General features: G+C 33.6%; 1 protein-coding gene and 1 pseudogene across 1 annotated transcript; both read left to right on the top strand.

Annotated features, from left to right (window-relative positions):
- Nucleotides 1-18747: 18747 nt before the first annotated feature.
- On the top strand, nucleotides 18748-51493 carry LOC135320326 (heat shock transcription factor, Y-linked-like; annotated as a pseudogene).
- A 1-nt stretch (nucleotide 51494) lies between these two features.
- On the top strand, nucleotides 51495-53203 carry LOC135320325 (heat shock transcription factor, Y-linked-like). The gene is given in 3 exon segments (XM_064483429.1): nucleotides 51495-52034; nucleotides 52479-52941; nucleotides 52944-53203. Coding segments are annotated over 3 exon segments (1263 nt in total).
- The last annotated feature ends 18886 nt before the right edge of the window (nucleotides 53204-72089 follow it).

Below are 72089 nucleotides of genomic sequence, written 5' to 3'. Positions count from 1 at the left end.
AGAAAAAGGAAGATGAAAAGGCAAAGCAGTGCGGTACAAGTCCAGTGGGGAGGGAGCGGCAAAGGAGGACTGGCGTTCGCTCGCTGAGTCTCCCCCTCTCCAACTGAGAGGCCAGCGGGACAGAGGGGGAGCCTCTGAGGCTCAGATCTGTACGGAGCAGCCCTTGACTGACAGAACTGGGTTGAATGGGCACAGAGGGTCCCTGAAACACCCAGCCCGAAACCTGAGCCAGGAGCTGGGGGCCAGAAAAGGCTGCCTGAGCCAGGCGGAGGATGGGGACGGCTGTGATGGGGCAGCCCCGGAGGACTGCAGGGGGCTACATAAAATGGATGAGTGGGTGCAAAGGGCAGAACAAACTGGGCCCTCCATGAAACAGCATGGCTGATGTGTCCTGGATAGAAGGGTGCATAACCCCATCTCTGAAAACCCAGGGAAGATTTTCAGCAAAGAGAGGCAGGGCTCAGGTGCAGCCACCATATACTATGGTGCTTGGCACCCAGGTGGGGGAGAGGGTGAATCCTGAGTCCACACCTGGGTGCTTAGCAGCCTCAGAGGCTAAACAGTGACTTGTTTGCAGCACAAATCAGATAGGATCCTTCTGCCCTGGTGCCTTGCACAGTTCATGCTGCCAGGAAAAACAAGGAGCCGAGTTTGGACACCAAGGAGGGGCAGGGCTGTTCCACAGTCTTCCTGGCACCCTCCTGCAGAGCGCCGACCTGGGGAGGAAATTGTGGGGGTTCTGAGCTGCAGAGCTACCAGCACCTGAAGAAGGCAGGTGGCCCCCCACCCCTGAGGTGGAGCAAACAGCAGAGCAGAGCAGTGGCCCCTAGCCTTTCCAGCAGGAATGCTGTGCTGGAAGGGGGCGCGATCTGCTTGCTGACAGGCACTGGGAGCAGCACAAACAAGGGTGCCAACAGAGGGCCTCAGGAAACAATAAGCTGAGCTCAGGAAACAGGATGAAAACAGAAAAACTTCTCATTAAGAGCACACAGTCTCCAGAAGAATACACCCTCCACTTTTAATTAATTTATTTTTTTATCTGTTTTTGCCTGTTGTATTTTCTGTTACCTTTTTGATTTTTGCTTATTAAACAGTTATATACCCTCCCAGTTTTGGTCCCTTTTGAATTTTTCTTTTAAAATGGTATTGATATTTTGAAAGATCCATGTTGTGTTATTCTTCTCTCTCTTGGTTTTGATCGTCTGTTCTTGATTGTACACAGGTTTCAAATGTGGTTTTTTGCCCTCTTTTGTCCTATTTTGGAGCTTTTCCTGAGACCTTTCAACCCGATTACTCTTCTGCTTCAACTTACTCTTCAGGTGTTCATTGTATGCTGTTTTCAGGCTTTTTTCCTCCTCCCCTTATTTGGAATTCTCTCTTGCTCATATCTTTATTTTTTTTTTTGTCAGTTCTATACTTTATTACCTTTTTGATTTCTAATTTATGGAAGTTTGTGAATGCTTCTAGTATTGGTTCAATTTTGAATTTTTCTTTCCAGACAATTGTGTGTGTTTTTAGTTTTGATTCCTTTTAGATTTTTCTCTTAAATTAATTATATTGTTGTTTTTTAAAGATAATCCACTTGATTAATTTTTACTTCTTTTGGGTTTAATCTCCTGTTCCTGATTGTAAACAGGTTTGAGGTGTCATTTTTTGCCCTTTTTGCTATTTATTTTTATCTTTTGAGGGTTTTCAAAAAGATCTCAAAACAAATGTTAGTCTAAATCAATTTGATCCCCTATAATTAACTGTACACTATATTCAGGCTTTTTAATTTCCTCCGCTCTCTTAAAATTACAAACAATTTTAAAATACTTTTAATTGGCTCTATTTTCTATTACCTTTTTAATTTCTACTTTCTAAACAATTGTATATGCTACTGGTTTTAAATCCTTTTAAATTTTTCTGTTAAAGTAGTTGTATTATACAATAGATAACTGATACTCTATAAACCACAGTGATGAATAGGTATGAGCAAGACAAAGAAGCAGAGAAACCTTTCCCAATTAAAAGAACAAGAGAAATCCCTGAAAGAATGATCAGTGAAATAGACATCGATAGCCTACTAGATCAAGATTTCAAAAAAGGACTGATCAAAATACTGAAGGAAATAAAAGAAATAGTGCTTAGAGATGTAAAATATGTGATAAACGAAATGGCAGCTATAAAGAAGAGCCAAGTAGAATAGGTAAACACATTAACTGTGATGAGGAATGATCTAAAGGCAGTCAAAGCTGACTAGATAATGCAGAGGAACGAATTAGTGACTTAGGAGACAGGACAATAGAAAGCACCCAATCAGAAGAGCTGCAAGATAAACAACCAGAAACAAATGAAAAAAGCATGAGGGACATATGGAATAATATAAAGCATGCCAATCTTTGCATGATAGAGGTCCCAGAAAGGGAAGGAAGAACAAAGGGGATTGCAAATGTGTTTGAAGAATTCATGACTGAGAACTTCCCAAACTTAAAGAAGGAATCAGATATCCAAGTACAGGCAGCTCAGAGGGTCCCAAATAGGAAGACCCAAATACACCCACACCAAGACATATAATTAAGATGGCCAGAGTCAAGGATAAAGAAGTGATCCTAAAGGCAGCAAGAGAAAAGCAAAGAATGAGTTACAAGGGAACCCCCATAAGGATCTCAGCTGATTTCTCTACAGAATCACTACAGGCCAGAAGAGAGTGGCAAGATATATTCAAATTCCTGAATGAAAAAAAGATATACTCAAGGATAACTTATCCAGTTAGACTATCCTTTATGATAGAAGGAGACATAAAGAATTTCACGGACAAGAAAAAGCTACAAGAGTTTAGCAACAATAAACCCATGCTTAAAGAAATATTGAAAGGTCTACACTAGAAAAGCAGCAGGATGCAACAGAAATGAGAAAGTTAAAACTGGAAAGGTTACAACTCATGAAATACAAATAAAATAAACACGAAATTATAAAACAAGACATACAAATCATTGAGAGTGGGAGAGGGAGGCAGGAAAATACAGAATTGTTTTTTTTTTTTTTTTGTCTTTCCTTTTAAAATATTTTGTTCTCGGTAGGATGGGTTTGAGATCATGTTACTGTCAGTTTAATAAAAGCAGTTATACTAATGGGCTAATAGACTTAAAAAAAAGGGTAACAACAAGACAAAGACTTATCAGGGAGTCACTAAGACTAAATAAAATTCATGATAATACAAAGGAAAATTACCAAACCATAAAAGGAAGATGAAAGGAACAAAGAGGAAAAACCAAATCAACTGCAAAGATAAGGTGAAAGTGGCAACAAACACAAACGTATCATCAAATACTGTAAATGTGAATGGACTAAGTGCTCCAGGTAAAGGACATAGAGTGGCAGGCTGGATAATAAGGCAAGAAACTTAAATATGCTGCATACAAGAGACCCACATGAGGGAGAAGGACACATATAGATTGAGAGTGAAAGAATGGAAAAGGGTACTCCATACAAATGGAAAAGCCAGAAAAGCATGTGTTGCAGTACTGATCTCAGACAAAATAGACTTTAAAACAAAGGTCATAAAGAAAGATAAAGAAGGACGTTTTATAATGATTAAAGGAATGATACAAGATGAGGATAGTACACTCGTTAATACATATGCACCAAATAAAGGAGCACCTAAGTACATAAAATAATTACTAACAGAGATAAAGGGGGATAGTGATGGGAATATAATCATAGTTGGAGATTTCAACACTGCATTAACATCACTGGACAGATCACCGAGAAAGAAAATAAATAAGGCAACAGAGAAATTAAATAAAACAATAGAAATATTAGACTTGGTGGATATTTTCAGAGCATTACACCCCCCCAAATAGAATATACATTCTTTTCAAGTGCACATGGAGCATTTTCCAGGATTGATCATGTACTTGGGCACAAAAGAAATCTCAGCAATTTTAAGAAGATAGAAATTACCTTGAGCATCTTTATTGACCACAATGGCATGAAGCTAGAACTCAAAAACAGAGAAACAAAGGACAACAAAAGGGAAACATGGAGATTAAACAATATGTTATTAAAAACCAATGGGTCAATGAAGAAATTAAAGCTGAAGTAGAAAAAATACCTTGAGATAAAAGAAAATGAAAGCAAAACCACACAAAATTTATGGGACACAGCAAAAGCAGTGCTAAGAGGGGAGTTTATAGTGATACAGGCCTTCCTCAAAAAAGAACAATCACAAATAAACAATTTAACCCACCAGCTGAATGAAATAGTAAAGGAAGAACAAAAAAGCCCAAAAGGCAACAGAAGAAAGGAAGTCATAAATATTGTGAAGGAAATAAAAAAAATAGAGGTTACAAAACCATAGGAAAAAAATCAACCAATCCAAAAGCTGGTTTTTTGAAAAAGTAAGAAAAATCTAGAAACCTCTGGCCAAACTTAAAAAGAAGAAAAGAGAGAGAGAACACGAATTACCAAAATAGGAAAGGACAATGAAGAAATTACAACAAATAAATTAGAAATACAGAATATCATGCGAGAATATTATGAAAAACTCCATGGAAACAAACTGGATAACCTAGAGAAAATGGACAAGTTTCTGGAAACATACTGTCCACCAAGACTGAATCAAGAAGAAACTGACCCCTTGAACAAACAGATCACTAGAAATGAAATTAAAATAGCAATATAAAACCTCAAATAACAGTCCAGGACCGGACGGCTTCAGTCCGGAATTCTACCAAACATACAAAGAAGAACACATAGCAGTCCTTCTCAAACGCTTGCAGAGGATTGAAAAGGAGGGAATAATCCCAAAGTCATTCTATGAAGCCACAATCACCCTGATACCACAAACAGGCAAAGACACTACCAAAAAAGAGAATTATAGGCCAATGTCACTGATGAAATTTGATGACAAAATCCTCATCATCATAGTAGCAAATAGAATCCAACAACACATATAAAAGATTATACATCATAACCAAATGGGGTTCATCCCAGTGACACAGGGGTGGTTCATCATATGCAAATCAATCAATGTAATACATCACATCAACAAGAGAAAGGGCCAAAACCACATGATCATCTCAATAGATGCAGGAAAAGCATTTGATAAAATTCAGCACCCATGTATAATAAAAACGCTCACCAAAGTGGGCATAGAGGGAACATATCTCAACATCATAAAAGGTATATATAAAAAATCTACAGCCACCATAACACTAAATGGTGAGAAAGTCAAAATATTCCAACTAAAATCTGGGACAAGACAAGGATGCACACTAACACCACTCCTACTCAACATAGAATTGGAAGTCCTAGCCACAGCAATCAAACAAGAGAGAGAAGGAAAAGGGATCCAGATTGGAAAGGAAGAGGTAAAAGTCTCACTATACACCAACGACATGCTACTATATATAGAAAACTCAACAAGATCCACACAAAAATTTCTACAGCTGATTAAAGAATTCAGCAAGGTAGCAGGTTACAAATTTCAGGTTCAAAAATCAGTGGTGTTTCTTTATACTAATGATTCAGATAATACTATAGAGCTACAGTTAATATGACAGCACTGTATTGGTACAAAAACAGACATATAGGTCAATGGAACAGAATAGAGAGCCCAGAAATGAACCCACAAACTTTTGGTCAATTAATCCTCGACAAAGTAGGCAAGAATATACAATGGAATAGAGACAGTCTCTTCAGCAAATGGTGATGTGAAAACTGGACAGCAGCATATAAATCACTGATGCTAGAACACTCCCTTTCAACATACACAAAAATAAACTCAGAATGACTCAAAGACTTAAACATAAGAGAATATAAAATAAACCACGTAGAAGAAAATATAGGCAAAATATTATCTGACATACATCTCAAAAGTTTTCTCATAGAAGAAATAAAAACAAGAAGAAACAAATGAGACCTAATGAAACTTACAAGCCTCGACACAGTAAGCAAACCATAAGTAAAACAAAAAGACAACCTATGGAATGGGAAAAAAGTTTGCAAATGAAACCGAGAAAGGCTTGATCTCCAGAATATACAAGCACTCAACCAGCAGAATAAGAAAATACAAACAACCCAATCCAAAAATTGGCAGAAGACCTAAACAAGCAATTTTCCAAGTAAGACATACAGATGATAAACAGGCACATCAAAAAAATTCAATATCACTGATTATCAGAGAAATGCAAATCAAAACTACAGTGAAGTATCACCTTACACCAGTCAGAATGGCCATCATTCAAAAATCCACAAATGACAAATATTAGAGAGGCTGTGGAGAATAGAGAACCCTCCTACACTGCTGGTAGGAATACAGTTTGGTGCAGCAAATGTGGAAAACAGGATGGAGATTCCTCAAAAGCCTAGGAATAAATTTATCATATGACCCAGGAATCCCACTCCTGGGCATAAATCCAGAAGGAATCCTACTTCAGGATGACACCTACACCCCAATGTTCATAGCCAGCACTATTTACAATAGCCAAGACATGGAAACATCCTAAATGTCCATCAACAGATGACTGAATAAAAAAGAGGCGGTATATTTATACAATGGAATACTACTCAGCCTTATAAACTGACAACATAACATCATTTTCAGTGACAAGGATGCTCCTGGAGAATGTCATTATAAATGAAGTAAGATAAAAAGAGAAAGAAAAATACCATATGAGATTGCTCATATGTGAAATCTAAAAACAAAATGAAATGAAGCAAAACAAGCATAAATACAAAACAGAAATAGACTCGCAGACATAGAATACAAAGTTTTAGTTGTCAAGGGTGCAGGGGTTGGGAAGAGATAGACTGGGATGACAAAATTGTAAAATAGATAAACAAGATTGTACTGTATAGTGCAGGGAAATATGTAAAAGCTCTTATGGCAGCTCACAGAGAAAAAAATGTGACAAGAAATAAATATATGTTCATTGTAACTGACAAATTTTGCTCTACACTGGAATTTGAGACAACTTTGTAAAATGATTGTAAATCAATAAAAAAAAGTTAAAAAAGGAAAAACATAATCTTAAATATTACAGGCATAAATATAAATTATAGAGAAAAACACTATGCAAAACAGTAGTAATACCAAAGGTTTTTGTATATTGTTTTCTTTTTAAGATAAGCATAATCAAAAAACCTCTTGCCAGGTGCATCATTAAGAAAAGGGAGATGCTCCAAAGAAATAAAATAAGAAATAAAAGAAGAGAAACAGCAATTGTTACCTCAGATATACAAAAAAGTGTTCAATTTGTCAACAGTTTCATGCCAATAAGCTGGACAACTTAGAAGAAATAGACACATGTCCAGTAAGAGACAGAGATAAGGAGAAACAATTAATTTGAACAAACTGATTAGTAGAAGAAAGATAGAATCTGCATTTAAAAAAATCGTTAAATACAAGTGCAGATTTAAACAGCTCGGGTGGAGAACTGTACAAAAATACAAAGCAGAACTTATACTCTTCAAACTGCTCAAAAATAGTGAAGATGAGGGAAACTCCCAAATTAATTCTATGAAGCTTTCATCACCCTAATAGAAAAGCAAACAAACAAAGTACGGGCAAAGAGAACTTCAAGCCAATATTTTTTATTGATATAGATGCAAAAATTCTGCAAAATATTATTAGCAAACTAAATCCAGCAATACATAAAATGAATCATACACCATGATCAAATTGGATTCATTGAAGTGTCACAAGGGAGGTTCAACATATACAAATCAATCAGTTTGATACAACAAATTAACAAAAGAAAAAGGGAAAACAATGTGGTCATCCCAATAAACACATAAAGCATTTCACAAAATTGAACATTTTTTCATTAAAACAACAACAACAACAACAAGAACAGCAACAACAATAGAAACCTCTTACCAAATTAGGATACAGGAAATATATCTCAACATAACTAAAGTCATTTATTACAGACCCACAGACAACATAATATGCAAAGGTGAAAAACTGAAAGCCAAATTAAGGAATAAGACAAGGATGCCGACTCTCACCATTTCTATTAAACACAGTATGGGAAGCCCTAGCAACAGCAATCGGACAAGAAAAAAATTTATTCAAGTTGGATTGAAAGAAGTAAAACTGTAATTATTTTAGATGACATGATAATCTATATAGAGAACCCTAAAGTTCCTCCACACATAAACAACTAAAACTAAAAAATACATTTAGCAAAGTAGCATGATTCATGATTAATATACAAAAAATGTCACATTTCTTTAAACTAACAATGAAATATTCCATAATTTAAAAAAATCCATATGAAATCACATCAAAAAATGAAAAACCTATGAATAAACCAATTTAATAAAATCTATTAGACACTGATAAAGAAATTTGAAGAAGACACAAAGAAATGGAAAGAAACCTCAAGGTCTTAGCTTAGAGGAATTAATATTGTTAGAATATACATACTACAAAAGATGTCTACAGATATAAAGTGATTCAGATCGAATTACATGATATTTTCCACAGAAATAAAAACAGTCCTAAGATTTGTGTGGAACTGCAAAAGAAACATTGAGGAAAAAGAACAAAGTTGGAGGCATAACCCTCCCAGATCTCAGACTATATTACAAAAGTACAGTAATCAAATCACCACAATACTGGAAAACAAACAAACATCTATATCACTGGAACAGAACACAGAGGTAGAAATAAAACATCACACCTATGGTCAATTAACCTATGACAAAAGAAACAATAATATACAACGCCTAAAAGACAGTCTTCAGCAAGTGATGTTGAGAAAGCTAGACAGCTACATGGAAATCAATGAAATTAGAACACTCCCTCACACTGTACAAAAATAAACTCAAAATGTTTTAAAGATCTGAATCTAATACATGACACAATAAAACTCCTAGTAGCTAACATAGGCAAAACAAACATAAATTGTAGCACAATCTTCTTATGTCACTCTCCCAAGCCAAAAACTATGAAAGCAAAATAAACAAATAGGTCTTAATCAAACTTAAAAGTGTCTACATAGCAAAATAAACAAAATGAAAAGATAAATTTCCAAATGGGAGAAAATATTTGGAAAGAATGCAGTCAACAAGAGGCTAATTTCTGAAATATGCAAATCGTACATACAACCCAATTTCAAAAATTTACAACCAACTTAGCCAGAAAATGAGCAGAAGACAATTCTCTAAAGAAGACACACAGACGACAAAGAAGAACATAAAAACATGCTCACATTACTAATCATTATACCAAGGCAAGATAAAAATAAAATAATGTTTTACCTCACACAAATGATAAGGGCTGTCTTCAAAATGTCTACAAATAATAAAGGCTGGGTAGGTAGTGGAGGAAAAGGAACTCTCCTATGCTGTTCTTGCTAATGAAAATTGGTGCAAGACTTTGGAAACAGTATGGAAGTTCCATTAAAAAATAAAAATAGACCTATCATATGACACAGCAATCCCACTCCTGGGTATATAAAACGTATAAAACCCGAAGACAAAGATTCCTAGAGTAAAACATAAGAAGTACACTCTGACATTGGACTTAATTTGATTCTACATATGTCTCATCTGACAAGGGAAGCAGAAGCAAAACTAAAGAAATATGATTGTATCACTCCAAACAGATTTATACTGCAGAAGAAATGATCAATAAAATTAAGTCAACCAACACAATGGGAGAATATATTTGCAAGTGATATTTTCCAATCAAGCGTTAATATCCAAAATATATGGCAAACTCATACCTGACAACAACAACGAAAAAGACCAAACAATCTAATTTAAAAAAAGTCCATAGGAACTGAATAGATATTTCTGACTCAATTTTCCACAGAAAAATTACAGTTGGCTATATGATGCATGAAAATATGCTCAGAGTTATAAATTATTTGGAAAGTAATAAACCAAAAATGAGACAAGACCTCACACTTGTCAGAAGGCTCTCATTAAAAAGAAAAGAAACAGATGCTGGTGGAGAAAAAGGAACACTGTTGACAGTGTTGATAGGAATGCAAACTATTGATTCCATTGTATATATACATCAAATTTTCTTTATCCACTTTTCTGTCAGGGGATGTTGGGCTTGTAGGCCCCTGTCTGAAGGCTCTAGAGATTAAGCCCATGGGCTGAACTTATAAACAAGCTGTTAGGAATGTCACATATCCAGGCTAGATAAGAAATGGCCTAATCAATGTATCCAGTATGGATGGCTGGATAGCCAATGATGGGTAAGATCCTCAGAGGAGGACAACCTAAGACAGGCACAGCTGGCTGGATAAGAGATGGCCTATTTAATGAAGTTTTGTGATGAACTTTAAAACAATCCTTGATCATTTAACATCCTGTGCTTACTGCAGGAGCATGGGGACACAAATAGTTTCAGATTATTAACATTGTTATAACTTAGATGATATGTGAGGCATTGTGCATATAGTACATAAACCCTTTCTCTAAGAATCAATAGAGAACTGCTTCGCTTCCCTCCACACAGTGTTTGTGTGTATATGATATCGTGCCAGTGACAGGGTTAATTTAATTTGTTGGGAGTATCATAAAAGGATTTTGCATTATATACAAAGATATTTCTGCACCTATTGAGATGATTATGTGATTTTTATTTCTCATTCTATTAGTGTGGCATGTCACTTTATTGATTTGAATATTTTGAAGTATCCTTAAACCCAGGGATAAATCCCTTTACTCATAGTGTATGATACATTAAATGTGTTGTTGAACTTATTTTGCTTGTGTTTTGTTCAGAATTTTGGCACATACGTTCATCATGGATATTATTCTACACTTTGCATATAATGTCCTTTCTAGCTTTGTTTTGCAAATAAAGCTGGCATCATAAAACCAGTTTGGAATCTTTCACCACTTCAAATTCTTGGAAGGTTTGGGGAAGAATTGTTAAATATTGACTTCAAATGTATGACAGAATTCACTAGTAAAGGCATCTTGTAAATAATTTCTGTTTTGGGAGTTTTGTATTACTTATTTACTCATACACACTTTTGCTCTATTTAACTTTCTAATTTATTCTTGATTCAGTATTGGGAGACACACGTTTCTGGGAATTTGTCTTTTGTTCTAGGTCATTCAAATTTTTGGCTAGTGGTAATTTCTTATGATCCTATGAATTTGTGTAACATCAGTGGTAATATCTTCTCTTTTATTTCTAATTTTATTTGAGACTTTATTTTCTTTGCCAAACTACACGTTTGTCCAATTTATGTTTAAAAGAAACAGACTTGGGCTTTTTTTTTTTATCATTTCCATTGCTTACTCTGATTCATTCAATTTTCTTCCTTATTCTTTTTCTCTTAGATTCTTGAGGTGTAAAGATACGTAGTGTGCATATTTGTATTTCTTTTATTATTAAATTTTATTATTTATTTATTTATTATTTGTTTGTTTTGCTTAATTACTTATTTATATATTTATTTATCATTGAAGTACTGCCATTTACAATTTGTCAATCTGTGGTGAATAGCACAGTGTCCCAGTTCATACATATATTTGTGTTCCTATTAAAGGTTACTTCACGATATTTAACATACAGCCCTGTGTCATACAAAAGAAATTTTGAAAATATATATTTTTATATATAGTGGATAACATTTATAAACCTACAGCTCCCAAATATATCCTCTCCCAGACCCTTTCTGCAGGAACCATAAGAATATTTAGTAGGTCTGCGAGTGTGTTTCAGTTTTGTAGATGAAATCATGGTGAACTCATCCAACATTATTTTTATGGTTCCATATATGTCACGTCATGTGTTATTTTTCTTTCTCTTTCTGGCTTACTTCAATTAGAATGACACTTTTTGGGGACACCCATTTTGCTGCAAATGTCATTCTTTTATCATTATTTATGGCAGAGTATTATTCCATTGTGTAAATATGCCACACATCCTGTAACTTGTCATCTGTTGATGGACAATTAGGTTGCTTCCATGTCGTGGGTGTTGTATATAGCACTTCTATGAACATTGGGGTGCAGGTGTCTTTTTGAATTAGGGTTCTCTTTGATATATACCCAGAAGTGGGTTTGATGGATTGTACGTTAAGTCTATTTTTAGTCTTTTGAGGAAACCCCATCCAGTTTTCCACAATTACTTCACCAAACTACATTCTTACCAACAGTTTAGGATTGTTCTCTTTCTCCAAAGCTTCCCCAGTATTTATTGTTTGTGGACTTTTGAATGATGGCCTTTCTGACTATTGTGAGGTGATACTTCATTACAGTTTTGATTTGCATTTCTCTGATAATTAATGATAGTGAGCATTTTTTTGTCATATATCTATTTGGCATTTGTATGTCTTTACTGGAGAATTGCTTGTTTAAGTTTTCTGCCCATTTTCGGATTGGTTTTCTTGTTTTTTTATTATCATTATGTTGTATGAACTCTTTATATTTTGGAAATTAAGCGTTTGTTATTTGCATCAATTCTAAATATTTTCTTTCATCCTGTAGGTTGTCATTTTGCTTTTTTTTATGGCTCACTTGGCTGTGCAAAAGCTGATAAGATTAATTAGGTCCCATTTTTAAATTTTTCTCTTATATCCATTACCTGGGTAGGCTGTTCTAGGAGATCATTGCTGAGATTTATCTCAGAGTGATTTGCTTATGATTTCTTCTAGGAGATATACTGTGTCTTGCCTTACATTAAAGTCTTTAAGCATTTTTGAGTTTATTCTTGTGTATGGAGTGAAGAAGTGTTCTAGTTACATTGCTCTGCATGCTGCTATCCAGTATTCCCAACACAAGTTGGTGAAGAGATGGTCTTTTCTGTGTCATATTCTTGGCTACTTTGTCAAAAATTATTTGAGCATAGGACTGTAGATTTATTCCTAGGATATCTATTCTGTTCCATTGGTCCATATGCCTGTTTCTGTTCCAATATCTTGTCATTCTGATTATCTTCTAGCTCTGCAATAGTGTATGGAGACCAGGCTGGTTATTCCTACAGCCTCTTTCTTTTTCTTCAATATTTCTTGGAAATTATGAATTTTTTCTTAGTCTATATAAATCCTAGGATCATTTGTTCCAGTCCTAAAAAGAAATGTTTTGCATAATTTGATAGGAACTCGCTTTAATTCTGTGGATTGCCTTGGGCATTATGGGCATTTTAACAATATTGTCTCTTCCTTTATAAGACCATTGGGTATCTTTTCAATTCTTCAGATCTTTTTTAATTTCCTCAATCAATGTTTTCTAGTTCTCCATGTATAAATCATTCACCTCCTTGGTCAGATTTATTCCTAAGCATTTTATACTTTTCGGTGCAGTTATAAAAGTGGTTGTTTCCATACTTTGTTTTCTTGTTGATTCACTGGTAGTGTAAAGAAATGCAATTGATTTTTGTACATTATTCTGGCTACCTTGCCCAGTTCCTTTATTAGCCTAAGTATTTTATTGTGAGGCTTTTACAGTTTCCTATGTATAGTGTCATGTCTGCATACCGTGACAGTTTTACCTCTTCTTTTCCAGTCTGAATCCTTTCATTTCTTTTTCTTGCCTGATCATTGTGGCTAGGACTTCCACGAGTATATTGAATAGAAATTGTGAAAATGGGCAACCTTGTCTTGTCTCAGATTTTTGTGGGAAGTGTTTCAGTTTTTCAGCACTGAGTATTTTGCTGGCTAAATGTTTGTCTTAAATAGCTTTCATTATGTTGAGATATGGACCCTCTATGCCCACTGGGATAAGAATTTTTATTGGTGTTAAATTTTATCAAATGCTTTTTCTGCATCTACTGAGATGATCATGTGGTTTTTTGTCTTCTCTTTTGTTGATATGGTGTATCACAATTGATTGATTTTCATATGTTAAACCATCCTTGTGTTCCTGGGTTGAACCTAACTTGATCATGGTGTATGATCTTTTTTTACATGCTGTTGGATTCTGTTTGTTAATAAATTCTTAAGGACTTTTACATCTATGTTTATCAATGATATTGGCCTATAATTTTCTTTTAGGGTATGGTCTTTGTCTGGTTTTGGTATCAGGTTGATGTTGGCCTTATGGTGTGAGTTTGGGTGTACTCTCTCCATATCAATCTTTTGGAAGAGTTTGAGGAGGACTGGTATGGATTTTCCTTCATATGTTTGGTCAGATTCCCCAGTGAAGCCATTTGGTTCTGAAAGTTTGTTTGCAGAGTTTTTTTTATTTTATTGATAATTCTATTCCATTTCTGGTGATCTGTCTGTTCAAATGGTCAATATCTTCTTGATGCAATATTGGTGGGCTGAATGTTTCCAGAAACTTCTCCATTTCTTCTAGGTTATCCTGTTTGTTTCCATACAGATGTTCATGGTAGTCCCTTATGATATTTTGCAAATTTTTTGTAGTCTTTGTAGTTTCTCCATTTTCATTTCATATATTTCTTGTGTTCTCTCTCTTTTCTTGTTGGTGATCCTGTCCAGAGATTTGTCAATTTTGTTTACAATTTCAAAAAAGTGTTTGATTTTTTTCTATTTTTTAAACTCTATATGAATTCTTTCATCCTTGATCATTATTATTTCCCTCTTTCTGCTGACTTTTGGTTTTGTTTGTTCTTCTTTTCATGATTATTTTTCATACAACATTAGATACTTTATTTGACATTGCTCTTCTACTTTGAGGAGGGCCTTGTCACTATGAACTTCCCTTTTAAGCCTGCTTTAACTATATTCCATAGACTCTGTGTAGTGTTATTTATCATTTTTCTCAAGATACTTTTTAATTTCTTCTTTAACTTCATCACCCCCCCTACTTCTTTTAGAATCATGTTGTTTAATCTACATGGTGTCATTTTTTCTTCCTGGATTTTCTGTGATTGGTTTCTAGTTTCATGGTATTCAGAAAAGATTCTTCAAATAATTTTTATCTTCTTAAATTTGTTGAGGGTTCTTTTGTGCTTGAGTATATAATCTTTTCTAGAAAATGTTCCATGTGCACTGGAAAAGAATGTATATTCTGTTTTGGGGAGATGTACTGTTTTGAAATTATCAACGAAGTCCTAATATTTTATTTTATCTTTTAGTGTCTTTGTTCCCTTATTAATTTTCTGTCTGAAAGACAACTCCAATGATGGTAATGGGGTGTTATAGTCTCCTACTATGATTGTGTTCCCATCAATTTCTCCCTGTTTATCTATTAGTATTTGCTTTATGTATTTAGGTGCTCCAATATTGAGTGCATATATATTAATGAGCATAATACCCTCATTTTGTATTAGTCGTTTAATCAGTATATGTTGTCCTTGTTTATCTTTCTCTATGGCCTTTTATTTAGTCTTTTTTGTGTGAAATCTGTACTGCTACTCCTGCTTTCTTATCATGTCCATTTGCATGGAATATATTTTTCTGTCCTCTGACATTCAATTGATCTGTGTTCCTCTCCCTAAACTGGGTCTCTTGTATGATTCATAATGTAGTGTCTTGTTATATTATCCCATCTGACAATATATATCTTTTGATTGAAGCACTTAGTCCATTAACATTTATGACAATTATTGATAGATGGGTGTTTATTTCCATTTTGAAGTTCATTTTCCTGTTGATTTGTTACTTCCTTTTTGTTCATTTCTTTTTCTTTTTGTGGCTTGATAATTTTCTTTTATTATATTGGTTTCTTTTTGGTTTTGTGACTTCATTGTAAGCTTTTGACTTATGGTTAACATTTTTGTATGTATATGGTCCCATTACTATATCTGTGTATTTTAACTGATAGTAATACAAACTCTAACCCATCCTACAGAGAACAGAAACAAGAAGAAAATAGTCTGTATTGTCCTGTTTCCCTCTCTGACCCTTAAAAATTTTGATGTCCTGTTTTACAATGTCATTTTTATTCTGTTGTAAGTCATTGTATCTACTGCCTTTCTAATTATGCTTTTCTCCTTTGTATAGCATCCTGCTTCTTTTGTATTTAGAGTAGATTTTTCATTATTTTCTTTCTGTTGCTAAATTCTTTTAGTGTTTGTCTGTGTGTAAGTTATTTATCTCTCTTTCTATTCTACGGGATAGCCTTGCTTGATAAAGTATCTTCAATTACAGCTTCCTTCCATTCAGGACTTTGAATATGTCTAGCCCCTGCCTTCTGCCTGCTGTATTTGTGTAGGAAACGTGTGTACAAATATTATGTATATAATTATATATATATATGTAAAGAATACCTAGAAATGATGTTAACAAATAAGTGAAAACTTATACATTAAAAAATAGAAAATGTTGATGAAGAAACTTATAACTGATCCAAAGAAGTGAAAAGACCTCTTATGTTAATTATGTGAAACAGTTTGTGTAAAACAACCATACTACCCAAAGCAATCTACACTTAGTGTGATTCATATCAAAATACCCATGAGAATTTTCAATTAAATAGAACAAATAATTTCAAAATTTATATGTAACCACAAAAATCATGAGTTGTCAATATAATTTTGAAAAAATTATTAATCTAATAGTGTAAGGTTCTCTGATATTAAAGAGTACTACAAAGTTTTTGTAATTAAAACAACATTATATGGGCTCAAAACTAGATCCCAATGAATAGAAGAGAATAGAGAAAGCAGATATAATCCCTAACACCTATGATCAATTAACCCATGAAAAAGGAAGCAAGAGTATAAAATGAAGAACAGGCATTCTCCTCAATATGTAGTGGTGGGAAGATTGATAATGTAAAAGAAAGATTAGGATATTTCCTCATATTTCAAACAATCCATGAGCACAGAATATCTTTCTATTTATTTTGTTTACTTATATTTCTTGCACCTGTTACTAATAGATTTATGTTTAGCTCTTTTATTTCACTTATTAAATTTATTCCTATTTTATTCTTTTTTATATAATTGTACACACAATTGTGTTCCTAATTTCTCTTTCTGATAATGTGTTGTTAATATATAAAAGTGCAACTGATTTTTGTACATTGTTTTTATATTCTGCAAGTTTAATATTTTTGTTCATTATTTCTGACAGTCAGTTGAAGTGTCTATGGGGTTTTCTATCTATGTGAAATTATGTCATCTGTAAAGTTTTACAGATTTTTTACAAGTTGGATGCATTTTATGTTATTTTTCTTGACTAGTTGTTCTGTCTAGGACTTCTAGTAGTGTAATTTAAGACTTGTGAGCATGAGCTACTTTTTCTTATTACTGGTCCAGAAGAAAACCTTCCTGTATGTTAACATTGAGCTTGATGTTAGTCATGGCTTTTTTCATATATGGCTTTAAATATGTTAAGTTACATTCTACCTAGAGCGAATTTGTTAAGAAATTTTTCATAAAAAGTTAAGTTCTGTCAAGAATTTTTCTACGTGTATTTAGATTATTAATTTTGCATTCGTTGTCTTTTAAGGGATGGTATCACATTTATTGATTTCTGTATGTTAAATAATATTTATGAATCAGGACTAAATCCCACTTAACTATAGTTTATAATACTTATAATATGCCAAGAATTCAGGTTGCTAATATTTATTTAGAATGGAATATACATATACTGAAGGAAAAAATTACATTGTAGCTTGAGTGTGCATTTATTTATTTAAAAATTTTATGTCACATTTTGAATTTGGCTTATGTTTAATGGAATTTATTTCTAAATAATGAATGTAACATTTGGTAAAACTGGATTTACTACAGTTTACTGATAGAGAACATAGCTACTTTTCACAATTAGAGCACAAAATACTTGCCTTAAAATGCCATATTATACTAACAATGCAAACTGTTTGAGGACTGAAAACCAAATTGCTTCCTAAAATGTATTTAGCTGGTCTTTCCACACCAAGCCACATATACTGTTATTTGTTTGTTTGTTTGTTTGTTTGTTTGCCACTTAATGGAGGCACTGGGTATGGAACCCAGGATCTTGTGCATAAGTTTACTTATCAACATCATTTTGGAACACTTAACAGGAGCCACAAGAGTGTGGATTATAAAGATGACTAAAAATTTATTCCGTGTAGGGTTGGAAAAAACTCTGAGTGAAAGAATGGCAAAAATAAACATTTGTAAGTATACAGTAAGATTTTCTCTTTTTTAATTTTAAAGTACAGTATTAAATTACATTTGTTTTACTTATAATGTTGAATTACATTTTAAAAAATTTTGCCCCTATTGGATTTCTTAAATTTTATTGATTATATTAATCTAAATTTATTTCATAAATATTTACCATTTATTTATAAACATACCAAATAAACTGATATTTATTCTGCTCATTTTTTGAATATAGAGCTACTCAATGTAAAGCACACAGATAAATAACTACTTCCATAACCAAATCAAATTAGGTTTCATTTTAATTACAAATGATAATGAAATAGTTATATATTTTTTGTACAGGTTTTACACAAATTTCAATTTAAATTCCAAAACTTTAAAATTAGTGTATCTATTTAGTGCATTATTTATACTCTGTTCACCAATGTGATATAAATTTGTGCACAAAAGGGAGGAGATTGATTTTATTTCTTAGACCCCAAATTTAATTTATTTAAAAAGATTTTGTGGGAAAGATATTTGGAGATCACACTATAAAAATAAACATCATATAAGTCTCATTTTAACTGGATGAATGAAAAGTAAACACTGGCTGAATGTTACACTTCGGTTGCTAGGAGACCAGTCATTTTGTGATGTCACAGCTACTCAGGTTGAGAAATACTGTGATGGCCTAGCAGTTTATGTGTACAGGCCTGAGAAAGCAGCATTTGAAGCTGCAGTGCTCAAAATCATGCAGATTAGAAAAGGAGCTGTAGAAAAAGTTATTTGGGATGGCACAAGTTTCTTCAGAAATTCAAGATGTATCTCCTAAAGATGGACCAACTTGTTCAGGAAAGTCCAGTAGATCTCTAATGTGTGATCAAACATTATCTGGGGACCTGTACTTGAGGTCTATGATTGAAGAAAATGCTTTTCAGAATTTGTGTGAAGAATCCTTGATAAAAAGACCATGTTACACACATTGTGTCTCTGAACCAGATGAAGATAATGATTTTCATTCTCTGACATTTCCAAGGAACCTCTGGAAAATGGTTGGGAGTGAACAACTTCGATCCATCTGATGAGATGATAATGGAACTACCATAGTATCGATGAAGATATCTTTAAGAAGGAAGTTTTGGAAAGAAAGGCCCCTTTCAGAATATTTGAAACTGGAAGTATGAAAAGTTTAGTTAGACAGCTTAACCTTTATGGGTTTAGTAAAGTGCAGCAGAATTTTCCAAGATCTGCTTGTCTACCTGACTTTCTGGCAGAAGAAAAAGAAGTCTCTGTTTTAAGCAAGGTATTCAGGAATTTTAATCACCACTTCATAAATTATATATAAAATTTTATTTTGTACATCAATAAATGTAAAGTTAGATTTTGAAAATTGTATAAAACTACTAAGGCTCAAATTCTTTATTTATTCTAAAAAATGAGGACAGTGTGTTAAGTATTCAGGATTATGAGAAACTTTGCTAGCAACTATGAATCTTATCAGAAATCTAAATAAAGGTATTAAAGCTGCTTTTAAAAAGGGGCATTCACCCTTAATGCAAATGCTAACGTTTTAAATTTGATGACTATATTATTTAAATGTGTATTTTCCAAATAAGGAATGTCAAAAAATACTCAGCAATGTTCATATTTTGATATTTTCTTTGTATAGTGAGTGTGAAATCTGAGGTTTTATAGATTAGGGTTATTCTATTCTTGTATTTTGGCTTAAATTAATACTAAAATATTTCTCCTTTGTTTGTAGCTGCAGTTCTATCATTATCCAAATTTTAAATAAGGCTGCCCCCAGCTTTAAGTGAGAATAAAATGAAGAGTTGGAATTAAAAATGCTTCTCTGGTATCTTCATTGGCTCAAATTTCAACAAGTAGCTCTTTAAAGAAGCGGGTAAAGTGGATAATGATAATTCTGGTTTTGTGTCTGACACTAGAGGAGAAAGTGCATTTTTACCTTCTGCAAATTTAAACATGCCTCTAAAAAGAAAGCCCTCTACTAGCCACATAATTGGTGATGCAAGTAACCCGATGAGAGGAGATTTTTCTCTTGCATCATCAATGTCAGTTAGACCACCAGAACAAATTGCCATGGATCAACGTTCTATTTTAAATAAGTTGACCAATTTCCACGTGCACTCACAAAGCAGCTACACTGAAGCAAATGACCATGTTGTGAATTTCATTACAACTACAGCTTCTACTTCTCAGTACAGCACCTTATCTCCCATACAGAGCAATTATATTGGACTGATGGTGAAGCCTTCTACTTTTCCAAATAGATATCACAACATATTGGCCCATTAAGGTCCTTTTTCTAAACTTCAACCAGAGTGCAACCAACGGTTTCCAGTGCCAGTGATAGCTGATATATCAGCTACCTCACTTTCACGGCCAACTCATCAGCCAACTGCAGTTTATGAACTTGATCCTAATTAAAACAGATCTGCCAGAGGACTACCAGATTATGCAGGATAACAAAGAATAAAATTGATGTTGGCAAATGTCGACAAATATCTGCATTTTTTTATTTGAACAATAAACATACATGTGTACCTGTATTTTCCTTATATATTTAAAAATACAATTAACAGTAAAATGGGAGACTAAGTTACCATTAAAAAAAAGAGATATTTGATTGATAAGATCATTTGATGGAACAATATGGGAGTAAATTTGTATAATTTCTTCTGAGGAAGAAGAGAAAATGGAAGAATTTGGGAAAAGAATAAAACATGTAGAGAGGGAAATATACTATGTTGCTTCTGGTTCATCCTGGAAAGTATTAAAATTGTTAATTTAGGATATGGTGGAACAGGAGATTAATGCAGGAACCGGTCCTGGGAACATGGTCTCTATTATGTCATCCCTGGAATCATAAATGTCACATGATGTAGTCTCAGATGGCACATACAGCATGTGGTAGAATTTAAGAAGTAATTTTATCTATGGTCTTCTTTGTGCTGTTCTCAAAGCATTCCAATTGGTGCTTTCATTTCCTCCCCTCAAGAGTCAACACTATATTTTCTGGTGAATACTTTATGTTGCTTTTATGTTGCAGCCAAAGACAAGCTTACGTCCTCAGGGTGGCACTTAATGCCTTTCCAACTCTAAACCCACAAACTCAACTGTTTGTTCATTTCTTTATAGATATGGCATCTGACTACCTTGGCATATCATTATGTTTCAATGTATCTGGAGATATATCCAGCCAATGTTTGTCAACCCTGTTAACTCCAAACTCACAACTTTTGTCCAGCTTATCCTTGGACTTAGGATGTCCTTCTTTTACCTACTTAGACTTTCCCAGTCTCAGAACAGAAACCACCTCCTCCAGATATTTTCTGTATATCCCCCTTTCTTTGACTAACTTGGGTACCAGCACAGTAATCACAATACATGCCACTGGATGCATTTTAGTACTTAGTGAATGAAAAATACATGTTGACTTTAAACAAAATCTACTTTCTGAAACAAGAAAACTCTCATGGTTTTCAAACTATTTCATTATGGTCTTTACTCTTCACCACAAACTAGCTCTTTTCATAGACCGAGGACTAGTCACTCAAGACAGTAATTGGTGGTAGTTACAGGAGACAAAGTATTATTTTCTTAATTCATGCCTCCAGAGGCCTAAGCATTCCATTCTCATTTGCTGGATAATTCCTGTCTCTTCCTCACACACCCACCCAAAAATAACTGATTCTCAACCCCATACCAATAACTATATTGACTTCTAATTGATTTACTTGTTAGAATCACAGCTTTGTCCAGAAGGGACAGTGCCATTACAAAGATTTAATGTAGGTTTATACACCCCTCATAACTTGTGCCCCTTCTAACCTTCACACAGGATGTATCTAAGAGTTACAATCCCTTACTTTGGGTGGTCATATTCAGTAACCAAATTGCAATCAAAATTGTGTGGACTAGAAGGAGTTGAGGGTAGTAGAATTAAAAATTTGTCCAAATGCAAGAATACCAAATTTCTGCAGATATTAAGAAATATAAAATATTCATGGAAGAGTTTGGCTATCTCCCATTAATTTAAAATAAAAGGTGAAGCGTTTTCAGAATGTGAAATGTCCTGAAATGCTGGAAAAATTGTAGGCAAGGTCAGGGAGCCTAAGTCTTCTGCTCACAATCATGCAGCCAGTGTCAGCTAATAAGACTGGAATGACAAAATTGAGTCCTGAAAATGTGTCACCAGTTGTGAAGAAAGCCTTTGATTTTCTGGAGAAAGGGCAAATGGACCAAGGTAATCTCTAGCCACATCCCACCAATATGAACTTTACAAAGAAAAGAAAAGAGACCACTTGCAGCAGGAGAAATGTGTCTGGACAGCAGTGGTTGTTCCTACAACACAAACATGAAGCTTTAAAGTTTGCCAGCTCAAGTCTGATGGTGGCTATGTTGTTGTTTACATTAGTAGTCTGGGGTTCAGATGGGCTGGTTCAGCAGCTAGTTTCCAGCTCTCTTATCAGACAGTGTGTCTTACTGTGATCATCTTAACAAAGTTCTATACTGATAAGTCAAAAGCTACAGTTTAATTTCAAAATTAGAAATCCTAAAGAAGAATATTGTTTGTTTGTCCATCTGTAGTTTTCTACATGGGAAAAGCTAGACTTTTGGCAAAAGTACAAAAGTTGGCTGGTGATTTAAAGTCTATTCTCTGAGCACTGCCCACTGAATTCTTCCCACTAAATACTACAAATCTGTATACCACAGTGTGCATGTGTGAGGATGGATTGTTAAGCAGCAACTAAGATTGTCTTAGTTGAGACATCAGTGAATTAATTTCCTGAATCTGTCAGGATCTCTGTGAATTAAGAGTTTCATTGAGCCAGCAGATTTTCTTCAGATCAGGGAGAGGTAGATTATATTTCTCCCAGTATACTAAGTGTTGCCGGTTCACTGAATCCAGATTTGATGCTGGGGCCAAGCCACTGACTCCTTGAATTGGACTGATGCATATACATTCTCCAGTCCCCAGAGCCCAGCACAGGACTGTGTCTCATTTTTAACTTGTTTATGTCTAAGATTATTTTCTCTTTTAATTCTCATTGTTGACACAACTTATTTTGGCTTTGAACACCCCTTGACTAATTTATAGGGACTGCACCACTGACTTATTCCCATTCACCTTGAAATAGCAATAACCTTTCTTTCCTTGGACTACCTGGAGTAGAGTGAGCATAGTCATCATTTTGAAAGCAGTCCTCAGTCCTAATAATGCAGAACCTTTACACTTCTTTGCCCAGCACTTGAGCAAGAATGTTTGTTGTGGATCTCAGGGATTATCCTCACATCCCCTAATGCAACCATGAGAAAACACCACATTGTTATCCAAAATCAAGTCTTTGTCACTACTGCATTCCCATTGCCAAACAGTTAAGAAGTGTAGGAGTTCTGAGATTTTACCATGCTGAGATTTTTAGCAACCGAGCACGTTCCTTTCTTGTAGATGCTGTTGGGGAGTTGAGACCCTTGGTCAGAGACTGTGAACTTTATCACTCACAGCAAAAGCAGCCAGGGTTAACTTTTGTATCCATTCCCTAATCTCAGATGAATACACAGAGTGAAATTTTGATGCCTACAGAAGCAGTGGGCTGTTATCATGAAGAAAGTTTAAGGCATGGGAAAACACTAACTTTATTAGTATCTTTATGTATTATTTATTAGAATCACTTATTTATTAGTATCTTTACCTAGGATAAATACATCATGACTCAAGGTTACTTGCTGCAAAAACAATCATGAGAAATGACATGGAAAAAGTGATCATTGCCTTTCCATTTTTCCTTCCACTTTTATTGAGATATATTTGGCATAAAACATTGTGTAAGTTTAGGTGCACAGGAAAGTGATTTGATTTACATGTGTCATGAAATAAATATCATAGCAACTTTAGGGAGAATTCATTATCTCATTTAGATACAATATTAAAGATATACAATTTGGTTTTTGGTTGTGATGAGAAATCTTATGGTCTACTCCATTAACAACATTCATATATAACATAAAGCAGTACTAATTGTATTTATCATTTTACTATGTGGCCTCCCTAGAACATGTTTATTTTATGGCTGGAGGCTTGTATCTTTTGAGTGCATTAATCTAATTCTCCTTTCCCAAACCCTGCCTCCGTTAACAACAAATCTGATTTTTTTTCTATAATTATGCTTGTTTGTTTTTGAAGTGTACTTTAATCTGTAACACTGTGTTAGTTTCTCTTACACAACATACTCTTTGCTATCTTTAATACATTTCAAACTGATCAGCAGAATAAATGTAGTTATGATATGTTGCTATTTAAAAATATTTCATAGTTATTTACTATTCCCCATAGAGTAGATTTCTTGTCCCTTACTCATTTAATATGCAACTGGAAAATTTTCTCTCTTAAGTTTCCTCAACTATTTCTTTTTTCTCACCACATTTCCCTCCTTCTTTTGAACAAACTGTTCCTTTCTATATCTATAACTACTTTTCTGTTTTTTTAGTTTGTTTGTTTTAAATTCCAACTATGAGTAAATTCATTAACAATTGTCTTTCTCTTTCTGACTTATTTCACTTAGCATATTACCCTCTTGGTCTACCCATTTGTTGCAAAAGACAAAAACTTATTCTTTGTATAGCTGAGTAATAACCCATTGTATTTTTATGTGTGTGTGTACTTATATTTATCTATGTATCTATCAATCAATCTATCTATCTATCTATCTATCTATCTATCTATCTTTCTATCTATCTATCAATCTATCATCTATCTATCTATCTATAAATATAGATAAAACTGTAGTTAATAGATATTTAGATATATATACTATTAATGCACATCTTCTTTATCCATCATCTATTGATGAGCAATTAATTTGCTTCTATTTCCTTGCTATTGTAAATAATGCTACAGTAAACATTGGTTAGAATTTATCTTTTCTGATTAGTGTTTTTATCTCTTGGAATAAGTATCCATATATGGAATAGTTGGATCATATTTTATGTTTAATTTTTAGGTAAAACTCCATACTGTTTTCCACAGTGGTAGCACAAATTTACATTCACTCCAGCAGTGCATAAGGGTTCTATTTCTTACATCCTCACCAACACTTATATTTGTTATCTTTTTGATAATACTCATTTTGACAGCACTGACATAAAATTTCATTATGATTTGGACTTGCAATTTTCTGATGGTTAGTGATGTTGCACGTTTTCATGTGCCTGTTGGTTATCTTTCCCCCATTGTATATTCATTTTTTGTAATGGGCTACATAACCATATTGTCTGATTTCAGTTTTAGGCACTCTGTTGTGTTCCATTATCTGTTTGTTCTGTGCCAGTACCATATTCTTTTTTATTACCAAAGCTTTGTGTTATAGTTTAAAATCAGGGACTGTGATACATCCTCTTTGTGCTTTCTCAAAGTAGTTTGTGTTTTTTGTTTGTTTTCATTTTTTTCTTTTTTTCTATTTTAGTTATTTCAACACTTTTGTGATTACATGTAAATTTTAGAATTATTTATTGTAAGTTTCTGAAAATACCCCTGGTATTTTGATAGGCAATGATTTTAATTTGTGTATTTTCTTGGTTTGTAGTGTCATTTAAACAATAATGTTTTCCTAATCTATGAACACAGTATATCCTTTCATTTATTTGCATCATCTTCAATTTCTTTTATAAATATTTTATAGTTTTCTGAGTACAGGTCTTTTACCTCCTTGGTTGGATACATTTCTAGATATTTTATTTTTTTGTAATGCAACAGTAAATGATATAGTTCCATCACTTTCTTTATCTGCTAGCTTGTTAGTGTGTAGAAATGCAAGATCTCTGTATATTAATTTTCCATTCTGAAATTTTACCAAATGCATTGATATGCCCTAGTAGTTTTCTGGTGCCATCTTTAGGATTTCTGTTTAAAGTATGTCCTCTGCAAAAAGATACTTTTACTCATTTTCTTAATTAGCTATCTTTTATTTATTTTTATTTTGCAGAGCTATAGCTGGAATTTCCAATATTATATTGAATATAACTGGTAAGAGTGAGCATTCTTGTCTTCTTGCTGCTCTTAAAGGAGATGCTTTCAGCTTTCAATCAGTGAGTGTCATGTTAGCTGAGTTCTTTTCACATATGACCTTAACTGTGTTGAGGTATGTTTCCTCTAGCCCAATTTGAGGAGAAATATAATCATAAATAGATACTGATTTTGTCAAAACATTTTATGACTCTACTGAGGTGACCATATAATTGTTATTCTTCAGTTTGTTAGTGTGGTGTATCATATTGATTAATTTGTAGGTATTGAATCAGTTTGGCATCCCTGGAATAAAATGGACTTAATCATATTGTATAATCCTTTTAATGTATTGTTTGGCTTGCTAACATTTAAGTGATAATTTTTGCATCTATGCTTATCAGTAATATTTAACCTGTAATTTTTTGAGGTATTTGTTCCAGTTTTAGTAGTAGTGTGGTATAGAAAGTTGGGGTAGGAAGCCTTCTTTTGTCTGCAAAAATTTGGAATACTCTGAGAAGTATAGGTGATAGCTCTCGTCTAAATGTTTGGCAGAAGTCACCTGTGAAGCTGTCTAGGCCTGGAATTTTGTTTCTTGGAGATTTTGTTTAATTACTTATTCAATTTCATTAGTAATAATCGGTTCATATTTTCTATTTCTCATTCCATCTTGAAGATTACATCTTTCTAAGAATTTGTCCATTTCTTTTAGGGTTTCCATTTCATTGGCATATAATTTGTTGTATCTTCTTATGATTCTTTGTATTTCTGTGATATAAGCTGTAACTTCTCATTTATTTCTGAGCTTATTAATCTGTATTCTATTTTTTGTTCATGAGTCTGTTTACAGTTTATGAATTTTATTTATCTTTCAAAAACCATTAATTAGATTGACTAAATGTTTATATTTTTAATCTTTATTTATTTATGTTCTGAACTTTCAGGTGTCTTTTCTTCTACTAACTAGTATTTTTTTTATTAATTTGTTACATCTTTTTGTTGTAAGATTATATTGTGAGAGAGATGTTTCTTATTTGTACAAGTGGGATTATTTTGCTATAAACATTACTATTAATACTGCTTTTGTATTCCCCATGAACTTTGTTTTTGTTGTCATTTTTCTTTATATATTTTTTCTTTAATTTATACAGCAATCCATTGGTTGTTTAATATTGTATGATTTATCGTCCACATTTTAATGTTTTTCTGTTTTTTTCTTTTTAGTAAATTTTTAGTCTCACAGAATCCATAAGTTTCTTCACAAAAGAAGGAGACAAATAATAAAATTTATAGAAAAACATGTAAGACCCAAATTTTCTGAAATAATCTTTGGAAAATGAACAAAGTTGTGGGCATTATCCTCCCTGACTTTAGAACATACTACAAAGCTACAGTAATCAAAACATCAAAATATGGCACTAAAAGAGACACATAGATCAATGGAACAAAATAGAGAGTCCTAAAATAAACCCACACACATATGGTCAATTAGTCTACAATGAAGTAGGCAAGAGTATACAATGGAAAAATGGCAGTCTCTTCAACATGTAGTTATGGGGAAACTGGACAGTACATGTAAAAGGAAGATGTAAGAGCACTTCCTTCCATAGTATACAAACTAAGATACAAATGGATTAATTTCTTAAATGTAAAACCTGAAACTACAGAATTTCTGATGAAGAACATGAGCAGAACTGACTTTGATGTAAATAATAGCAATATTTATTTTTGATGTGTTTCCTAATTAAAAAAAATAATAAACTAAGAGTAACAGTTTATAGTTTAGTGAGGAAAAAATAGATGTAGTATTTGATAACAGGGATTCTACTTCATGTATAAATGTGAAGTGCAAAACCTTTTGCAGAGAAAATGAAACCTTCAACAAGACATATGACAACACACACAACAGAAGGAAAAATTTCAGACAATGAGACCAACAAAGTGTTAATATCCATAATATATATATAGCATATTAACTTCAATATTTAAAAAACAAAGAACCCAAGGTAAAAATAGTTGAAGGATCTTTTATGGAAACATTTCAAAAACAGACATGTTGTTGATTTTCATGCACATAAAAATATATATAACGTTACTATTCATTAGGAAATCATAAATCAAAACCAGAATGAAATATATTCTCACAGCAACCATAATGGCAATTAACAAAAAGTCTACAAATGACAAACATTAATAAGAATGTTGACAAAAGGGAACCCAGGTACACTGTTGGTGGAAATAAAAATTGATGCAACCACTATTATAAAAGTGTGGACAGTGCTCAGAAAACTAGAAATAGAAGCATTATATGTTGCATCAATTCCAGTTTTTGTTGTAAATTGAAAAAAATGAAAACAATAAATGTAAAGGATATATTACCCACAATGTTCTTAACATCATCATTTATAATAGCCAAGGATAGAAGTGCAACTCAACTGCCTATCAACAGATGATTGGCTGAAGAAGATGCGAGATATATATATAATATAATAAATATTTAGTTATAACAAAAAATAACGTTCTGCCATTTGGGACAATGTGATTGGAAGCAGAGGATGTTGCACATAGGAAAATAAGACATACACAGATAAACACTCTACATTATAACTTACATGAGGAAACTAAAGATATAAGAGAAATAATCAGAAAAAAAAACAGAAACAGTCATGTATGTATGTGTAGTGCATCAAGTAGTGGTTTCCTGGGTAGACAGGGAAGAAGGATGGAGAAGACAGAAATATGCAAGCTACTAGTTATAAATTAGAGAAGCAACAGGGCTACATTTACAGAACAGAGAATTATTTTAATAATTTAAATCATTTTAAAGAGATTATAGGCATATATTATAGGAAAATGTGCATGTATGTGGGAAAAACATTGAAGAAAATAACCCAGGAAAAACTGAAAATATTTTGTAGTACTATGATATTAAGAGAGGTGATTTGTTCACTTTCTTTACCATTCCTATAATGTCCTTAGTAGAATTTAAGCTTTTAAATGAAAAAGTATATACTTTTAAAAAAGTGACATAAGTTTAAACTATTTTTGTCTCTCCCCTTAAATCTACAGTCTGTAAAACATTCACATCTCAACAAAAATAACTACAACACAAAACAATACTCCAGAACACATGTGTACAGCTGAAGTGTGGTGGACTAAAACACATAAAGGAGGCTTAATTGAGGGAAAAGCAGAGTTGGTGCCTGCGACCAAGTCCGACTGACAAGGGTTTCTGAGCCCACAGGTTCAGAGAACCCAGAAGAAAAAGGGTCTCAGTGGTTCACACAGCTTCGGCCTCCAACTGCACCAGTACTCATGGTCACAGGTAACTAGGAGGGAGCCACAATGGAGACAGAAATTCCATCCTTCAGACACTCAGACATTCATGACACTGTCCCTACTCCCCATTCACAGTGATGGAGAAAAGCTACCTTGCAACACTTGACAAGGCAAAGGCACTTGCCTGATTCCAACTACCCACATGTGTTTACACCTTTCCTCAATGTGTACACTGAGTCTCAGGGGATATCATATAAAAGGAAGGGTTCCCCATCCCAGTGACAACAGTGGCATTAACTACCAGAGAAGTCTAAGAAGTGTCAATGAAAGCACATCTTTTATCCAGACAGTAGCGACTGGAAAGTGCCATTTAGAAATATTATCAGATGTATCTCCAGTAAGTAAAACCAAAAATTGTGCAATATTGCAAACTACCAGAAAACAAAAGCAAGGACTCCAACACCCAATGTGTTATTTAGTGTCATCAGAGCAATAATTTAAAATATCATGACCAATCACAGTAACATTATAGGGTATGCACACATAGATACAGAGACACACAGACAGACAGACAGACAAACACACACACACACACACACACATACACACACACACACAATGTCAACCATGAAGCAAACATAAAGTCATGGAATATTGCTGTATGACTAATAGAGAATTCAAAATAGGTGTCATACAGAAACTCAATACATAAAACGAAACTCAATACATAAAACAAAACTCAGAAAGCAGTTTAGTGAACTCAGGAATAAATTAAATGGTGATGAGGAATATATTATCAAAGAGACTGAAACTATAAAATAACCAAACATTATTGGAGGACCAGTAGAACTTAATAAATGAGATGAAGAATGCAATAGAAAGCATTGGAAGTAGAATGTCTTTGTGGAAGAGAGTTTAGCAAACTCACCAATATAAAACTAGAAATGATAGGAGAGGACAGAGATACAAGATATTAAAAAGTGAGGAAAGTCTACAATAGCCATCAGACTGCTTCAGGAAGTGCACATTAGAGAGAAATCCTGGAGGGAGAGGAAAGGTAGAAGGCAGCTGATGGTTTATTTAAAGAAGTAATAGTCGATAACTTCCCTAACCTGGGTAAGGAACTGATACACAAGTCCGTGAGCCAACAAAACACCAGTAACTTTAAGACAAAGAGACCTCCTTCAAGATACGTCATATGCAAATTTGCAAGTCAATGACAGAGTAAAATTTTAAAGGCAGCCAAAAAAAGGTATGATAATCTACAAAGGAACCCACATTAGGCAATCTGCAGATTTCTCAGAAGAAAACATAGGCGAAGGGTATATAAAATTACATTTTCAAACTACTGACATATGAAATCTCTCACCCAAGAATACTCTACCCTGCACAGTTATCACTTAGATACAAAGTGAAAATAAAGACTTTACCAGACAAACAAAACCTGAATGAGATGAAAAACAAAACCGAGATACCTTACAAGAGATGTAGAAAAGTGCTCTTGTAAGAAAAATAAAATGGCAAAAATATGCAAAAGATTGACCAAAATGCTAAGTAGAGACCACGAGAAAGCTGCAACTGTTTATTTGGGTATGTTTTATAAAGCTACTATACTATATGGATTAAAGAGGGAAAAGTAGGGATTCAGGGGCAATAAATATAGATATATCAATCTGGTAACATCCTCACAACAGTAATAGAAGTAAATTGAGACAGTAATCAGAAAAGGTAAAGAGTAAAAATAAAACAACATTAAAGGAAGATGGTATCAGAGGAAAAAGGACTAAATTATCCATGAGATGTTTTATTTTAAATGAAGTAAAGTAAATGTACTATATTGTGTAGTTTCAGATGTACAGCATGTTGATTCCAACCGCTTTGTTGATTACATTGCATTATAAATTATTACAAGTCATTAAAATAATTGTAACATACCATTATTATAAGTTATTGTGTATAATTCCCTGATCTCTACAGATTGTCCTTGTTGGTTATCTCCTTTATGTGTACTAGTTTGTATCTGTCACTGTCCTACCACTAAAATGTATTTCCCTTCCCCGTTGGTAAACATAAATTTTTTCCCGTATCTTTGAGTCTGATTCAGTCTTGTCTCTCTAATCTCTCAATCTTTCAATCTCTCTATCTTTCTATCTCTCTATTTCTCTATGTATGTATGTATGTATGTATGTATGTATGTATGTATGTATGTATGTATCTTTCTTTCTATCTATCTATCATCTATCTATCTATCTATCTATCTATCTATCTATCTATCTATCTATCTATGTATCATCTATCTTTCTGTCTATTTATCTCTCATCTTTCAATAGATAGCTATTGATAGATGTACACAGATATTTTTTATTCTTTAGATTCTACAAATAAATTATATTATATTCTTTGTCTTTGTCTAAGTTACTTCACTAAGCATAATATTTACTAGGCCCTTTCATGATGCTGAAATAGCAATGTTTTATACTTTTGCATGTCTGAGTAATATTACATTGCATATTTATAGAAACATCATATCTTATTAAGTCCATTGTCTATTGTGGAATCTTGGATTGCTTCCCTCTGTTGCATGTTATAAACCGTGCTTTTGTGAACATTGGTTCTTTTCAATTTAGTGATTTTCCCCAGATTTTTCCTAGAAGAGATATTACTTGGTCATATGGTAGTTCCGTTTTTAGTTTTTAAAAAATCTGAATACTATTCTCCATAGAAGTTTTACCAATTTACATTCCTACCAGGAGTATACAAGAGCTTTGTTTCCTCCACATCCTCTCCAACACTTACTATTTGTATACTTTTTGATAATGACCATTTGACCAGTGTGAAGTGATACCTCATTGTGGTTTTGATTGGCAATTACCTAATAAGTAGTAATCTTGAGCATTTTTATCACTTGTCTGTTACTCATCTGTATGTTTTCTTTGGAAAAATATTAATTCTGTTACTCTGCTCTTTTTTGATTGGGTTTTTGTTTTTCACATTGAGTTGTGTAACCTAAATCCATGTTAAATCTATTAACCCCTGGACACTTGCATTGTTTGCAAATATGTTCTCCAATTACACAGGAAATGTTTTCATTTCATTGATAGTGTCCTTAGATGTTCAGGAGTTTTCAAGTTTGTTTAGGTCCCACTTGTTTATTTTTGCTTTTATTTCTTTTGCATTAGGGGACTGATATAAGAAAATATTCCTATGGTGTATACCCAATACTGTATCACCTATATTCCCTTCTAGCAGTTTTATAGGATCAGGTCTTACATTTATGTCCTTAATACACTTGCAGTTTATTTTTGTATACGATGTCAGGGAATGCTCTAATTTCACGTTTCACATGTACATGTCCAGCTTTCCCAACACTATCCATTGAAGAGACTGTCTTTTCTCCACTGTGTACTCTTGCCTCTTTTATCATAGATTCATAGATCATTTGTTTGTGGAATTATTTCTAGGCTCTCTATCTGTTTGTATTGATGATACCTGTGTGTGAATGCCATGCTGTTTTTATTACTGTAGGATTGTAGTATAGTAAGGTATCTGGGAGGGTTATACCTCCAAATTGTTTGTTTTGTCTCAAGATCATTTTGGCAATTTTGTATGGTTCCATGCAAAAGTTAGAATTATTTTTTTCTAGTTGTGTGGAAAATACTACAGCTTTGTAACAGGAATTGCACTAAATCTGTAGGTTTCTTTGTGTAGTACGGCCATGTTAACAATAATAACTCTTTCAATCCGAGAGCACAAGAAATCTTTCCATTTCTGTGAATCATTTGTAAATTCTTTTCCAGTGTTTTTTAATTTGCAGTGTGTAGACCTTTCACAAATTTGGTTACATTTATTCCAAGATATTTGTGGGGATCGGATTTTAAATAGTATTGCTTTCAACATGCAATTTATGGTATCTCATGATTAATGTGTAGAAATGCAAGAGACTTCTTTACATTTATCTTGTACCCTGCTCCCTTGCTGAAATTATTTATTGTTCATAATAATCTGTGTGGAACCCTTAGGACTCTATATGCAGATTGTTATGTCATCAGTATTGGTGACAATTTTTTCTCTTTCTTTCCATTTTTCATTTCTTTGTCTTCTTTTTCTTTTCCTTTCTTCTATTACTATTAAACAGAAGTGGTGAGAGTAGGAATGCTTGTCTTGTTCCTGAATTTACCCAGAAGGCTTTCAGCTTTTCCCACTGAGTATTATACGTTGTTATAAATGGCCTTTAGTATGTTGAGAGATGTTCCCATTGTACTCACTTTCATGAGAGTTCTGATCATGAATGTATGTTGAATTTTGTCAAATGCTTTCTCTGTGTGTATTGACATGGTTCTGTGAATTTTGTCCTTCCTTTATTAGATATGTATCCTGCTGAATGACTTGTGTATGTTGAACCATCCTTGTGACTCTGGAAGGAATCCAATTGATCATCATGTATAATCCTTTCTATGTATTGCTGGATTAATTTGATGTTTAATTGAGGATTTTTGAATGTATATTCATCAAGGATATTGGCTTTACATTTTCTTTCTTTCTTTTTTTTTTGTAGTGTCTTTGACTGGATTTGTTATCAGGATAATGGTGGCCTCATTGAATAACTTTGGGAATTTTCCTTCCTCCTTCATTTTTTGAAATAGTTGGGGGGAAAGAGGTATTAGTGAAGTCATCCATGTATTTTGTTGAAGGGGTGTTTTTAAAATAATAGATTTTATGTAACTTATACTGATTGCTGTTTTCAAGTTTTCAGTTTTCTCTTTATTCAGGTTTGGCAGGCTGTATATTTCTAGAAATCTGTCCATTACTTTTAGGTCATCCAGTTTTTTCTCATGTAACTGCTCATATTGCATTCATAATCTGTTTTTGTATTTTGTAATATTAGATGTTATTTCTACTGTTTCATTTCTTATTTTGTTTGCGTCCACTCTCTGAATTTCTTGATAAGCCTGGCTAAATGATTATCAATTGCTTAAAATTCTTAAGAAAAATAAGCTCTTGTTTTTATGATTTTTATTTATTTTTTAATTTTTTTAATTGATCATTAAAGATTTCTCCTTCTACTGCCTTTGGGATTTGTTTTTTCTTATTTCTAGTTATTAAGGGAGGTAAGCTTCATCCTTTGTGTGAGGTATTTCTTGTTTTCTGTTGAAGTCCCAAATTGTTCTAAACTTCACTCTTAGATTTCTCTTTGCTTCATCCCATACATTATGAAGGTGTGTTTTCATTGTAGTTTGTCCCCAGGTATGATTTTATTACCTCTTTGATTTCATCATTGAACATTTCTTATTCTTTTAAAGGATGTTGTTTAATCTCATGTTTGTGATTTTGCTGTACTTCTTTCTAGTGTTGCTGCATAGTTTCATACTTTTGTGGATGGTAAAATGCTTGCTGAAATCTATATTTGCTTAAAGTTTCTGAGGCTCTTTTCATGACATAATATGTGGTTAATACCTTAGATAACATCCTGTGCACACTTGAAATGTTTATGCGTTCTGATTTTCTGATGCAGTGTCCAATAGCTCAGTTAGGATGAAGTGATCTTATATGCTATTAAGACCTCTGATCCCTTACAGATATTCTTTCTGGATGATCTGTCCATCAGAATAGTGAGGTGTTAAACTCGTCTACTATTATTGTCTTATAACGAGTTAATTTCCTCAATTCTACTAATATTTCTTTTTATATTTAGGATCTATGGTGTTGGGTCCATATATAAGTTAATTAGTGTAATACCCTATATTTATATTGATCTCCTTTTCTTTATATCATCTCATTTTAAACTTTCATTGTGGCCCTTGTTTTGAAACATATTTTGTATGATTTGAGCATTGCAATCTGCACTTTCCTGTCATTTCCATGAAATATCTTCTCCATCTATTTCCAGGCTGTGTATATCTTCCTGCATAAAGTGCATCTTTTTTGGGGGAAGGCCAACATGGTGGAGTAGAAGGATACTCATAGCTCACCCTTTTCCACAAATGCAACAAGATTCACACCCACAGACCCACTCAGCTAACCAGCGACCCTGCAGAACTCTGCAAGAACATTGTCCTCTTCAAAAGATATAGATGCCAAAAATCTGGTAGGAGTAAAGGAATAAAGAAGGAAGAAAATGCAAGACAGATTTGGACAGGCCCCACGGAGAGGGAGCAGCACAGAAGGAAGGGCACTCATTCACTGATTCTCACCTCTCCAGCTGAGAGGCCAGTAGGATGGAGGGGGAGCCTCCAAGGCTTGGGTCTGTACACAGTATAGTTGACTGACAGAACTAATTTAAACAGGCACAGAGGCTCCCTGTGACACCCATCCCAAGATGCAGCACAGCATCTGGGGGCAGGGCCATGCTGCCATAACTGGGTGGAAGATGGGAATGGCTGCACGGAGGCAGCCAAGTGGAACACAGGGGGCTGTGTGCTATTTTCTGTGTGTACACAGGACAGGACAAACTGAGCCCTTCATAAAACAGATGTGCCCTGGGGGGGAAGGGTGTATATCCCATCTCAGAAAATCCACAAAATTTCTTGTTGAAAAGTGGTGGGGCTCATGCACAGCCACCATACCCTCTGGCACTTTGTATCCAGGTGGCTGTGGGGGCTAAACCTGCATCCACACCTCAAGACTTAGCAGCCCAAATGGCCACTGGTACTTGTATACAGCCCTAGGAAGATAGGATCTTTCTGTCCTGGTTCCTCAGAGAACTTGCTCCACCAAGACAAAGAAGGAGCTGTGTTTTGTCCCAGACCAGCCACAGGGCTGTTCCTCAGTCTTCTCTGAGCCCACCTCCTGGGTGCAAACCCGAGGTGGAATGCATAGTGGCACAGAGAATTAGAGTGACTGGCACCGTGAGGGTTTGTGTGGCCCCCCACCTTTTGGGCAGGAATGCAGCCCCTGAAAATGGTGCTGGGAGAGGGTGTGGTGCCCACTCCTGCCTGGTCAGTCTGCAATATCTGACTGCAGCATCAGGCAGGGCAGTGACATTCCAGCACACAGTAAACAAGAGCTGCACCTGATCTAGTGTTGAGAGTAGGGGCAACCTGCTTGCTGACAGGCACTGGGAGCAGCACAGTTGAGGGCTCCAATGGAGGGCCTCTGGAAACAGCAAGCTGAGCTTCCAAAACAGGATGAAGGCAGAAGAACTTCACATTAAAAGCACACAGTCTCCAGGATGACACTGAGAACCCACCCTTTTTTAATCTGTTTTCCCCTGTTCCATTGTCTATCACCCTCTTAATTTTTACTCCTTAGACAATTATGTACACCCCCATATTCATCCCTTTGAAATTTTATAAAAATATTTTTCTTATTATTATTTCTCAAAATTCTGATTCCACTTGCTTTTCTATTATTCATTAAACAATCTTTTCAAAACTTTATTTCTCCCTTCTTTAACATTCTTTATCTCTCTGTCTCTTTTTTCTATTTCCCAAGATGTATTACTACATAGGCATTAGATAGATAAACTGCTTTAGTATGACAGTAGATAACTAACAATCCATAAAACACAGTGACAGAGAGGTAGGAACAAGTGGAAGAAGCAGAGAAAGCATTCCTAATTAAAAGAACAAGAGAAATCCCCTGATAGAATGATCAGTGAAATAGACATAGATAGCTTAGTACATCGAGATTTCAAAAAAGGACTGATCAAAATACAGAAGTAAATAAAATGAATAGTGTTTAGAGATATAAAATATGTCAAAAATGGAATGGCAGCTATAAAGAAGATCTAAGTAGTATAGCTAAACTCATTGACTGAGATGAGGAATGATTGAAAGGTGGTGCAATGCTGACTAGATAACTTAGAGGAACGAATTAGTGACTTAGGAGACAGGACAATAGAAAGCACCCAATCAGAAGAGCTGCAAGATAAAAAACAAGAAACAAATGAAAAAAGCATAAGGGAACTATGGGATAATATAAAGCATGCCAATCTTAGCATGATAGAGGTCCCAGAAGGGGAAGAAAGATCAAAGGGGATTGCAAAGGTGTTTGAAGAAGTCATGACTGAGAACTTCACAAACTTAAAGGAGGAATCAGATATCCAATTACAGGAAGCTCAGAGTGTCCCAAACAGGAAGACCAAAATACACCCACACTAAGACATATAATTAAGATGGCCAGAGTCAAGGATAAAGAAGTGATCCTAAAGGCAGCAAGAGAAAAGCAAAGAATGTGTTACAAGGGAACCCCCATAAGGATCTCAGCTTATTTCTCTACACAAACACTACAGGCAAGAAGGGAGTGGCAACATATATTCAAAGTCCTGAATGAAAAAAAAAGATATACTTTAGGATACTTTATCCATCAAGGCTATCCTTTAAGATAGAAGGAGACATAAAGAATTTCACAGACAAGAAAAATCTACAACAGTTTAGCAACACTAAACCCTTGCTTAAAGAAATATTGAAAGGTCTACTCTAAATATAAAAGCAGCAGGATGATACAGAAATGAGAAAGTCACAGCTGGAAAAGTGATAATTCATGAATTACAAATAAAATAAACGAAATTATAAAACAAGACATAAAAATTATTGAGAGTGGGAGAAGGAGGCAGGATATTACAGAATTGTTATTTTGTTTTTTTTTTTAATTTTTTGTTCTTGGTAGAATGGGTTTGAGATCATGTTACTGTCAGTTTAATAAAAGCAGTTACAGTAATGGGCTAATAGACTTAAAAAAAAGTGTAACAACAAGACAAAAACTTATCTGGGAGTCACTAAAACCAAATAAAATTCATGATAATACAAAGGAAAATTACCAAACCATAAAAGGAAGATGAAAGGAACAAAGAGGAAATACCAAATCAACTGCAAACTTAAGGTCAAATGGCAATAAACACAAACCTATCATGAATTACTGTAAATGTGAATGGACTAAATTCTCCAGTCGAAAGACATAGAGTGGTAGGCTGGATAATAAAGCAAGAAACTTAAATATGCTGCATACAATATATCCAGTTCAGGGAGAAGGATACATACAGATTGAGAGTGAAAGGATGGAAAAGGGTACTCCGTACAAATGGAAAAGCCAGAAAAGCAGGTGTTGCTGTACTGATCTCAGACAAAATAGACTTTAAAACAAAGCTCATAAAGAAAGATATAGAAGGACATTTTATAATGATTAAAGGAGTGATAGAAGAAGTGGATAGTGCACTCATTATTACATATGCACCAAATACAGGAGCAACTAAGTACATGAAACAATTACTAACAGAGATAAAGGGAGATAGTGATGGGAATATAAACATAGTTGGAGATTTCAACACTGCATTAACATCACTGGACAGATCATTAAGAGAGAAAATAAATAAGGCAGCAGAGAAATTAAATAATAAAATAGAATTATTAGACTTCGTGGATACTTTCAGAGCATTGCCCCCCCAAATAGGATATACAGTCTTTTCAAGTGCACATGGAGCAAGTTCCAAGTCTGATTATATACTTGGACACAAGAGAAACCACAGCAATTTTAAGAAGATAGAAATTACCTCGAGCAGCTTTACTGACCACAATGGCATGAAGCTAGAACTCAACAAAAGTGAAACAAAGGAGAACAGAAGGAAAACATGGAGATTAAACAATATGTTATTAAAAACCAATGGGTCAATGAAGAAATTAAAGCTGAAATAAAAAAAATATCTTGAGATAAAAGAAAATGAAAGCAAAACCACACAAAATTTACGGGACACAGCAAAAGCAGTGCTAAGAGGGGAGTTTATAGCGATACAGGCCTTCCTCAAAAAAGAACAATCACAAATAACCAATTTAACCCACCAGTTCAATGAACTTGAAAAGGAAGAACAAAAAAGCCCAAAAGGCAGCAGCAGGAAGGAAATTATAAATATTGTGGAGGACATAATTAAAATGGAGTTTACAAAGAACATAGGAATAAAATCAACCAATCAGAAAGCTGGTCTTTTAAAAAAGTAAGAAAAATAGACAAACTTCCGGCCAAACTCAAAAAGAAGATAAGAGAGAGCACAAAGAAGCAAAATAAGAAAGGAGAATGAAGAAGTTACAACAAATATAATAGAAATACAGAATATCATATGAGATTATTATGAAAAACTCCATGGAAACAAACTGGATAACCTAGAGAAAATGGACAAGTTTCTGGAAACAATACAATCCACCAAGACTGAATCAAGAAGAAACTGACCCCTTCAACAAAAAGATCACTAGAAATGAAATCAATATAGCAATATAAAACCTCCCTACAAATAACAGTCCAGGACCAGACGGCTTCACTGCAGAATTCTACCAAACATACAAAGAAGAACTCATACCAGTCTTTTTCAAATGCTTCCAGAAGATTGAAAAAGAGAGAATACTCCCAAAGTCACTCTATGAAGCCACATCCAACCTGATACCACAAACAGGCAAAGACACTACCAGAAAAGAGAATTATAGGCCAATAACACTGATGAGCTTGATGCCAAAATCCTCACCAAAATACTAGCAAATAGAATCCAACAACACATATAAAAGATTATACATCATAACCAAATGGGGTTCATCCCAGGGACACAGGGGTGGTTCAACATATGCAAATCAATCAATGTAATACATCACATCAACAAGAGAAAGGGCCAAAACCACATGATCATCTCAATAGATGCAGGAAAAACATTTGACAAAATTCAGCACCTATGTATGATAAAAATGCTCACCAAAGAGGGCATAGAGGGAACATATCTCAACATCATAAAAGCTATATATAACAAACCTACAGCCAGCATAGCACTCAATGGTGAGAAAGTCAAATTCTTCCCACTAAAATCTGGGACAAGACAATGTTGCACACTATCACCACTCCTACTCAACATAGCCTTGGAAGTCCTAGCCACAGCAATCAAAGGAGAGAGAGAAGTAAAAGGGATCCAAATTGTAAAGGAAGAGGTAAAATTCTCACTATACGCAGATGATAAGTTACTATATATAGAAAACACTACAAGATTTACACGAAAATTACTACAGCTGATCAAAGAATTCAGCATGGTAGCAGGTTACAAGATTCAGGTTCAAAAATCAGTGGCATTTCTTTACACTACCAATTCAGATAATACTATAGAGCTACAGTCAACATGACAGCACTGTATTGATACAAAAACAGACATATAGGCCAATGGAACAGAATAAAGAGCCCAGAAATGAACCCACAAACTTTTGGTCAGCTAATCTTCAACAAAGGAGGCAAGAATATACAATGGAATAGAGACAGTCTCTTCAGCAAATGGTGTTGTGAAAGCCGGACAGCAGCATGTAAATGAATGAACCTAGAACACTCCCTAACACCGGACACGAAAATAAACTCAGAATAGATCAAAGACTTAAACATAAGACAAGATACAATAAACCTCTTAAAGGAAAATGTAGGCAAAATATTATCTGACATATATCTCATAAATTTTCTCGTAGAATAAATAAAAGCAAGAAGAACCAAATGAGACCTAATGAAACTTGCAGGCCTCTACACAGTTAGCAAACCAGAAGTAAAACTAAAAGACAACCAATGGAATGGGAAAAAAAAAATTTCAAATTAAACTGACAAGGCTTGATCTCCAGAATATACAAGTACTCATCTAGCTGAATAAGAAAATACAAACAACCCAATCCAAAAATGGGCAGAAGACCTAAACAAACCATTCCCCAAGGAAGACATACAGATGATCAAAAGGCACATCAAATAATGCTCAATATCACTGATTATCAGAGAAGTGCAAATCAAAATTACAATGAGGTAACACCTCACACCAGTCAGAATGGCCATCATTCAAAAATCTACAAATGGCAAATTCTGGAGAGGCTGTGGAAAATAGGGAACCCTCCTACACTTCTGGTGGGAATGCAGTTTGGTAGAGCCACTCTGGAAAACAGGATGCAGATTCCTCAAAACTCTAGGAATAGACTTATCATGTGACCCACGAATCCCACTCCTTGGCATAAATCCAGAAGGAACCCAACTTCAGGATGACACCTGCACCCTAATGTTCATAGCCAGCACTATTTACAATTGCCAAGACATGGAAACAGCTTAAATGTCCATCAGAAAATTACTGGATAAAAAAGAGGCAGTATACTTTTACAATGGAATACTACTAAGCCATATAAACTGACCACATAATGCCATTTTCAGTGACACGGATGCTCCTGGAGAATGTCATTCTAAGTGAAGTAAGCCAGAAAGAGAAAGAAAAATACCTTATGAGATCGCTCATATTTGAAACCTAAAAACAAAATGAAATGAAACAATACAAGCACAAATACAAAACAGAAATAGACTCACAGACATAGAATAAAAGGTTACGGTTGTCAAGGGTGCAAGGGTTGGGTAGAGATAGACTGGGATGCCAAAATTGTAGAATACATAAACAAGATTTTACTTCATAGTGCAGGGAAATATTTAAAAGTTTTTATGGCAACTCACCAAGAAATAAATGTGACAATAAATTATATATATGTTCATTGTAACTGACAAATTTTGCTGTATATTGGAATTTGAGACAACTTTGTAAAACAATTGTAAATCAATAAAATAAGTTAAAATAAAGAAAAACATGATCCTAAATATTACAGGCATCAATATAAATTAGAGAGAAAAAACTATGCCAAACAGTAGTAAAACCAGTCTTTTGGTTTTTGTTTTCTTTTTAAGATAAGCAAAATCAAAAGCCTCTTGCCAGGTACATCATGAAGAAAAAAGAGTTTCTCCAAAGCAATAAAGTAAGAAATAAAATTCGAGAAACAACAATTGTTACCTCAGGTATGCAAAAAAGGGATCATTTGGTCAACAGTTTCATGCCAATAAACTGGACAACTTAGAAGAAATAGGCAAATGTCTATAAAGGACAGAGATATGGAGAAACAATTAATTTGAAGAAACTGATTAGTAGAAGTAAGATAGAATCTTCATTTAAAAAAAATCCTTAAATACAAGTGCAGATTTAAACAGCTCCCATGGAGAACTGTAGAAAAATACAAAGCAGAACTTATACTCTTCAAACTGTTCCAAAATAGTGAAGGTGAAGGAAACTCCTAATTTAATTCTATGAAGCTTTCATCACTCTGATAGCAAAGCCAACAAACAGAGTAAGGGAAAGAGAACTTCAAGCCAATATCTTTGATTGATATAGATGCAAAAATTCTACAAAATATTATTAGCAAACTACATCCAGCAATAGATAAAATGAATAATACACCATGATCAATTTGGATTCATTGCAGTGTCACAAGGGAGGTTCAACATACACAAATCAATCAGTTTGATACAATATATTAACCAAAGAAAAAGGGAAACAACGTCATCATCCCAATAAACCCATAAAAAGCATTTCACAAAATTCAACATTTATTCATTAAGACAACAACAACAACAACAACAACAACAACAACAACAACAAGAACAGCAACAGCAATAGAAACCTCTTACCAAAGTAGGATACAGGAAACATATCTAAACATAACTAAAGTCATTTATTACAGACCCACAGACAACATAATATGCAAAGGTGAAAATCTGAAAGCCAAATTAAGGAATAAGACAAGGATGCCAACTCATACCATTTCTATTAAACACAGTATATGAAGTCCTAACAACAGCAATCGGACAAGAAGAAAAGTTAATCAAGTTGGATTGAAAGAAATAAAACTGTTATTATTTTAGATGACATGATAATCTATACGGAGAACCCTAAAGTTTCCCCACAAAAAAACAACTACAGCTAATAAATATATTTATCAAAGTAGCATGATTCATGATTAATATACAAAAACTGTCACATTTCTTTACATTAACTATGAAATCTTCCATAATTTTAAAAAATCCATAAGAAATCACATCAAAAAATGAAAAACCTATGAATAAACCAACTTAAAAAAATCTATAAGACACTGATAAAGTAATTTGAAGATGATGCAAAGAAATGGAAAGAAATCTCAAAGTCTTATTTTAGAAGAATGAATATTGTTAAAATATACATGCTACAAAAGATGTCTACAGATATAAATTGATTCAGATAGAAATACATGATATTTTCCACAAAACTAAAAACAGTCCTAAGATTTGTATGGAACTGCAAAAGAACCACAACTGCAAAAGGAACATTAAGGAAAAAGAAAAAAGTTGGAGGCATAACCCTCCCAGATCTCAGACTATATAACAAAAATACAGTAATCAAAACAGCACAATACTGGAAAACAAACAAACATCTATATCACTGTAACAGAACACAGAGGCAGAAATAAAACATCACACTATGGTCAATTAACCTATGACAAAGAAAACAAAAATACACAATGCCTAAAAGAAAGTATTCAGCAAGTGATGTTGAGAAAGCTAGACAGCTACATGGAAATCAATGAAATCAGAACACTCCCTCACACTGTACAAAAATAAACTCAAAATGTTTTAAAGATCTGAACCTAATACATGACACAATAAAACACCTAGAAGCTAACATAGGCAAAACAAGACATAAATTGTAGCAAAATTTTCTTATGTCACACTCCCAAGCTGAAAACTATGAAAGAAAAATAAACAAATAGGTCCTAATTAAACTTAAAAGCTTCTACACAGCAAAATAAACAAAATGAAAATATAAACTTCCAAATGGGAGAAAATATTTGGAAACAATGCAGTCAACAAGAGGCTAATTTGTAAAATACACAAATAGTTCATACAAATCCTTTTCAAAAATTTACAAACAACATAGCCAGAAAATGAGTACAAGACAATTCCCTAAAGAAGACCCACAGATGACAAACAGGAACATAAAAACATGCTCACATTACTAATCATTATACAAAGGCAAGATAAAAATAAAATAATATTTTACCTCACACTAATGAGAAGGGCTGTCTTCAAAACTTCTACAAATAATAAAGGCTGGGGAGGTTTTGGAGGAAAAGGAACTCTCCTACACTGTTGATGGGAATGAAAATTGGTGCAACCACTTTGGAAACAGTATGGAAGTTCTTTTAAAAAATAAAAATAGACCTATCATAAGACCCAGAAGTCCCACTTCTGGGCATATAAAACATATAAAACCCGAAGACAAAGAATCCTAGTGTAAAAAATAAGAAGTACACTCTGACATTGTACTTAATTTGATTCTATATATGTCTCCTCTGGCAAGGGAAGCAGAAGCAATACTAAAGAAATATGATTGTATCACTCTAAACAGATTTACACTGCAGAGGAAATGATCAATAAAATGAAGTCAACAAACACAATGGGAGGATATATTTGCAAGTGATATTTTCCAATCAAGTGTTAATATCCAAAATATATGGCAAACTCATACAACACAACAACAACAAAAAGACAAAAAAATCCAATTTACAAACAGTCCATAGGAGCTGAATAGGTAGATCTGACTAAATTTTGCATAGAAAACATACAGTTGGCTAAATGACACATGAAAATATATTCAGAATTATAAATTATTAGGAAAGTAATAAACCAAAAATGAGACAAGACCTCACACTTGTTAGAAGGCTCTCATGAAAAAGAAAAGAAATAGATGTTGGTGGAGAAAAAGGAACACCATGGACACTGTTGATAGGAATGCAAATTATTGATTCCATTTTATATATACATCAAATTTTCTTCATCCACTTTTCTGTCAAGGGATGTTAGGTTTGTAGGCCTCTGTCTGAAGGCTCTAGAGAATAAGCCCGTAGGCTGAACTGATAAACAAGCAGTTAGGAATGTCACATATCTAGGCTGGATAAAAAATGGCCTACTCAATGTATCCAGTATGATTGGCTAGATAGCCAATGATGGGTAAGATCCTCAGAGGAAGACAACCTAAGAGAGGCACAGCTGTCTGGATAAGAGATGGCCTATTTAATGAAGTTCCATGATGAACTTTAAAACAATCCTTGATCATTTAACATCCTGTGCTTACTGCAGGAGCATGGGGACATAAATAGCTTCAGATCATTAACATTGTTATAACTTAGATGATATGAGAGGCATTGTGCATGTGATATATAAACCCTTTTTCTAAGAATAAATAAACAGGTAACTGCATCACTACTCTCCACACAGTGTTTGTGTGCATATGGTATCCTGCCACTGACAGGGTTAATTTAATTTATTGGGAGAAACATAAAAGGATTTTGTGTTATATACTAGGCTCTTTCTGCACCTATTGAGATGATTATGTGATTTTTATTTCTCATTCTATTAGTGTGGATGTCACCTTTATTGATTTGAATATTTTGAAGAATTCTTAAACCCAGGGATAAATCCCTTTACTCATAGTGTATGATACATTAAATGTGTTGTTGAACTCATTTTGCTTGTGTTTCGTTGAGAATTTTGGCACATACTTTCATCAGGGTTATTATTCTATACTTTGCATATAATGTCCTTTCTAGCTTTGTTTTGCAAATAAAGCTGGCATCATATAACCAGTTTGGAATCTTTCACCTCTTCAAATTCTTGGAAGATTTGGGGAAGAATTGGTGAAATATTTTCTTCAAATGTATGACAGAATTCACTGGTAAAGTCATCTTGTATATAATTTCTGTTTTGGGAGGTTTGGATTACTGATTTTCTCATACACACTTTTGTTCTATTTAAATTTCTAATTTCTTCTTGATTTAGTATTGGAAGACACATGTTTCTGGGAATTTGTCTTTTGTTCTAGGTCATTCAAACTTTTGGCTAGTGGTAATTTCTTATGATCCTATGTATCTCTGTAACATCAGTGGTAATATCTTCTCTTTTATTTCTAATTTTATTTGAGTCTTTATTTCCTTAGAGAAACTAAACTTTTGTCCAATTTTTGTTTCAAAGAAACAGAGTTAGGTTTTATTTTTTTTTATCATTTCCATTGTTTCTGTTGTTATTTGCCTTACTCTGTTTCATTCAATTTTCTTCTTATTCTTTCCTTTTTCTCCTAGATTCTTGAGGTGTAAACTTAAGTATTGTGAATCTTTGTATTTGTTTTATTATTAAATATTATTTATTTATTTACTTATTTATTTAAATATTATTTAATTATTTACTTATTTATTCACTTAAATATCATTGAAATAATGCCATTTACAATGTGTCAATCTGTGGTGTTTATCACAATGTCCCACTTCATGCATATATTTGTGTTTCTATTAAAGGTTACTTCACGATATTTAACATTCTGCCCTGTGTCATGCTAAAGAAATTATGAAAAAATCTAGTTTTATATATAGTGGATAGCATTTATAAACCTACAGCTCCCAAATATATCCTCTCCCAGCCCCTTTCTGCAGGAACCATAAGAATATTTAATAGATCTACCTGTGTGTTTCAGTTTTGTAGTTGAAATCATATTGCCCTCATGCAACTTTTTTTTAGGTTCCATATATGTCATGTCATGTGTTATTTTTCTTTCTCTTTCTTGCTTACTTCAATTAGAATGACACTTTTTGGGGACACCCATTTTGCTGCTTATGTCATTTTATCATTTTTTATGGCAGAATATTATTCTGTTGTGTAAATATGCCACAACTCCTGTACCTTGTCATCTGTTAATGGACAATTGGGTTGCTTCCATGTCGTGGGTGTTGTATATAGCACTTCTATGAACATTGGGGTGCAGGTGTCTTTTTGAATTAGGGTTCTCTTTGATATATACCCAGAAGTGGGATTGCTGGATTGTACATTAAGTCTATTTTCAGTCTTTTGGGGAATCTCCATAAAGGTTTCCACAATGACTGCACCAAACTACATTCTTACCAACAGTTTAGGAGGGTTCCCTTTCTTCATAGCTTCCCCAGCATTTATTGTTTGCAGACTTTTGAATGATGGCCTTTCTGACTATTGTGAGGTGATACTTCATTACAGTTTTGATTTGCATTTCTCTGATAATCAATGATAGTGAGCAGTTTTTTTTTCATATATCTATTTGTCATTTCTAGGTCTTTATTGGAGAATTGCTTACTTAAGGTTTCTGCACATTTTCAGAATGTTTTTCTTTTTTTTTATTATCATTAGGTTGTATGGACTCTTTATATTTTGAAAATTAAGCCTTTGCCAGTTACATCACTTCTAAATATTTTCTTTCATCCTGTATTTTGTCATTTTGTCTTGTTTTATGGCTCCATTTGCTGTGCAAAATCTGATGTTTAATTAGGTTCCATTTATTAATTTTGCTCTTATATCCATTACCTGGGTAGGCTGTTCTAGGAGATCATTGCTGAGATTTATCTCAGAGTGTTTGCCTGCGCTTTCTTCTAGGAGATTTACTGTGTCTTGCCTTACATTAAGTGTTCAAACCATTTTGAGTTTATTCTTGTGTATGGAGTGAAGGAGTGATCTAATTTCATTTGTCTGCATGCTGCTATGCAGTTTTCCCATGAGTTGGTGAAGAGATGGTCTTTTCTGTGTCATATTCTTGGCTACTTTGTCACAGTTTATTTGAACATAGGCCTGTAGATTTATTCCTAGGCTCTCTATTCTGTTCCATTGGTCCATATGCCTGTTTCTGTTCCAATATCATGTCACATTGATTAATGTAGATCTACAGTAGTGTATGGAGATGAGGCTGGTTATACATCCAGCCTCTTTTTTTTTCTTCATACTCTCCTACTATGATTGTATTCCCATCAATTTCTCCCTGTTTATCTATTAGTATTTGCTTTATGTATTTAGGTGCTTCAATATTGAGTGCATGTATCTTAAAGAGTATAATACCCTAATTTTGTGTTGATCACTTAATCATTATAGCATGTCCTTTTTTATGTTTCTCTATGGACTTTGTTTTAAAGTCTATTTTGTGTGAAATCAGTACTGCTAGTCCTGCTTTCTTGTCATGTCCATTTGCATGGAATATATTTTTCCATCCTCTTACTTTCAATTGATGTGTGTACCTCTCCTTAAAGTGGGTCTCTTGTATGCTTCATAATGTGCGGTCTTGTTATATTATCCCATCTACAATATATATCTTTTGATTGAAGCACTTAGTCCATTAACATTTATGATAATTATTGATAGACGGGTGTTTATTTCAATTTTGAACGTCATTTTCCAGTTGATTTGGTATTTCCTTTTTCTTCATTTCTTTTTCTTTTTGTGGCTTGATAATTTTCTTTTATTATCTTGGTTTCTTTTTTGTTTTGTGACTTCATTGTAAGCTTTTGACTTATGGTTACCATTTTTGTATGTATATGTACCCATTACTATAACTGTTAATTTTAACTGATAGTAATACAAATTCTAACCCATTCTACAGAGAACAGAAAGAGGAAGAAAATACTCTGCATTGTCCTGTTTCCCTCTCTGTCCCTTAAAAATTTTGATGTCCTGTTTTAAAACGTCATGTTTATTCTGTTGTAAGTCATTGTAGCTATTGCCTTTCTAATTATGCCTTTCTCCTTTACATAGCATCCTGCTTCTTTTGTATTTAGAGTAGATCTTTCATTATTTTCTTTCTGTTGCTATGTTCTTTTAGTATTTGCTTGTGTGGAAGTTATTTATCTCTACTTCTATTCCAAGGGATAGCCTTGCTTGATAAATTATCTTAAATTACAGCTTCCTTTCATTCAGGACTTTGAATATGTCTTGCCACTGTCTTCTGATTGCTGTATTTGTGAAAGAAACGTGTTTAAAATTTATGTATATTATTATATATATATGTAAAGAATACCTAGAAATGAAGTTAACAAATAAGGTGAAAACCTATACACTAAAAAATAGAAAATGTTGATGAAGGAAATTAAAACTGATCCAAAGAAGGATCTCTTATGTTAAAGATGTGAAACAATAAGGTTAAAACAACCATACAACCCAAAGCAATCTAAATATATTGTGATTCATATCAAAATTCCCAAGAGAATTTTCAATTAAATAGAACAAATAATTTCAAAATTTATATGTAACCACAAAGATCATGAGTTGCCAATATAGTTTTGAAAAAATTATTAAGTCTAATAGTGTAAGGTTCTGTGATCTTAAACAGTACTACAAAGCTTTAGTAATTAAAACAACATGATACTTGCTCAAAAACTGACACCAATGAATAGAAGAGAATAGAGTAAGCAGATATAATCCCTAGCACCAATGATAAATTAACCCATGAAAAAGGAAGCAAGAGTACAAAATGATGAAAAGGCATTCTCCTCAATAAACAGTGCAGGGAAGATTGATAATGTAAAAGATAGATTAGGATATCCCTTCACATTGCATACAATCCATGAGCACAGAATATCTTTCTATTTGTTTTGTTTACTTATATTTCTTGCACCTGTTACTGATATATTTATGTTTAACTCTTTTATTTCACTTATTAAATTTATTCCTGTTTTATTCTTTTTGATATAATTGTACACACAATTGTTTCCTAATTTCTCTTTCTGATAATGTGTTGTAAATATATAAAAGTGCAACTGATTTTTGTATATTGATTTTGTATTCTAGAATTTTATGTTTGTTCATTATTTCTAACAGTCACTTGAAGAGTCTATGGAGTTTTATATCTATGTGAAATTATGTCATTTGTAAAAGTTTTACTGCTTTTTTAGAAGTTGGATGCATTTTATGTTATTTTCTTGACAAGTAGTTCTGTCTATGACTTCTAGTAGTTTAATTTAGGACTTGTGAAAATGAGCTACTTTTTCTTATTACTGGTCCTGAGGAAAAAGTTCCTGTATGTTAACATTGAGCTTGATGTTAGCCATGTTTTTTTTTCGTATATGGCTTTTATTATGTTTAGTTACATTCTACCTAGAGTGAATTTGTTAAGAATTTTTTCATAAAAAGTTCATATAAGTTCTGTCAATAATTTTCCTACATCTATTTAGATTATTATTTATGTATTCTTTGTTTTTTAAGGGATGGTATCACATTTATTGATTTGCATATGTTAAATAATATTTATGAATCAGGACTAAATCCCAGTTAACTATAGTTTATAATACTTATAATATGACACAAATTCAGGTTGCTAATATTTGATTAGAATGGAATATACATATACTGAAAGAAAAAATTACATTGTAGATTGAGTGTACATTTATTTATTTAAAAATTTTATGTATCATTTTGAAATTGGCTTAGGTTTAATGGAATTTATTTCTAAATAAAGAATATAAATTTAGGTAGAACTGGATTTACTACAGTTTACTTATAGAGAACATAGCTATTATTTACAATAAGAGCATAAAATACTTGCCTTAAAATGCCATTTTACACTAACAATGCAAAATGTTTCAGGACTGAGAAACAAATTGCATCCTAAAATGTATTTAGCTGGTCTTTTCCACACCAAACCACATTTACTGTTATTTGTATGTTTGTTAGATTTTTGCCCCTTAACGGAGGCACTGGGTATGGAATCCAGGATATTGTGCATAATTTTATTTATCAGCATCATTTTGGAACACTTAAGAGGAGTCACAAGTGTGTGGATTATGAAGATGACTAGAAAATTTATTCCTTGAAGGGACTGAAAAACCTCTGAATGAAAGAATGGCAAAAATAAACATTTGTAAGTATACAATAAGATTTTCTCTATTGTAATTTTAAACTAGAATATTAAATTACATTTCTTTTACTTATAATGCTGATTTACAATTTAAAAAGATTCCCCCCTTTGGGATTTCTTAAATTTGACTGATTATTTTAATCTAATTTTATTTCATAAATATTAAACATTTATTTATAAACATACCAAATATACTGATATTATTATGCTAATTTTTGGAATATAGAGCTATTAAATGAAAACACACAGATAAATAAACACTTCCATATCAAAATGAAATTATGTTTCATTTTATTTACAAATGATAATGAAATAGTTATACTTTACTGTACAGGTTTTACACAAATTTCAATTTAAATCCCAAAACTTTAAAATTAGTTTATTTATTTAGTGCAATATTTAAACTCTGTTCACCAATCTGGTAAAAATTTATGTACAAAAGGGGGGAGATTGGTTTTATTTCATAGACCCCAAATTTAATATATTTAAAAAGATGTTGTGGGAATAATATTTGCAGATCACACTGTAAAAATAAACATACTATATGTTCATTTTAACTGGAGGAATGAGAAGTAAACACTGGCTGAATGTTACACTTGTGTTGCTAGGAGACCAGAAATTTTGTGATGTTACAGCTACTCAGTTTGAGATCCACTATAATTGCCTAGCAGTTTATGTGTGCAGGACTGCCAAAGCAGCATTTGAAGCTGCAGTGCTCAAAATCATGCAGATTAGAAAAGTAGCTGTAGAAAAAGTTATTTGAGATGGCACATGTTTCTTCATAAATTCAAGATGTGTCACCTAAAGATGGACCAAGTGGTTCAGGAAAGTCCAGTAGATCTCTATTGTGTGATCAAATATTCTCTGGGGACTTGGACTTGAGGTCTATGATTGAAGAAAATGCTTTTCAGACTTTGTGTGAAGAATCCTTGATAAAAAGACCATGTTACATACATTGTGTCTCTGAACCAGATGAAGATAATGATTTTCGTTCTCTGACATTTCCAAGAAAACTCTGGAAAATGGTTGGGAGTGACCAATTTCATTCCATCTGGTGGGATGATAATGGAACTTCCATAGTGATCGATGAAGATGTCTTTAAGAAGGAAGTTTTGGAAAGAAAGGCCCCTTTCAAAATATTTGAAACTGGAAGTATGAAAAGCTTAGTTAGACAGCTTAACCTTTACGGGTTTAGTAAAGTGTGGCAGAATTTTCAAAGATCTGCTTCTCTAGCTGACTTTCTGGCAGAAGAAAAAGAAGTCTCTGTTTTAAGCAAGATATTCAGAAATTTTAGTCACCACTTCGTAAGTTATATATAAAATTTTATTTTGTACTTTAATCTATGGTAATATAAATGTAAAGCTAGATTTTGAAAATTGTATAAAACTACTAAGGCTAAAATTCTTTATTTTTTCTAAATGAGTACCGTGCATTAAGTATTCAAGATTATGAGAATCATTGCTAGCAACTATGAATCTTATCAGAAATCTAAGTAAAGCTATTAAATCTGCTTTTATAAAGGGGCATTCACCGTTAATGCAAATGTTAACGTTTTAAATTTGATGACTATACTATTTAAGTGTTTATTTTCCAAATAAGGAATTTCAAAAAATAGTCACTAATGTTCATATTTTGATTATATTATATTAGTATAGTAAGTGTGAAATCTGAGGTTTTATGGATTAGGGTTATTGTAGTCTTGTATTTTGGCTTAAATTAATAATAAAATATTTCTCCTTTGTTTGTAGCTGCAGTTCTATCACAATCCAAATTTTAAACGAGGCTGTCCCCAGCTTTTAGTGAGAAAAAAAAGAAGAGTTGGGATTAAAAATGCTTCTCTGGCATCTTCATTGGCTCAAGATTTCAAAAAGAAGCACTTTAAAGCAGGGGGTAATGTGGATAATCATAATTCTTGTTTTGTGGTTGACACTAGAGGAGAAAGTACATTTTTACCTTCTGCAAATTTAAACATGTGTCTAATAAGAAATCCCTCTACTAGCCACATAATTGGTGATACAAATACCCTGATGAGAGGTGATAATTCTCCTGCATCATCAATGTCAGTTAGACTACCAGAAAAATTTGCAGTGGATCAATGTGCTATTTTAAATCAGTTGACCACTTTCCACGTGCACTCACAAAGCAGCTACACTGAAGCAAATGGCCGTGTTGTGAATTTCATTACAACTACAACCTCTTCATTTCAGAACAGAAATTATCTCCCATACAGAGCAATTATCTTGGACTGATGGTGGAGCCTTCTACTTTTCCAAATAGATATCACGATATATCAGCCAATGAAGGTCCTTTTTCTAAACTTCAACCAGATAGCAACCCACGGTTTTCAGTGCCAGTGATAGCTGATACATCACCTAACTCTCTTTCACAGCCAACTCATCAGCCAACTGCACGATATGAATGTCATCCTAATTACAACTCATCTACCAGAGGACTACCAGATTTTGCAGGATAACAAAGATTAAAATTGATTTTGGTAAATATTGACAAATATCTGGAATTTACTTATTTAAACAATAAACATACATGTGTACCTGTATTTTCCTTATATTTTAAAATACATTTAAGAGTAAAATGGGAGACAAAGTTAACATTTAAAGAAAAAAAGAGATATTTGATTGATATGATCATTTGATGGAAAAATATGGGAGTAAATTTGAATAATTTCTTGTAAGGAAGAAGAGAATATGGAAGAATTTTGGAAAAGTCTAAAACATGTAGAGAGGGAAAAGTACTACTAAGGGGCTTCTGGTTCATCCTGGAAAGTATTAAAAGTGTTAAGTTAGGATAGGTTGGAACAGGAGATAAGTGCAGGAACCAGCCCAGGGATCATAGTCTCTATTATGTCGTCCCTGGAATCATAAAGGTCACATGATGTAGTCTCAGATGGCACATTCAGCATGTGATAGAATTTAAGAAGTAATTTTATTTATGGCCTTCTTTGTGCTGTTCTCAAAGCATTCCAATTGTTGCTTTAATGTCCTCCCCTCAAGTGTCTACACTATATTTTCTGGTGAATAATTTATGTTGCTTTCATGTTGCAGCCAGAGACAAGCTTTGGTCCTCAGGGTGGCACTTAATGCCTTTCCAAATCTAAGCTCACAAACTCAACATAGTTTAGTCATTTCTTTATAGATCTGACATCTGACAACCTTGGCATATCTTTATGTTTCACTGTATCTAGAGATACATCCAGGCAAATGCTTGTCAACCATGTTAAATCCAAACTCACAACTTTTGCTCCAGCTCATCCTTGGACTTAGGATGTCCTCCTTTTACATACTTAGACTTTCCCAGTCTCAGCACAGAAACCACCTCCTCCAGATGTTTTCTATCTATCCCCATTTCCCCAGCTCAGTAAGCACAGCACATGCCACAGGATGCATTTTAGTATTTAGTGAATGAAAAATACATGTTGAATTTAAGCAAAATCTACTTTCTGAAACAACAAATCTCTCATGGTTTTCAAAATATTTCGTTATGGTCTATACTCTTCACTACAAAATAGCACTTTTCATAGCCCAAAGACTAGTCACACAAGACAGCAATTGGAGGTAGGTACAGGAGACAAAGTATTATTTTTTTGTTAATTCATGCCTCCAGAGGCATAAGCATTCCATTCTCATTTGCTGGATATTTTCGTATCTCTTTCTCACCCACCAACCCCCAAATAACTGATTCTCATCCCCATACCAATAACTATATTGCCTTCTAATTAATTTACTTCTTAGAATCAGAGTTTTTTCCAGAAGGGATATTGCCATCGCAAACATTTAAAGTAGATTTATACACCCCACATAACTTGTGCCCCTTCTAACCTTAACACAGGAAGTATCTAAGAGGTACTAGACCCTTATTTCGGTTGGTTGTATTCAGTAACCAAATTGCAATCTAAAATGTGTTGACTAGAAGGGGTTGAGGGTGGTAGATTTAAAAATTTGTACAAATGCAAGAATACCAAAATTCTGCAGATATTAGCATATATCAAATATTCATGGGAGACATTGACTATTTCTCATTAATTGAATATAAAAGGTGAAGCGTTTTCAGAATGTGAAATGCGCTGAAATGCGGGAAAAAATGTAGGCAAGGTCCGGGAGCCTAAGGCTTCTGCTCACAATCATGCAGCCAGTGTCAGCTAATAAGTCTGGAATGGAAATTTTGAGTCCAGAAAATGTGTCACCATTTGTGTAGAAGGCCTTTGATTATCTGGAGAATGGGCAAGTGGACCAAGCTAAGCTCTAGCCACATCCCACCAATATGACCTTTACCAAGAGGATAAAAGTGCCCACTTGCAGCAGGAGATCATTTTCTGGACAGCAGTGGTTGTTCCTACAACAGAAACATGAAGATTTTAAGTTTGCCAGCTCAAGTCTGATGGTGGCTATGTTGTTGTTTACATTAGCAGACTCGGATTCAGAAGGGCTGTTTCAGCAGCTACTTTCCAGCTCTCTTATCACACAGTGTGTCTTACTGTGATCATCTTAACCAAGTTCTATACTGATAAGTCAAAAGCTACAATTTACTTTCAAAATTAGAAATCCTAAAGAAGAATATTGTTTGTTTGTCCATCTGTAGTTTTCTACCTGAGAAAGTCTAGACTATTGGCAAAAGTACAAAAGTTGGCTAGTGCTTTGAAAACTATTCTCTGAGCTCTGCCCACTGAATTCTTCCCACTAAATACTACAAATCTGTCTACCACTGTGTGTGTGTGTGTGAAGATGGATTTTTAAGCAGTAAGTAAGATTGTGGTATTTGACTCATCAGTGAATTATTCTTCTGCATCTGGCAGGATCTCTGTGAATTAAGATATTCATTGAGCCATCAGATTTTCTTCAAATCAGGAAGAGGTAGATCATATTTCTCCCAGTATACTAAGTGTTGCCTGTTCACTGAATCCAGATTTGATGCTGGGGCCAAGACACTGAATACTTGAATTGGACTGATGCATATAATTTCTCCAGTCCCCAGAGCCCAGCACAGTACTGTATCTCCTTTTTAACTTAAGCTTATATCTAAGATTTTTTTCTTTAATTCTCATTGTTGACACAACTTATTTTGGCTTTGAACACCCCTTGACAAATTTATAGGGACTGCACCACTGACTTATTCCCATTCACCTTGAAATAGCAATAACCTTTCTTTCCTTGGACTACCTGGAGTAGAGTGAGCATAGTCATCATTTTGAAAGCAGTCCTCAGTCCTAATATTGCAGAACCTTTACACTTCTTTGCCCAGCACTTGAGAAAGAATGTTTGTTGTAGATCTCAGGGATTATCCTCACATCCCCTAATGCAATCATGAGAAAACACCACATTGTTATCCAAAATCAATTCTTTGTCACTACTGCATTCCCATTGCCAAACAGTTAAGAAGTGTAGGTGTTCTCAGATTTTACCATGCTGAGATTTTTAGCAATTGAGCACGTTCCTTTCTTGTAGATGATGTCTGGGACATTAGACCCTCGGTCAGAGACAGTGAACTTTATCACTCACAGCAAAAGCAGCCACGGTTAACTTTTGTATCCATTCCCTAATCTCAGATGAATACACAGAGTGAAATTTTGATGCCTACAGAAGCAGTGGGCTGTTATCATGAAGAAAGTTTAAGGCATGTGAAACCACTTATTTTATTAGTTTCTGTATGTATTATTAGAATCACTTATTTACTTGTATCTTTACCTAAGATAAATACATCATGACTCAAGGTTACTTGCTGCAAAAACAATCATGTGAAATGACATAAAAAAATGATTATTGCCTTTCCATTTTTCCTTCCACTTTTATTGAGATATATTTGGCATAAAACATTGTGTAAGTTTAGGTGCACAGGAAAGTGATTTGATTTACATGTATCATGAAATAAATAACATAGCAACTTTAGGGAGAATTCATTATCTCATTTAGATACAATATTAAAGATATACAATTTGGTTTTTTGTTGTGATGAGAATTCTATTGTCTAGTCCCTTAACAATATTCATATATAACATAAAGTAGTACTAATTGTATTTATCATGTTACTATGTGGCCTCCCTAGAACCCGTTTATTTTATGGCTGGAGGCTTGTTCCTTTTGAGTGCATTAATCTAATTCTCCTTTCCCAACCCCTGCCTCCGTTAACTACAAATCTGATTTTTTTTCTATAATTATGTTTGTTTGTTTTTGAAGTGTACTTTAATCTATAACACTATGTTAGTTTCTCTTACACAATATACTCTTTGCTGTCTTTAATACATTTCAAAATTTTCAGCAGAATAAATCTAGTTATGATATGTTGCTATTTAAAGATATTTCATAGTTATTGACTATTCCACATACAGTACATTTCTTGTCCCTGACTCATGAAATTTGCAACTGGAAAATTTTCTCTCTTAAGTTTCCTCCACTGTTTCTTTTTCCTCAACACATTTCCTTCCTTCTTGTGAAGAAACTGTTCCTTTCTATATCTATAACTCCTTTTCTGTTTTTTTCATTTGTTTTAAATTCCAATGTGAGTGAAATCATTAACATTTGTTTTTCTCTATCTGACATATTTCACTTAGCATATTACCTTCTTTTTCTACTGATTTGTTGCAAATGACAAGAACCTATTCTTTTTATAGCTGAGTACTAACACTGTATTTTTATGTGTTTGTGTGCATATATCTATCTATCTATCTATCTATCTATTTTTCTATCTATCTGTCATCTATCTATCTATATCTATCTATCTATCTATCTATCTATCTATCTATCTGTAAATATAGATAAATCTGTAGTTAATAGATGAGTGTATATATATATATATATATATATATACTATAATCACACATCTTCTTTATCCATCATCTATTGATGAACAATTAATTTGCTTCTATTTCCTGCCTATTGCAAATAATGCTGCAGTGAATATTGGGTTAAATTCATCTATTCTGATTAGTGTTTTTATTTTTTTGAATCAGTGTGCAGATATGGAATTGTTGGATCCTATTTCATTTTTAATTTTTAGATAAAACTCCATACTGTTTTCCACAGTGGCAGCACAAATTTACATTCACTCCAGAAGTGTATCAGGGTGTTTTTTCTTACATCCTCAACAACATTTATATTTGTTATCTTTTTGATTATAGTCTTTCTGACAGGACTGACATAAAATTTCACTTTGTTTGGACTTGCATTTTTCTGATGGTTAGTGATGTTGCACATTTTCATGTGCCTATTGGTTTTCTTTCCCCCATTGTATATTCATTTTTTTGTAATGGGCTTAATGACCATAAATTTCTGATTTCATTTTTAAGCACTCTGTTGTGTTCCATTATTCTGTTTGTTCTGTGCCAGTAACATATTGTTTTTATTACCATAGTTTTGTATTCTAGTTTAAAACCAGGTACAGTGTTACATCCTCTCTGTTCTATCTCAAAGTTGTTTGTGTTATTTGTTTGTTTGTTTTCTTTTCTTTTTTCCTTTTTTACTGATTTCAACTCTTTTTTGATTATATGTAAATTTTAGAATTATTTATTGTAAGTGTCTGAAAACGCCCTTGGTATTTTGATAAGCACTGAATATAATTTGTGTATTTTCTAGGTTAGTTCTGTCATTTAAACAATAATTTTTTCCTGATCTATGAACACAGTATATGCTTTCATATGTTTGCATTGTCTTCAATTTCTTTTGTAAATATTTTATAGTTTTCTGAGTACAGGTCTTTAACCTCCTTGGTTGGATACATTTCTAGATATTTTATTTTTTTGTAATGAAACTGTAAATGAGACAGTTCTGTCACTTTCTCTATTTGCTAGCTTGTTAGTGTGTAGAAATGCAAGAATTCTGTATATTAAGTTTCCATTCTGAAATTTTACCAAATGCATTGATAACCCCTAGTAGTTTTGTGGTGCTATATTTAGGATTTCTGTTTAAAGTATGTCCTCTGCAAACAGATACTTTTACTCATTTTCTTAATTAGCTATATTTTATTTACTTTTATTTTGGATATTTATGGCTGGAATTTACTATACTATATTGAATATAACTGGTAAGAGTAAGCATTCTTGTCTTCCTGCTGCTCTTACAGGAGATGCTTTCAGCTTTTAATCAGTGAGTGTCATGTTAGCTGAGTTCTTGTCATATATGACCTTAACTGTGTTGAGGTATTCTTACTCATGCCCAATTTGAGGAGAAATATAATCATAAATAGATACTGATTGTGTCAAAAAAAATTATTACTCTACTGAGGTGACCATATAATTGTTATTCTTCAGTTTGTTAGTGTGGTGTATCATATTGATTAATTTGTAGGTATTGAATCAGTTTGGCATCCCTGGAATAAAATGGACTTAATCATATTGTCTGACCCTTTTAATGTATTGTTTGGCTTGCTAACATTTTAGTGATGATTTTTGCATCTATGCTTATCAGTAATATTTAACCTGTAATTTTTTGAGGTATTTGTTCCAGTTTTGAAGTATTCTGATACAGAAAGATGGGGTAGGAATCCTTCCTTCGTCTGCAAATTTTTGGAATACTCTGAGAATTATAGGTGATAGCTCTTGTCTAAATGTTTGGCAGAAGTCACCTGTGAAGCTGTCTAGTCCTGGAATTTTGTTTCTTGGAGATTTTTTTAATTACTTATTCAATTTCATTACTAATAATCTCTTCATATTTTCTATTTCTCATTCCATCCTGCAGATTACATCTTTCTAAGAAATTATCCAGTTCTTCAAGGGTTTCCATTTTATTGAGATATAATTATTTACATCCTCTTATGATGCTTTGTATTTCTATGATATAAGCAGCAACTTCTCATTTATTTCTGAGATTATTAATCTGTACTCTCATTTTTGCTCATGAGTCTGGTTAAAGTTTATCAATTTTATTTATCTTTCAAAAGCCATTATTTTGTTTGATTAAATGTTTCTATTTTTAATCTTTGTTTTATTTATTGATGTTCTGACCTTTCAGCTGTCTTTCCTTATACTAACAAGTTTGTTTATTATTTTGCTACATGTTTTGGTTGCAGGATTATGTTATAGGAAGAGATATTTCTTATTTGTATAAGTGGGATTATTTTCCTATAAACATCCCTATTAATACTGCTTTTGCTATACCCCATGAACTTTGTCTTTGTTGTCATTTATCTTTATATATTTTTCCTTTAATTTATACAGCAATCCATTGGTTGTTTAATATTGTAGGATTTATCCTCCACATTTTAATATTTTTCTCAGTTTTTTACTTTTAGTAAATTTGTAGTCTCACAGAAAACATTTTTATTATAAAACAAGGAGACAAATAATAAAATTTATACAAAAATAGAAAAGACCCAAATTTTCTAAAATTATCTTTGAAAAATGAACAAAGCTGTGGGTATTATCCTCCCTGACTTTAGAACATATTACAAAGTTACAGTAATCAAAACATCAAAATATGGCACTAATAGAGACACATAGATCAATGGAACAAAATAAAGAGTCCTAAAATAAAGCCACACTCATATGATCAATTAGTCTACAATGAAGGAGGCAAAGTATACAGCAGAAAAATGGCAGTCTGTTCAACAAGTAGTTCTGGGAAAAGTGTACAGTACATGTAAAAAGAAGATGTAAGAGCACTTCCTTCCATAGTATATAAACTAAGATAAAAATGGATTAATTTCCTAAATGTAAAACCTGAAACTACAGAATTTCTGACCAAGAACATGAGCAGAACTGACTTTGAGGTAAATGATAGCAATATTTATTTTTGATGTGTCTCCTAAATAAAAAAGAAAAAAATGAAAAAACAGGAAAACTAAGAAAAACAGTTTTTAGTTTACTGAGGAAGAAATAGATGTACTATGTGATACAGGGATTCTGCTTCTTCTATAAATGTGAAGTGCAAAATCTTTTACAGAGGAAAGTAAACCTTCTTCAAGACAAATGACAACACACAGAATAGAAGGAAAAATTTGAGACAAGACCAACCAAGTGTTAATAACCATAATATATATTAGCATATTAGACTCAAGATTTAAAAAAAAAAGACCCCAAGTTAAAAATAGAGGAAGGATCTTCATGGAAACTTTTCAAAATCAGAATGTGGGTGATTTTCAAGCACATGAAAAGATACATAAAGTTGCTACTCATTAGGAAATCATAAATCAAAACCAGAATGAAATATAATCTCACAGCAAAGAAATTGGCTATTAACAAAATTTCTACAAATGGGAAACATTAATAGGAATGTCGAGAAAAGAGAACCCAGGTACACTGTTGGTGGAAATATAAATTGATGCATCCACTATTATAAAAGTGTGGACAGTGCTCAGAAAACTAGAAAGAAGCATTATATGTTGCAGCAATTCCAGTTTTTGGTATAAATCTGAAAAAAATGAAAACAGTAATTTTAAAAGATATATTACTCCCAAAGTTCTTAACATCATCATTTATAATAGCCAAGGATAGAAGTGCAACTCAACTGCCCATCAACAGATGATTGGATGAAGAAGATGTGAGATATATATAATACAATAAATACTTATTCATAACAAAAAATAAAATTCTGCCATTTGGAACAATGTGACTGGAGCCAGAGTGTATTGCAAACAGGAAAATAAGACAGACACAAAAAAACACTCTACCTTATCACTTACATGAGGAAACTAAAGATATAAGAGAAATAATCATAAAAAATAGAAACAGACTCACATATATATGTGTAGTGTACCAAGTAGTGGATTCCAATGGGATAGGGAAGAAGGATGGAGAAAACAGAAATATGCAAGCTACTAGTTATAAATTAGAGAAGCAACAGGGCTACATTTACAGAACAGAGAATTATTTTAATAATTTAAATGATTTTAAAGTGATTATAGGCATATAATATTGGAAAATATGCATGTATGTTGGAAAAACATTGAAGAAATGAACCCAGGAAAAACTGAAAATATTTTGTAGTAGTATGATATTAAGGGAGGTGATTTGTTCACTTTCTTTACTGTTCTTAGAAATTCCGTAGTAGAATTTAAGCTTTTAAAAGAATAAGTATATACTATTAAAAAGTGACATAAGTTTATTTTTGTCTCTCCCCTTAAATCTACAGTCAGTAAAACATTCACATCTCAACAAAAATAACTACAACACAAAACAATACTCCAGAACACATGTGTACAGCTGAAGTGTGGTGGACTAAAACATATAAAGGCGGCTGAATTGAGGGAAGAGCAGAGATGGTGCCTGCAACCAAGGCCCACTGACTAGAGTATCTGAGCCAACAGTTTCAGAGAACCCAGTAGAAACAGGGTCTCAGTGGTTCACACAGCTTCGGCCTCCAACTGCACCAGTACTCATGGTCACAGGTAAATAGGAGGGAGCCACAATGGAGACAGAAATTCCATCCTTCAGACACAGATATTCATGACACTGTCCATACTCCCCATTCACGGTGGTGGAGACAATGTATCTTGCAACACTGGACATGGCAAAGGCACTTGCCTGATTCCAACTACCCACCTGTCTTTACACCTTTCCTCAATGTGTACACTGAGTCTCAAGGGATATCAGATAAATGGAAGAGTTCACCATTCCAGTGACAACAGTAGCATTAACTACCAGAGAAGTCTAAGAAGTGACAATGAAAGCACATCTTTTATCCAGACAGTAGCGACTGGAAAGTGCCATTTTGAAATATTATCAGAGGTAGCTCCGGTAAGTAAAACCAAAAATTGTGCAATATTGCAAACTACCAGAAAACAAAAGCAAGGACTCCAACCCCCAATCTGTTATTTAGTGTCATCAGAGCAATAATTTAAAAGACCATGACCAATCACAGTAACATTATACGTCATGAACACACACAGATACACAGACAGACACACACACACACACACAATGACAACCCTGAAGCAAACAAACTTAAAGTCATGGAATATTTCCATATGACAAATAGATAATTCAAAATAGGTGTCATACAGAAACTCAATACATAAAACAAAACTCAGAAAAGAGTGTTGAACTCAGGAATAAATTAAATGATGATAAGCAATACATTACCAAAGAGACTGAAACTATAAAGTAACCAAACATTATTGGAGGACCAGAAGAACTTAATAAATGTGATGAAGAATTCAATAGAAAGCATTGGAATTAGATTGTCTTTGTGGACGAGAGATTAGCAAACTCACCAATACAAAACTTGAAATGATAGTAGAGGGCAGAGATACAAAACATTAAAAAGTAAGGAAATTCTACAATAGCCATCAGACTTCTTCAGGAAGTTCACATTAGAGTGAAGTCCTAGAGGGAGAAGAAAGGTATAAGGCAGCTGATGGTTTATTTAAAGAATAGTCGATAACTTCCCTAACCTGGGTAAGGAACTGATACACAAGTCCGTGAGCCAACAAAACACAAAAAACTTTAAGGCAAAGAGACCTCCTTCTAGATACATCATATGCAATTTGGCAAGTCAATGACAGAGTAAAATTTTAAAGGCAGCCAAAAAGAGGTAAGATAATCTACAAAGGAACCCCCATTAGGCTATCTGCAGATTTCTCAGCAGAAAATATAGGCCAAGGGTAAATAAAATGACATTATCAAACTACTGACCTATGTAGTCTCTCACCCTAGAATACTCTACCTTGCACAGTTATCGCTTACATACAAAGTGAAAATAAAACTTTACCAGAGAAACAAAGCCTGAATGAGATGAAAAACAAGACTGAGACACCTTAGAAGAGATGTAGAAAAGAGCTCTTCTAAGAAAAATAAAATGGCAAAAATATGCAAAACATTGACATAAAGCTAAGTAGAGACCACAAGAAAGCTGCAACTGTTTATTTGTGTATGTTTTAAAATGCTACTATACTATATGGATTAAAGAGAGAAAAATAGGAAATCAGGGGCAATAAATATACATATATCAAACTGGAAACTTTCTTACAACAGTAAAAGTAATAATTTGAGACAGTAATCGAAAAGGTAAAGAGTAAAAATAAAACAGCATTAAAGGAACATCCTATCAGAGGATAAAGGACTAAATTATACATGAGATGTTTTATTTTATATGAAGTACAGTAGAGTGTACTGTATTGTGTAGTTTCAGATGTACAGCATGGTGATTCCAACCACTTTGTAGATTACATTGCATTATGAATTATTACAAGTTATTACAATAATTGTAACATACAATTATTATGTTATTATGTATAATTCCCTGATCTCTACAGATTATCCTTGTTGCTTATCTCATTTCTGTGTACTGCTTTGTATCATTCAATGTCCTACCATTAAAATGTCTTACCCTTCCCCTTTGGCAAACATAAATATTTTCCCATATCTTTGAGTCTGCTTCAGTCTTGTCTATCTAATCTCTCAATCTCACTATCTTTCTCTCTGTTTCTCTATCTATCTGTCTATCTATCTATCTATCTATCTATCTATCTATCTATCTATCTATCTATCTTTCTATTTATCTATCTATCATCTATCTCTCATCTATCGATAGATATAGACAGATGTACACCAATATTTGTTATTCTTTAGATTCCACATATAAATTATATTGTATACTTTTGTCTTCGTCTAAGTTACTTCACTAAGCATAATATTTACTAGGCCCTTTCATGATGCTGAAATAGCAATGTTTTATGCTTTTTCATGTCTGAGTATTATTACATTGCATATTTATAGAAACATCATTCTTCTTAAGGCTATAGTCTGTTGTGTAATATTGGATTGCTTCCCTCTCTTGCATATTATAAACCGTGCTTTTGTGAACATTGGTTCTTTTCAGTTTAGGGATTTTCCCCAGATTTTTCCTAGGAGAGTTATTACTGTGTCTTATAGTAGTTCCCTTTTTAGTTTTTAAAAATTCTGAATACTATTCTCCATAGAAGTTGTACCAATTTACATTCCTACCAGGAGTATACAAGAGCTTTGTTTCCTCCACATCCTCTCCAACACTTACTATTTGTAGACTTTTTGATAATCGCCATTTGACCAGTGTGAAGTGATACCTATTATGATTTTGATTTGCAATTACCTAATAAGTAGTAATATTGAGCATTTTTATCACTTGTCTGTTACTCATCTGTATGTGTTCTTTGGAAAAATATTAATTCAGTTACACTGCTCTTTTTTGATTGGGTTTTTGTTTTTCACATTGAGTTGTGTAACCTAAATCCATGTTAAATCTATTAACCTACATATATTAACCCTTGATCACTTGCATTGTTTGCAAATATGTTCTCCAATTACACAGGTAATATTTTCATTTCATTGATAGTATCCTTAGCTGTGCAGAAGTTTTGAAGTTTGTTTAGTTCCCACTTCCTTATTTTGCTTTTATTTCTTTTGCCTTAGGAGACTGATAAAAGAAAATATTCCTATGATATATATACAATAGTGTATCACCTATATTCCCTTCTAGCAGTTTTATAGGATCAGGTCTTTCATTTATTTCCTTAATACACTTGGAGTTTATTTTTGTATATGATGTCAGGGAACGTTCTAATTTCACTGTTTTACATGTAGATGTCCAGCTTTGCCAACACCATCCATTGAAGAGACTGTCTTTTCTCCACTGTGTACTCTTGCCTCTTTTATCATAGATTCATTGATCATAGGTTCCTGAAAATTATTTCTTGGCTCTCTATCTGTTTGTATTGACTATACCTCTGTGCCATTGTCATGCTGTTTTTATTACTGTAGGTTTGTTTTATAGTAAGGTATGTGGGAGGGTTATACCTCCAGATTTTTTGTTTTGTCTCAAGATAATTTTGGCAATTTTTAGTGGTTTCATGTAAAACTTAGAATTAGTTTTTTCTAGTTGTGTAGAAAATACTACAGCTTTGTAACAGGAATTGCACTAAATCTGTAGGTTTCTTTGTGTAATACGGCCATGTTAAAAATATTAACTCTTTCAATCCAAGAGTACAAGACATCTTTCCATTTCTTTGAATCATTTTTAAATTCTTTTTCAGTGTTTTTTTTATTTTCAGTGTGTAGACGTTTCACATATGTGGATACATTTATTCCAAGATATTTGGGGGATTTGATTTTAAATAGTATTTCTTTCAACATCCATTTTATGGTATCTCATGTTTAATGTGTAGAAATGCAAGAGACTTCTTTACATTTATCTTGTACCCTGCTCCCTTGCTGAAATTATTTACTGTTCATAATAATCTGGGTGGAGCCCTTAGGACACTATATGTAGATTTTTATGTCATCAATATTGGTGACAATTTTGCCTCTTTCTTTTTTTTTTTTTGCATTTCTTTGTCTTCTTTTTCTTTTCCTTTCCTCTATTAGTATTAAACAGAAGTAGTGAGAGTAGGAATGCTTGTCTTGCTCCCGAATTTACCCAGAAGGCTTTCCGCTTTTCCCACTGAATATTATAAGTTGTTATAAATGGCCTTTAGTATGTTGAGAGATGTTCCCATTGTACTCACTTTCATGAGAGTTCTGATCATGAATGGATGTTGAATTTTGTCAAATGTTTTTTCTGTGTGTATTGACATGTTCCTTGAATTTTGTCCTTCCTTTATTAGATATGTATCATGCTGATTGATTTGTGTATGTTGAACCATCCTTGTGACTCTGGAAGGAATCCAACTGTTCATCATGTATAATCCTTTCTATGTATTGCTGGATTAATTTGATGTTTTTTGAATATTTTTGAATGTATATTTATCAAGGATATTGGCTTTTCATTTTCATTTTATTTATTTTTTTTTTTTTGTAGTGCCTTTGACTGGATTTGTTATCAGGGTAACATTGGCCTCATAGAATAAATTTGGGAATTTTCATTTCTCCTTCTTTTTTTTAAATAGTTGGGGGGGGGAGAGGTTTTAGTGAAGTCATCCAGGTATTTTGTTGAAGGGTTTTTTTAAAATTATAGATTTTATGTAACTTATACTGATTGCTGTTTTCAAGTTTTCAGTTTTCTCTTTTTTCAGGTTTGGCAGGCTGTATGTTTCTAGAAATTTTTCCATTACTTTTAGGTCATCAAGTTGGTTCTCATGTAACTGCTCATATTGCTTTCATAATCTTCTTTTGTATTTCAGTAATATCAAATGATATTTCTACTGTTTCATTGCTTATTTTGTTTGGGTCCACTCTCTGTATTTCTTGATAAGACTGGGTAAGTGCTTATCAATTTCTTAATATTTTTAAGAAGATAAAAGCTCTTGTTTTTATGATTTCTTATTTATTTTTTAAATTTTTTTAATTTATTTTAAACCTAATCATTAAAGATTTCTCGTTCTACTGCCTTTGGGTTTTGTTTTTCCTTATTTCTAGTTATTATGGGAGGGAAGCTTCATCCCTTGTATGAGGTATTTCTTGTTTTTTGTAGAAGGCATGAATTGTTCAAAACTTCCCTGTTAGTTTTGTCTTTCCTGCATCCCATATATTTTTTGAAGGTGTGTATTCATTGTAGTTTGTCCCCAGGTATGATTTCATTACCTCTTTGATTTCATCATTGACAGTTTTTATTTTTTTAAAGGATGTGGTTTAATATCTTGTTTGTGATTTTGCTGGTATTCTTTCTAGGGTTGATGCATAGTTTCTTATTTTTGTGTATGGAAAAATGCTTGCTGAAATCTGTATTTGCTTAAAGTTTCTGAGGCTCTTTTCATGACATAATATGTGGTTAATTCCTTAGATAATATCCTGTGCACACTTGAAAACTTTATGTGTTCTGCTTTTCTGATACAGTGTCCAATAGCTCAGTTAGGATGAAAAGATATAATATGCTGTTAAGACCTCTGCTTCCTTACAGATATTCTTTCTGGATGATCTGTCCATCAGAATAGTGAGGTGTTAAACTCATCTGCTATTATTGTTTTATAATGAATTAATTCCCTCAAGTCTACTAATATTTCTTTTTATATTTAGGGTCTATGGTGTTGGGTCCATATATAAGTTAAAGAGTAATACCCTATATTTATATTGATCTCTTTTTCTTTATATCATCTCATTTTAAACTTTCATTGTGGCCCTTGTTTTAAAACATATTTTGTATGATTTGAACATTGCAATCTGTACTTTCTTGTCATTTCCATGAAATATCTTCTCCAACTATTTCCAGGCTGTGTATATCTTCCTCCATAAAGTGAGTCTTTTTGGGGGGAGGCCAAGATGGTGGAGTAGAAGCATACTCGTAGCTCACCCTTTTCCACAAATGCAACAGGAATCACACCCACAGACACACTCAGCTAACCAGAGACCCTGCAGAACTCTGAAAGAACATTGTCTTCTTCAAAAGATAAAGATGCCAATAATCTGGTAGAAGAAAAGTAATAAAGAAGGAAGAAAAGGCAAAACAGAGTTGGATAGGACCCATGGTTAGGGAGCAGCAAAGTAGGAATGAGACTCATTCACTGAGTCTCCCCACTCCAACTGAGAGGCCAGTAGTTGAAGGGGGAGCCTCCAAGGCTAGGATGTGTACAGAGTATAAGTTGACTGTCAGAAATAATTTAAACAGGCACAAAGGGTCCCTGTGACACCCAGGGCAAGATTCCACCAAGCATCTGGGGTCAGGTTCTTGCTGCCCTAGCTGGGTGGAAGATGGGGATGGTTGCACTGAGGCCACCCAGGGGAATGCAGGGGGATGTGTCCCATGGCTGTGGGAGCACAGGGCAGAACAAAGTGAGCCCTCCATAAAACAACAGGGCAGATGTGCCCTGGTGGGAAACGGTGCATAAACCTTCTCAGAAAATGCACAAAAGTTTCTTGTTGAAGAGAGGTGGGGCTCATGCACAGCCACTGTACCCTCTGGCACTTTGCACCCCAGGGGCTCGGGGGCAAAATCTGCATCCACACCTATGGACAAAGCAGCCTCAACGGCCAGACTGAGACTTGTCTACAGCCCGAGGCAGATAGGATAATTCTGTCCTGGTTCCTCAGAGAACTTGCTCCACCAAGGCAAACAAGGAGCTGTGTTTTGTCCCAGTACAGGTACAGGGCTGTTCCTTAGTCTTCTCTGAGCCCTCCTCCTGGGTGCAAACACAAGGCAGAGCACATAGTGGCACAGAGCAGTGAAGTGACCTGCACCCTGAGGGGGAGGGTGGCCCCCAACATTTTGGGCAGGAATGCCACCCCTGACCATAGTGCTGGGATATGTCATGTTGCCCACTGCAGCCTTATTAGTCCGCACCTTCTGACTGCAGCATCGGGCAGGGCAGTGACAAGCCAGCCCACATTAAAGGAGAGCTGCATCTGAAACACTGTTGGGAGTAGCTGCGATCTACCTCCTTACATGCACTGGGAACAGCACAGATGAGGGCTCCAATGGAGGGCCTCTGGAAACAGCATGCTGAGCTTCCAAAACAGGATGAATCCCGAAAGACTTCACATTAAAACACACAGTCTCCAGGAGGACACCGACAAACCCCATTTTTTAAATCTGTTTTCACCTGTTCCATTTTCTATTACCCTCTTAATTTTTACTTCTTAGACAATTATATATACCTCAATTTAATCCCATTGAAATTTTTAAAAAATATTTTTATTATTACTATTTTTCAAAATTCTGCTTCCACTTGCTTTTCTATTATTCATTATACAATGTTTTCAAACTTTTATTTCTCCCTTCTTTAAAATTCTTTATCTCCCTCTCTTTTTTTCTCTTTCCTAAGTTGCATTACTACATAGGCATTAGGTAGATAAACTCCTTTAGGATGACAGTACATAACTGATAATCCATAAAACACAGTGCCAGAGAGGTAGGAGCAAGATGAATAAGCAGAGAAAGCATTCTCAATTAAAAGAACAAGAGAAATCCCCTGAAAGTATCATCAGTGAAATAGACAATGATAGCCTACTAGATTGAGATTTCAAAAAATGGCTGATCAAACTACAGAAGGAAATAAAAGAGATAGTGTTTAGAGATATAAAATATGTCAAAAATGGAATGGAATCTATAAAAAAGACCTAAGTAGATTAGCTAAATTCATTGACTGAGATGAGTAATGATCTAAAGGTGGTGCAATGCTGACTAGATAACGCAGAGCAACGAATTAGTGACTTAGGAGACAGGACTATAGAAAGCACCCAATCAGAAGAGCTGCAAGATAAAAAACCAGAAACAAATGAAAAAAGCATAAAGGACCTATGGGATAGTATAAAGCATGCCAGTCTTTGCATGATAGAGGTCCCAGAAGGGGAAGAAAGATAAAAGGGGATTGCAAAGGTGTTTGAAGAATTCATGACTGAGAACTTCCCAAACTTAAAGAAGGAATGAGATATACCAGTACAGGAAGCTCAGAGGGTCCCAAATAGGAAGACCTAAATACCCCCACACCAAGGCATATTATCAAGATGGCCAGAGTCAAGGATAAAGAAGTGATCCTAAAGGCAGCAAGAGAAAATCAAAGAGTGAGTTACAAGGGAACCCCCATAAGGATCTCAGCTGATCTCTCTACACAAACACTGTAGCCCAGAAGGGAGTGGGAAGATATATTCAAAATCGTGAGTGAAAAAAAAAGATATAGTCAAGGATACTTTTACCAGCAAGGCTATCCTTTATGATAGAAGGAGACATAAAGAATTTCACAGACAAGAAAAAGCTACAAGAGTTTAGCAACACTAAACCCATGCTAAAAGAAATGTTGAAAGTTCTACTCTAAGTAGAAAAGCAGCAGGATGCTACAGAAATTAGAAACTCACAGCTGGAAAGGTGATAACTCATGAATTACAAATAAAATAAACACCAATTTATAAAAAAAGACACACAAATCATTGAGATTGGGAGAGGGAGGCAGGAAAATACAGAATTGTTTTTTCTGTTTCCTTTTAAAATTTTTTGTTCTCGGTAGGATGGGTTTGAGATCATGTTACTGTCAGTTTAATAAAAGCAGTTATACTAATGGGCTAATAGGCTTAAAAAAAGGATAACAACAAGACAAAAACTTATCAGGGAGTCACTAAACCTAAATAAAATTCATGATAATACAAAGGAAAATTATCAAAGCATAAAAGGAAGATGAAAGGAACAAAGAGGAAATACCAAATCAACTGCAAAGATAAGGTCAAACTGGGAATAAACACCAACCTATCATCAATTACTGTAAATGTGAATGGACTAAATGTTCCAGTCAAAGACATAGACTGGCAGGCTGGATAATAAGGCAAGAAACGTAATTATGCTGTATACAAGAGATCCAATTCAGGGAAAAGAACACATATAGATTGAGAGTGAAAGGATGGAAAAGGGTATTCCATACAAATGGAAAAGACAGAAAAGCAGGTGTTGCAGTACTGATCTCAGACAAAATAGGGTTTAAAACAAAGCTCATAAAGAAAGATAAAGGAAATTTTATAATGATTAAAGGAGTGATACAAGATGAGGATACTACACTCATTAACACATATGCACCAAATAGAGGAGTAACTAAATACATAATATAATTACTAACAGATATAAATGGGGATAGTGATGGGAATAGAATCATAGTTGGAGATTTCAACACTGCATTAACATCACTGGACAGATCACTGATAGAGAAAGTAAATAAGGCAACAGAGAAATTAATTAATAGAATAGAAATATTAGACTTGGTGTATACTTTCAGAACATTGCCCTCCCCGTCAAAATAAGATATACATTCTTTTCAAGTGCACATGGAGAATTTTCTAGGTTTGATTCTGTACTTGAACACAAAAGAAACCACAGCAATTTAAGAAGATAGAAATTACCTCGAGTACCTTTACTGACCACAATGGCATGAACCTACAAATCAACAACAGAGAAACAAAGAAGAACAAAAGGAAAATATGGAGATTAAACAATATATTATTAAAAACCAATGGGTCAATGAAGATCTCAATGTTGAAAAGAAAAAAAAAACCTTGAGAGAAAAGAAAATGAAAGCAAAACCACACAAAATTTATCGGACACAGCAAAAGCAGTGCTAAGAGGCGGGTTTATAGTGATACCGTACTTCCTCAATAAAGAACAATCACAAATGAACAATTTAAACCACCAGCTGAAAGAACTTGTAAAGGAATAACAAAAAATCCCAAAAGGCAGCAGCAGGAAGGAAATCATAAAGATTGTGGAGGAAATAAATAAAATGGAGTTTACAAAGAATATAGGAAAAATATCAACCAATCCAAAAGCTGGTTTTTTGAAAAAGTGAGAAAAATAGAAAACCTTCTGGCCAAACTCAAAAACAAAAAATGAGAGAGAGCACAAAGTAGCAAAATAAGAAAGGAGAATGAAGAAATTACAACATGTAAAATAGATATACAGAATATCATTCAAGAATATTATGAAAAAATCCATGGAACCAAACTGGATAACCTAGCGAAAATGGACAAGTTTCTGGAAACATACAGTCCACCAAGAGTGAATCAAGAAGAAACTGACCCCTTGAACAAACAG

Source organism: Camelus dromedarius, chromosome Y, assembly GCF_036321535.1.
Source record: "Camelus dromedarius isolate mCamDro1 chromosome Y, mCamDro1.pat, whole genome shotgun sequence".
Lineage (NCBI taxonomy): Eukaryota > Metazoa > Chordata > Mammalia > Artiodactyla > Camelidae > Camelus > Camelus dromedarius.
The sequence above is the reverse complement of the archived record's forward strand: the minus strand, read 5'-3'. Positions and strand labels throughout refer to the sequence as shown.